The sequence below is a fragment of the Suncus etruscus genome, chromosome 4 (assembly GCF_024139225.1).
Source record: "Suncus etruscus isolate mSunEtr1 chromosome 4, mSunEtr1.pri.cur, whole genome shotgun sequence".
NCBI classification, from domain to species: Eukaryota; Metazoa; Chordata; class Mammalia; order Eulipotyphla; family Soricidae; genus Suncus; species Suncus etruscus.
Genome location: NC_064851.1, coordinates 69,169,590 through 69,241,678, shown reverse-complemented (window position 1 = coordinate 69,241,678; position 72,089 = coordinate 69,169,590). Strand labels below are relative to the sequence as shown.

The following is a 72,089-nucleotide window of genomic DNA, read 5'->3' as shown; positions in this document are numbered from 1 at the left end:
AGTCACCTTCCCAAGCCTGCCAAGAGTAATTTCTGAGTGCAGAGCCAAGAGTGACCCCTGTGCTCTGCTGTATTTGGCGCCCAAACAAAACAAAGCAAACAAAAATCTTAGGGTCACTAGTATAATTCCAAGTGCTCTCTGTCAGTTTTATATTTATTTGTGTGGTTTTAAATTTATGTGCTATCATTATTGTGCTATTGTTTGTTTGGGGCCATCCCCAGTCATCTCAGGGCTAAGTCCTGACTTGTCACTCAGTAATTACTCCTGGCAGTACTTGGGAGACCATGTGGAATTCTGGGGTGAGCAGTGTGTGCAGTGTGTGTGTGTGTGTGTGTGTGTGTGTGTGTGTGTGTGAGAGAGAGAGAGAGAGAGAGAGAGAGAGAGAGAGAGAGAGAGAGAGAGAGAGAGAGAGAGAGAGAGAATAGTGTAGTGTCTGCCAGAGACAGCCTAGGGTTGGGACAGTGGGAGGAAAACTGAGGATAGTGGTCAAAAGAAGGGAATACACTGGTGATGAGGTGAGTATTGAAACATTGTACCACTGAAACACAACCATCAGTAATTTTTTTAATTGTGTATCTCATGATGATGCAATAAAAATAAAGTTACTGATATATTAAATCTAAGAGAACTTTTGGTACAAGAGGCCACTTAATCAGGGGTCACAGAAAATAACTTCATTCTTCCATCACAGCAACAAATAATTGATGAGGAAAAGTTTGATTTTATAGATAAAGTTCAGCTAATCAAAAAAGGAGATTGAGGACTCACATATCCTTTTTGCAACTTTTAGTAAAATATTGGATACAGGCAACTATTGTCAATGGTGATTAGCTATCACAAATAACAAGCCAGCTACTACTATGTACCTGAAAATAGGAGTACACAATACTGCTTATAGAAAGTCTTGCCAAGACAAGTAAACAAACAAACAAAAATAAACCAGATAAACCAGAATCTGATTTCTCTGATAATAGGAAATAAAGAACATATGTTAACTTGATGGGGGGGGGAATCCATGTAGGGGGCCAGAGAGATAACACAGCAGTAGAGCTTTTGCCTGCATGCAGCTGACACAGGACCGACAGTGGTTTAAATCCTGACATCCCATATGGTCCCCCCTGCCTACCAGGAGCGATTTCTGAGCACACAGCCAGGAATAAACCTGACATCACCAAGTATAGACCACAAACAAAAACAAAAATAAAATAAAATGAATTTTAAAAATCCATGCGGATTCTAAAATGAATACAGCTGTGGGGAGAGACAGAGTGGAAGTCTCTATTGGGCAAATGAATTGTCTTTATTTTAGCAGATTAGATTGCAGGAAGAGAAGTGCAGTTTGGGATTTGTTTTGATTTTGTTTGTTTGTTTGTTTGTTTGGGATGGGGTGGCTATACCTGGTGGTTTTCAGAGCATACTTCCAGCTCTCTTTTCAGGGGTCACTCCTAGTGGTGCTCAGAAAAATGTATTTGATTCTGAGTTTCAAACTGGGATCAGCCACTGCAAGGGGACTGCCTAAACCCTTATGTTATATTGTTGAGGGTTGTCCTATATATTATACAATATTTATCACCATCCTTTGGCTTCCTTGATACTCTGAAGGTGCTCTGTCAGGAAAACTGCCCAAATTAAAACAAAGAATGCTTCCACTGGAGACTCTACAGCCACTGAACTGAACATCAACACCACAAATTGCTGTTATCTCTACTTCTGTACTTCAGCATGTTTGATATTTCTGTTGTAATCCTTGCAAAAACAGATTATGTAAAATTTTAGCTCTTTCACATCACTTTCAGATCAGTCTTATGTACAAAAGCATATTTATTTGTATTTTTAAGTCATGATCTAGACTTTCTTACTGTGACCTAGACTAAGAAAGTGAGCTTCTGACTTACAGATGGGAGGTGTTTTCAATCAAGTTTTAAGTGTATTAATATACTAATATATTATGGATATTCTTTTATAAAACTTTATTGATTGATTAATTGGTTTTTGGGTCACACCCAGCAGTACTCAGAGGTCACTCCTGGCTCTGCACTCAGAAATCGCTTCCAATGGGGCTGGAGAGATAGCATGGAGGGAAGGCGTTTGCCTTTTATGCAGAAGGTCATCAGTTCGAATCCCGGCATCCCATATGGTCCCCTGTGTCTGCCAGGATCAATTTCTGAGCATGGAGCAGGAGTAACCCCTGAGCACTGCCAGGTGTGACCCAAAAACCACACACACAAAAAAGAAAGAAAGAAAGAAAGAAAGAAAGAAAGAAAGAAAGAAAGGAAGGAAGGAAGGAAGGAAGGAAGGAAGGAAGGAAGGAAGGAAGGAAGGAAGGAAGGAAGGAAGGAAGGAAGGAAGGAAGGAAGGAAGGAAGGAAGGAAGGAAGGAAGGAAGGAAGGAAGGAAGGAAGGAAGGAAGGAAAGAAGGAAGGAAAGAAAGAAGGAAAGAAGGAAAGAAAGAAAGAAAGAAAGAAAGAAAGAAAGAAAGAAAGAAAGAAAGAAAGAAAGAAAGAAAGAAAGAAAGAAAGAAAGAAAGAAAGAAAGAAAGAAAGAAAGAAAGAAAGAAAGAAAGAAAGAAAGAAAGAAAGAAAGAAAGAGAAAAAAGAAAGAAAGAAATCGCTTCCGGCAAGCTGGGGGACCATATGAGATGCCAGGAATTGAACTGGGTCCCCTCCCGGGTCGGCAGCATGCAAGGCAAATGCCTTAGCCCTGTGTTCTCTCTCCGGCCCCATATATTATAGATATCAAGCTTTTTTTAGGTTTTTTTTTTTATTTGTTTGGTTTGGTTTTTGGTTTTGGGGCCACACCTGGTGATGCTCAGGAGTTACTCCTGGCTATGCTTTCAGAAATCGCTCCTGGCTGGGGGGACCATATGGGACGCCAGGAGATCCAACCGTGGTCCCTCCTAGGTCAGCCACATGCAAGGCAAACGCCCTACCTCTGCGCAGCTGCTCCAGCCCCATCAATCAAGTTTTAATTATAGTTTAGTAGAGGTTGGAGTAATAGTACAGGAGGTAGTTTGCCTTGCATGTGGTTGACCTGGATTTGCTCCTCTTCTTCCCATGTAGTTCCCTAAGTGTGCAAGGAGTGATTCTTGAGAGTAGAGCCAGAATCCCTGAGTGCAAAACCCCTGAGCACTGCCAAGTCCAACCTGAAAACAAAAACAAAAATGTATAGTTTAAGGGAGAGAGTGATAGCACAGCAGGTAGAGCGTTTGCCTTGTACTTGGCCAACCCAGTTGTGATAACTCGGTATCCCATATGATCCCCCTAACAATGCCTGGAGTGATTCCTGAGTGAAAAGTGAAAAGTCCTGAGCACTGTCAAATATGGCCTAGAAAACATATAAACAAACAAAAAGTAGGATAACTGTAGGGGGAAAAAGCCAGGATAGGGGCCGGAGCAGTGGCACAAGGGGTAAGGCTTGTCCACAGCGTAAGACAGTCCCCCGGAATCCTCCGGAATCCTATATGATCTCCCAAGCCAAGAGCAATTTCTGAGCCCATAGCCAGGAGTAATCCTTGAGCGTCACCATCACCGGGTGTGGCAGAAAAAAAAAAAAAGCAAGGATAGTGTCTGGCTGTGACTCCACCCTGGATTTAGGTGTATCTACCTGAGACCCGCCCATTTCTGGGAGGGGTCTTGGGAAGCGGATATTATGTGTAACTTTACCTTCATTCCTGGGAGTGGTCTTGGGAAGGTTATATAAGGCCTTTGACCCAGGGGATTAGGGTCTTTTGGTCTTTTGCCAGGATGGAGGTTGGAGGTAACATGGATGAAAGAAGTAAGATGCGGGGCTAGCTAAGAACGGCATGCATACGCAGACCCAACTTAGACCCCAGGTGATTAGCCACCATCCGTCCAGCCTTGATCCCTGGATCCCAGACATAGAAACGACAAAGTTCTTCACAACAGCTACGGGAAACAAATCCCATCCGGGACATCCTTAATACTGCTGGGCCACCAACAAGTGCCAGTTCTAATATAATAACCTGACAACGAGGAAAATGAGAACAACTTGACCTAAGAGCAGGTTATCCTACCTCACCAGCTAACGACAAGACAAAACCAGACTTGTCACCCTTTAGTCGGTCCAAAAGCCAAGATCGTGATTTACAGATGTCTGGCTACTAGAACCATGACTGGACTGTATATATCTTGGGACCAATAAAAAAGCCCTAGTCTAGGGTTTGAAATACGACCTGCACAACAACCATGATCCCCAGTTCCGAAGGTCTGGCTGAGACAATTGCAACGGAATGGGGCTTCTGGAAACACAATGAAAGACGCTATTCTAGGTTCCATCCTAGGATCAGTGCAAAGACCGAGACCACCAACCACAGAAGATGGATTAAAATGACACTGAGGGAACAAAATTTCTAGAACCACAAAGAAAGACTTCATCATAAGTCCCACTCCTGGACCTGTGCAGATACTGAGATCTCTAGATACAAAGGTCTGATTTTATCACCCAGGAAGGAGGAGAAGTCTTCCAAACATCACGAAAGCACCAAGGGGAGAGTAAATAAACCTGAACGGAGTCTATAGTTAATCCCATGACAATATACTCCAAGGGTGGAGAAACCCCATATCTTTTAGGCCAAGTGAATTCCTTTTCGAATGACCCCAATATTTACTGTGCCAGTGCAGGAGGAAAAAAAAGGCAAAAAGCACAAAACATTTTTTATATATTATTTTTTAAATACTCATTTTTTATTATTTTTTATTTTATTTACCTATCTATTTCTTGTCAATTTCTTTGTTTTGGTGTGATTATTGAAGTTGTTGTCCCCATTTATATTTATGTTTTTTCCTTTTTTTCTTTTCTTTCTTTATGTGCTCTGCCATGTTTTTTATCTCAAGACCATGGCTTTTTTTGTGGTGCTTATTGTTGTTATTGTTGGAGTGCTCACTGGATATTTGACACTTCTTTTTGTACTGTTGGGGTGTTTCACCTTATTTTTCTTCTTCGTCTCTCAAACCGATGATACAATTGTCCTCAAACTAAGGCCTGCGAGTCATATATTGTATTTATCCCCATTTTGTTTCTTCACTTCTAAATAAGATATATGCAGTGTACATAGAAATTTGTTCATAATTTTTTTTTACTATAATCTGGCCCTCCAATAGTCTGAAGGACAGTGAACTGGCCCCCTGTTTAAAAAGTTTGAGGACCCCTGCGAGTCTAGAAGGATTTCGCCCGTTTTCGGCATATTAGACTTTTACCCCATTTTATTACTTTTCTCTTCTTCAAACAAAACCACATAACTTGAACTATCTAGTCCTGCCTCCTAGTTAGAGGGGGATATAAGGGAGGCACCAAGACCAAACAGGTGCAAGACTACTAAGTAGTAAACTAGGTACAGAGGGACCACATTTTCTAGCAGCCCCAGGGGTGAGGGAGGAGGATATGGGAGGTAGGACGAAAATGGAGGTGTAGGGAGGGCAAATCGGTGATGGGAATTCCCCTGATTTTATGTAAATATGTACCTAAAATATTATTGTCAACAATATGTAAGCCACTATGTTTAAAATAAAAATTATATTAAAAAATAAAAAAGAATGCCATGCGTAAATGGTTAGCAGCCACGTCTGTTGGCCAGGGCAATAAAGATGTTATCTCTCTGGAAGCCTGCCTGTGAGTGAGTTCCTGGACCCAGACCTGCAGGTTAATGGGGGATGGGGCCGGGGCCTAAGAACAAAGGCCTCCATCCACCATCCAGCTCCATCCTAAGGGCTGTTTCTCTACATCGGGCTTTATTTTTATTTCTTGGTTTTGTGTTTTGGGGCCACACCCAGCATTGCTCAAGGCTCATTCTTGGCAGGCTTGGAAGACTGACTACATGAAGTGTCAGAGACTGAACCTGGGTCAGCTGCTCTCAATGTAAACACCCTACCAGATGTACTGTCTCTCAGGCCCATTAAAGAGTCTGGCTTTAATACTTCATAAGCAAAATCATAATTTAATAAACTATTTCTCTTCTGCAGTGACTTAACAGACATTTTTATGCCTATTCATCACAAAATGTGTAGTTTAATAACAGAGCAGTAATCAGAAACTACTTACTACCTCATTATACCAGAACATGAAGATGTATGTTTTTAGGCTCTGTAGTGAATATATATGTATGTTTATATATGTGCGTATACATACACATATGTGTGTATATATACATACACACACACACACATATATATATATATATATATATATATATATATATATATATATATATATATATATATATATATATAATGGGCCAGACTGATAGATAGCACAGCAGGTAGGGCATTTGCTTTGCAAGTGGCTGACCTGGGTTTGATCCCCAGCATCCCATTTTGCCATTTTGTCCTCTGAACTGCCAAGAATGATTTCTGAGTGCAGAGCTAGGAATAATCCCTGAGCACAACCAGGTGTGACCTCTTTCTCTCTCTCTCTCTCTCTCTCTCTCTCTCTCTATATATATATATATATATATATATATATATATATATATATACACACACATATATATAGACACACACACATCTATATATAAAATGGAAAAATTGAAGGTAAGTTTCTAGTTCTTTTTTTTTTTGGGGGGGGGGTCACACCCGGCAGTGCTCAGGGGTTATTCCTGGCTCCAGGCTCAGAAATTGCTCCTGGCAGGCACGGGGGACCATATGGGGCGCCGGGATTCGAACCGATGACCTCCTGCATGAAAGGCAAACGCCTTACCTCCATGCTATCTCTCCGGCCCCAAGTTTCTAGTTCTTAACTTTAATAATGACTGGACATTTGGTTTTTGTTTTGAGGGGTTGTTTGTTTGTTTGGGGGCAACACCTGGCATTCCTCAGGGTTTACTCTTGGCTCTGAGCTCAAAAATACTTCCTGGCAAGCATAGAGGACCATATGGGATGACACGCATCAAACCTAGGTCAGCCGCGTACAAGGCAAATGCCCTACACATTGTTCTATTGCTCTGAATCATGATCAGACTTTTGTTTTCAGAAAACAAAAATAAAGTTACAAAAGGTCAAACTATTATACAATAAATCAGGACAAAGCTCAGTTGCTTTTGTAAATTAAAAATATCTAGACTTCTAATTTGTTTTTATCCTATATATTTTGTTGCTTTCATATTATATTAATTAATTAAGTTTTGGTTCATTAACTTCTCATTCATTTACAATTATATAATGATACATTGCAAAAGTTTTATTCAGTTGTCTGGTACTTTTTTTTTTTTTGTTCTTTTGTTTTTTGTATTTTTGGGGGGGCCACACCCGGCGTTGCTCAGGGGTTACTTCTGGCTGTCTGCTCAGAAATAGCTCCTGGCAGGCATGGGGGACCATATGGGACACCAGGATTCGAACCAACCACCTTTGGTCCTGCATCGGCTGCTTGCAAGGCAAACGCCGCTGTGCTATCTCTCCGGGAGATACTTTTTTTTTTTTTAAATCTCATTCACTCACAGTTTAGTGAAATTGTTATGTAGTCACCAAAAGAATGAATCTTTGTTTACACAACTCTTTTTTGTTGTTTTTGTTTTTGGGTCACACCCAGTGACTGTCAGGAGTTACTCCTGGCTGTGGGCTCAAAAATCACTCCTGGCTTGGGGGACCAAATGAGACGCTAGGGGATCAAACTCTGTGGTCTATCCTGGGTCAGTGGCATGCAAAGTAAATTCCCTACCACTGTGCCATCGCTCTGGCCCCTGTTTTCACAACTCTTTTCTCTTTAATGATTATTCTCCTGTAGTAAACTATTACACACTTGTTCCCAGTGAATCAATCTCAGCCACCCATTCTCTTCAATAATGCCCTCTTACAAAGACCCTTGTCTTGTACATGTGGTTCAATGAGATATTTTAAAATTTCAATATATGTAGAAGTTTAATAAGTATTTTTTTTTTTGGTTTTTGGGTCACAACTGGTGGTGCTCAGACATTACTCCTGGCTTTGCACTCAGAAGTCACTCTTGTCTGGCTTGAGGGACCATATGGGATGCCGGGATTAGAACCACCATCTTTTCTAATCAGCTGCGTGCAAGGCAAACACCTTACTGCTGTGCTATCTATCTCTCTGACCCCAGAAGTGTAATAAGTAATTTTGGGGCCAGAGTGATGGCTTAGCAAAGCAGATGGGGCATTTGCCCTGCAAGCAGCTTACCTGGGTTTGATCCCCAGCATGAAGGTCCCCTGAGCATTAGGGCCCCCTGAGCACAGCCAGCACTGAGTGCAGAGTCAGGAGTAACCCCTGATAGCTACCAGGAGAAGCTCAAAAATAATAACAATAAAAAAAATAAGTAATTGCACATTGTCACTATGTGCCTTACATATTACTGTGAAAGATTTGTAATTCACTTTGACCATAATAAAAATTAAAAAAAAAAAAGTAATTGTACATTTCTTGACAAACTGTTGAATACTGACTGTCTCCTGAGAAAAATCTTCTTAAAAGTAAAAGCAGCTCACCAGGATTTGATCTCCAGCATCTCATAACAGTCCCCCAAGCCCACCAGGAGTAATTCCTAAATGAGCATCACTGGTGTGACCCAATTCCCATCCCCCAAAAAAAGAAGTCAATTAAAAGGAAAAAAAAAAAAAAAACCTTCAGCTTTTATATATCACCAAAAGGTACAGTCACTTGAGTGAAACTAACTAAAACTTGCTAAATATGGGGCCAGAGAGATAGCACAACATTAGGGTGTTTGCTTTGCATGTGGGGGACCCAGGAAAGACCTGAGTTCAATTCCTGGTATCCCATATGGTCTCTCAAGTCTGCCAGGAGCAATTTCTGAGTATATAGCTAGAAGTAACCCCTGAGCTCCTCTGGGTGTGGCCCAGCAACAACAACAACAACAAACAAACAAAAAACAAAAACAAAAACAAAAAACCTTGCAAAAGTCACAAATAGATCTAACCCAAATGCAAAATCAGGAGAAAATAGTAATAATATTTCTATACTGCTGTTTTAAGTGGTCAAATTTCAGAAATAAATACTTTCTACAAGTGAACACAAGTAAAGTAAGTTTCTTCTACTTTTCCTGGTGAAAGTAGAAGTAGAAGAAACTACCTTAGTACAAGTCATCAGTAGTACGGAATGGGAAAAGGTAACCAACCTATTTAAACAAGAATAAATAAGGGTATGGAAAAGGGTTGATTAATTACACTTGTAGAAATCACTATTAAAATGTTTACCCAGCAGACCAATAAGAAAAACCTTACCTTAGGCTGTAACCTAGGACTTGTACAAAAATCAAGCTCTCTAAGTACAGAGGCTCAACTTTGACAACAGAGACTGAGCAGAACTTTTGGAACCATAAGGAAGACTCTATCCTAGGCTTCAGCCTAGGATCTGAGCAAAAACCAAGACCACTCATTATAGAAGACTGATTACAACAATAATAATGGAACAGAGCTTCTAAAAACCATAAAGACTCTATCCTAGAACTTGTCCTATGACCAGTGCAAATACCAAGATCTCTTAACTACAGAGCACTGATTTTATCATCCACAACTGAGCGAAAAGTTTCCTGGCACCACAAAAAAGACCTTGGGTGTGGTAAGGAGCAGTACAAAGGCAGTAGTTGTTTCCATGACAGCATGCTTCAAGGATGGAGAAACACTGAATCTCTTAAACCAAGGGAATTCACTATCTTACTTCCCCAATACATACTGTGCCTATGCAAAAAAAAAGGGGGGGGGGGGCAAAAACCTTTCCACACCAGCACTCCTTTTTTCCCCTCTTCTTTTTATTTTTTACTTCTCTTTTCTTTTTTTTTCTTTTCCTTCCTTTTTCACTCTTATGGTTATTATTTGGTGATTCTTTTTGCTGCTGGGTGCTTTTTATTTATTTTGGGTAGCTGCTATCTTTTCTTTTTTCTTTGTTCTCTTCCAGCAAAACCACACAATGTGAATCATCTTGTTCTACCTCATGAATTGTAGGGAAAAATAAAAATGAATGGTACCAGGACCAAACAGCCATATAAACATTGAGTGGAATTAAAAAATGATCCAACCTTACTGTGCCTATGCAGAAATAAAAAGCACAAAATAATCTTTTTTATTCATTTATCTATTTATTTATTTACTTTTTTTGACTTCTTTGTTTTGATGTGGATATTGAAGTTGGTGAGTTGGTGTCTCCATTTTTTTCTTTTTTCCTTTTTGCGCTCTGTCATGTTTATATTTCAGAACTGTGGCTATTATGTGGCGCTTGTCTTTATTGCTGTAGTGCTCATTGGATATCTTAGCTGATACTTCTTTTTGTTTTGTTGTAGTGTTTCAATTCCTTGTTTCCTTTCCTCTCTCAAACTGAGGTTGAGAGCCTCTAGAGAAGTACTCCACCCATTTTCTGCTTTTTTTTTTATTTTTACCCCATTTTATTGTTCTTTTATTCAAACAAAGTCACATAACTTGAACTATCTAGTTCCACCTCTCAAATAGAGGGGGAAGGAAGGGAGAGTACCAGGACCAAACAGATGTATGATCACTGTAGAAAGCTAGACATAGAGGGAACCACTTATTCTAGCAGCTCGAGGAGTGAGGGTGGGGAATATGGGATGCAGGTTGGGGACGGGGGTGGAGGGAGGACAAATTTGGTGATGGGAATTCCCCTAATTCTTTTTTTTTTTTTTTTTTTTTTTGGTTTTTCGGGCCACACCCGTTTGATGCTCAGGGGTTACTCCGGGCTATGCGCTCAGAAGTTACTCCTGGCTTGGGGGACCATATGGGACGCTAGGGGAATCGAACCTCGGTCCGTCCAAGGCTAACACAGGCAAGGGAGGCACCTTACCTCTAGCGCTACCACCCAGCCCCAGGAATTCCCCTTATTCTATGTTAGTATGTACCTAAAATATTACTGTGAAAGATATGTAAGACAATATGGTCAAAATAAAAATTTATAATTAAAAAAATGATCCAACTTAAACATCAAACCTAAAGTCAACAAAAGAATCGATACCCTATCTACAACAAGCTATGCAAAGAGGAAAACAGTTTCACTAGCACTCTGGGGGACAAAGGAAAGATGTGGGACAAATGCTGAGAAAAGGGATGGAGGGAGGAGGACAATCCTGGTGGTGGGTGTAGGGTACTTATCTGAGACCCACCCATTTCTGGGAGGGGTCTTGGGAACCGGATAATAATAGGGTCTTGTGACCTTACCTGCAAAGCCCGGCCCATTCCTGGGAGGGGTCTTGGAATAGGTAGATAAACCCGGAAGCCAGGGGATTAGGGGCTTTTGCCTTTTGGCCCTGGTGGGCTCTCTGAGGGAGATGGCTGAAAAAGGATAAGACGCAGGGCAAGCCTAGAATGGCTGTATGCTTAAAAGGTTATGAGATAGGCCACACACCTGTGGTGGTTAGGGCCTGAATAAAGATAATGCTTCCTGAGGTCTGCCTGCTTGTGAGTCTGATTCCGCCGTTCGCCTAACCTGGAACCTGCCGGATCATGGGGGTTGCTGAGCCACGTGGCCTGGGATGGCACAGAGAGAAATCCACCGCCATCCAGCCCATCGTTAATTATTTAATGCAAGAGTGGGAATGGCCCTAATTCATTGTCACTATGTACTTTAAATACTACTGTGAAAGATTTGTTATTCACTCTTTGGTCACTATAAAAATTATTATAATAAAAAATGTTGACCCAGCAATCATTATTCTCACTTCTTTTTTAAAATTTATTTTAATTAAATAAATTATTTAATTGAATCACTGTGATATACAGTTACAAAGTTGTTTGTGATTGAGTTCCAGTCATGCAATGTCCAACACCCATTTCTTCAGGGCATATCTACCACCACCAGCATATTCTTACTTCTTTCTTGCTAACAGAACCCTGTTTTTATTTATGTATGAAAGTGGTCAGTGGCTTTAAGAAATTCTGTCTCATAAGGAATACTATGCGGCTGCAAGGAATCATACAGTGCAATTTGCTACAACCTGATTGGACCTGGATGATAAGTTGAGTGAAGTAAGCCAGAGGGCAAACATAGAATGACCTCACTTGTCTGTGTTATATAAAATAACAGGATAAAGAAATGTAATGCAGTAAAGGGAGTGCCTAGATCACTTGACCCAAGAATATAAAGGGAAGGATAAGAAGGAATGAAATTGGGGGTAGAGGGAAGAAAATGAGAGAAGGAAGTAATAAGGGCTTCAGGCATATTGTCAATGTAGAAGAGTAGTACATGCAAAACACAGGCTCAACAACACTGAAAACATAAAATATAAACTATAGCCATCATGTAATGTGTAATGTGAGATAGCAGGAGGGAGGGGTAGGATGTAGGATGAAGCATGGGAGCATTGTTGAAGAGAACTTGACACTCATAGGTGATATTAATGTTGGAAAGCTGTATGCATAAAATTCATATATATCATGAGACTGGAGAGATAGTAAAGTGGGTAGTATGCTTACTTTGTATGCAGCTAACCTGAATTATATCCCTGGGATCCCAAATGGACTCTTGAGTACCACCAGGAGTAATTATGAATGCAAGGTCAGGAGTTACCCCCAAGCATTGCCAAATGTGGTCAATCCCCACCCCTAGAAAAACTCACTATCAATAATTTTGTAAATCTGCTCTTTAATTAAATAAAATATTTTTGTTCCAGTTCTCTTAAATAAAAACTTTTTTTTTGGTTTTTGGGTCACACCCTGTGATGCTCAGGGGTTACTTCTGGTTCTGTGCTCAGAAGTCACTCCTAGCAGACACGGGGGTCATGGGATGCCAGGACTTGAACTATTGTCTGTCTTGGATTGGCTGGGTGCAAAGCAAATGACCTACGATTGTCTATCTCTCTGGCCCATAAAAATATTTTTAATTAAAGAAAATCAATGGAGTAAAAACAACATCCAAAAAGAAATTCTGTTCATTTTAACCCAAGGATGAGTCTTTATTAGTTAATTCAATCATGGTAATAGTACCTTTCTTTTTGCTTATGACTGGATTAGATGACAATCACAGCAAAATGGTACGAAGGCATGTTTTATGAAAGTACAATGGAAAGATTTACAATGATCTTAAAAAGGAAATGTCCAAAAGAAAAGTTTCCACTGATTAGATGACAATTGCAGTAAAATGGTATGAAGGCATGTTTTATGAAAGTACATTGGAAAGATTTACAATGATCTTAAAAAGAAAATGTCCAAAAGAAAAGTTTCCACTGTTTTTGCCTTTGAATGGTGTTGGAGGATAAATCCCTAGAATAGCAACTAATTAATCATAAAGGAACAAAAGTGAGGATGCAAACCAGCTGCCAAGGAAACCAAACAGCCATTCTGAGTCAACTAACCTTAGAACTGTTCTGGAGCCAGAGTGATGGAGTAGTGGTAGGGCATTTGCCTTGCAGGTAGCTGACCCAGGACTGACGGTTGGCTTGATCCCCAGTATCCTATATGGTCCCCCAAGCCAGGAGCAATTTCTGAGCACATAACCAGGCGTTACTCTTGAATGTTACTGGGTGTGCCCCCCATAAATAAAAACATTCTACCTTCACATATGGAAATAATATTTGAGGTGACAAGTGCTATGAAAAATAAATTTTAACAGGTACTATTTTGAGGTAGTTAGAAAAAGTCTTTCTGATATGATGATGAAGACTCAAAGGAAGTAATAGGAAAGGTCATATAAGTTATGGGTAGGATGCAAACTCCCTGAGGTAGAAATGAGTCTAGCAATAGAAATATATGCCATATATAGTATAGATATGTGTATAATAAGCTTTTTGTTTGTTTGTTTGTTTGTGGGAGATACACTGCAGCACTGAGGAATTACTCCTGATGTGGCTTGGGAGACCATATGAGATGTTAGAGATCAAACTTGATCTGCCATATGCAAGGCATGTGCCTAGCCACTGTACTATCTCTCTGGCTTCTATAATAAGCTATTTTGATATAGAATCTGTAAGAGGAAGTGTGTTAAGAAATGAAGGGAAGGAATCGGATACTAGGCAGCATTTTCCCAAAAATTCTAATTTTGATTATTTAAATGAAAATGAGGAATTAATGAGACTTCATGTAATATTTACAAGCAAATTAAATTATCCTATATATGTACTCACCACTGAAACCATTTCTTTTTTATATATATATTTTTTATTTAAACACCTTGATTACATACTGAAACCATTTCTGTTCTTTTCATACTGCCTATTAAAATAAATTTTCAACTTTCTGTTATTAGAATAAAAGGGTAGGGAAACAAACACATGGAAAAGATAACTAAATACTGTTTGAAAAATTAGGAAAAAAAGAAAAAAAAGAAAAAAATTAGGAAAAAATTACATCCTGGGCCGGAACAATAGCACAGTGGATAAGGCATTTGTCTTGTAAGTTGCCAACCTGGGTTTGATCCCCATATGATCCATATGGTTCCCTGAGCCTGCCAAACATCATTTCTGAGAGCAAAACCAGGAGTAATCCCTGAGTGCTGTCAGGTATGGCCAAAAACCAAAAAAAAATTATTTTTTACATCATTTCAAGTTGAAAAGAATCTGTAAACTAAGTAAACTAAAATAAACTTTTTTTCAAAGACCTATCCAATGTTTTTCATCCAAGGCAACCAAAGCAGTAAATATGGATAAAAGTTAAAATGATCAATGTGTTCCTTTATCATATTATCAAGTAAAGAGTAAGAACATTTAGATTAAAAAGACTTATACATATAAAACGTGTTTGTATGAAAATGCTGTTAGTGATAAGAGAAATGAAGACTCAGTTTCATATTTATTCATTTTAAAACACATTCCAAATTAGGCACTTCTTTATTAAATGTTTTATTTAAAGCACTGTGATTTATAAAGTTATACAAAGTTAAGTTTTAGCCATAAAATGTTTCAGCACCGGGCCCGGAGAGATAGCACACAGCGGCGTTTGCCTTGCAAGCAGCCGATCCAGGACCAAAGGTGGTTGGTTCGAATCCCGGTGTCCCATATGGACCCCCGTGCCTGCCAGGAGCTATTTCTGAGCATAGATTCAGGAGTAACCCCTGAGCACTGCCGGGTGTGGCCCAAAAACCAAAAAAAAAAAAAAAAAGTTTCAGCACCAATCCCACCACCAATGCTAATCTCCCTCCACTACTGTTCCCAGAGTCTACTTTCCTCTCCCATCCTGCCATCTTAACAGACACCTTTTCAAAGTTGTTAAAGTGTGGGTCTCATCACAGAATAGTCTCACTCATCTATAGGTTTTAAGAAAAATAAAAGACATTGAAATAATTCCCAGAGATGAGGGCCAGAAGGATGGCTCAAGATATGAAGCTCACCACAAAGAGAGGTGAGTGCAGTTAGAGAATTAACTACACTGACAGTTATCATAGCAAAGTTAATGAATGAGAGAATTAGAATGCCTGTCTGGAATACAGGCGGTGGGGTGGGGGGTGTGGAGATGGGGCATTGGTAATGGGAAGGTTGCAATGATGAAGGGGGTGTTCTTTTATGACTGAAACCCAACTACAATCATGCTTGTAATCACTGTGTTTAAAGATATTATTTTTTTTTCAAAAGGAGAGTTCTCTCTACTTTGAAGAAGCCAAATGAATTTCTGTAAAGTTGCTTAACCTTTGTGAAACTATCATGTACTCAATTAATTATGAGAATGAAAATAAATTAAAATAAGGTATGTGAAAAAAAACTTTGGGTTTCATAATTTCAGCTTTGTTGACTCCATGGCTTGGATATTCAGTTTTGTCCTTTCTTAACAGTAGCAATATATCTGAATCCCTTTGACCCATATTTATATCTGTCTTTCTACCCATCCAATCTATCTCTTTCCTTCTCTTCACTATACTCTGGTGTCAAAAGTGTTGGCCCTTTCTAAACATTGCATTCCTTCATGCAATTAGTTATTCTAAATACTACATATAAGTGATATATATACATTTACCCATCTTCTTTTGACTTACTTCATTAAACAAAATATCTTCCAGTTCCATCCATGTTGCAGCGAATTGTATGATTTAGGCAGTACTTTTAACTAGGCAATACGTTTTTTAATAGTTGCTTAAGGAAGGTTTCAAGGAATATTTGTTTCAAAAAGGGGGCTTTCGACTGATTAAAAGTACTGTCCTAGGAAAAGTTTGTACACTGTTGGATTTTGTGGGGGGGGGGGGGGAGGTACTCCCAAAGAGTACTCTGGGAAATCAATAGCCACTCCCAGAGATACTGATGCTAGGCCAACAGGATCAGAGGGTTCAATGGTAAATGGAAAGCAGGGAACCGGGAGGAAAATTGCTAAGCCCTAGGGCATGCAAAGCAGTAGTCCCTGACCCAAGTACTATCTCTCTGGTCTCAGTAATCTACTCTTGAAGAGGAGGCAGACTTCAAGGCTTGCTTACCAAAGAATAAAGTGTTTTATGTTGATATAAAAAATGTCATAATAATTTCTGCAACTTAAAAGTAAGATGTGAATATTTTTCTGTGGATTTTTTTTTCCCCTCTGGCAAACTCGGCTAACTGAGGCAGTGGAAAATTTTTGCTCTTTATAAGAAAATGATTTAGGGGCCGGAGAGATAGCACGAAAGTAAGGCGTTTGCCTTTCATGCAGAAGGACGGTGGTTGGAATCCCGTCATCCTATATGGTCCCCTGTGCCTGTCAGGGGTGATTTCTGAGCATAGAGCTAGGAGTAACCCCTGAGCGCTGCCGGGTGTGACCCAAAAACAAAACAAAACAAAACAAAAAAGTTTTAAATGATTAATGATTAAATGCAACCTGTAGTTGCAACTCGTTTCCTTTTCAATATCATTTGGTCTCTTAAAAAAAAAACTGATCAGAAATTTATAACATTTTATCTCCGTTTCTTTTCTTAGATGATTAAAAAAAAAACAATTGACTTTGCATCCCGAAGATACTAAATATTATATAGTGAATGCTTCATATCTCCAAAAAAGAGACTTTTTTTTTTTGGTAAGAATGCCATTAGCCCGGGTTTTCCAGCAGTAAATGCATCTTCACGCGTTAAGAAATGACTGTCTACTCAAGGCTGAAGATCTTCTTCGACTCCCTGGGGTGCTGTGAGCTCGACACATGCTGTCCTTTGTCAAACAGAGAAGAAAGGAATAAAGGGGAGGGATGGGGGACTCCATCATTCCCCATCCACCCACCCACTGGAGAAATTCTCTGACCTCGGGCGCCACGCAGCTGCCGAGGACGCCCAGGCCGAGAGAAGCAAGCAGGGGGTCTGTGCGGAGCCAGCCGAGGCCCGATCTCTGTCGCAATGTGACACGTCCCCAACCTTAGTCTGGGTTCTGGGGTCGTCCCAGGCTCTCTCTGGGGATGCCCGGGGCGAGGACCCGAAGGGCTGCGCTGCATGGGCGGGCGTCAGGCGATGCCCCCCCCCCCCCGGCTTGGCGCCCCAGGGATGCAAAGCGCCCCATCTTCTCCGAAGTGAATGGGAGCTCCCTCTAGCCTTTCGGACTGCAGTTCCATGGAGCAAGCCAAGAAGAAAGACTCAGGTTGCGGCCCAACCTCTCCACGCCCCGCCTGCTAGCTGGCTGGCATCACCGAGGCCCAAGGATCACGAGCTCCGGGAAAGTCGCGCCTAGCATGGCTGGAAGCACCGGCTTAAGAGAGCGTCCCTCCGTGAGGGTTCCCCGAGCTCGAAGGCCGGCCAGGGCGAAAGGAGCGAGGGAACGGGAGAAGGGTCGCCCCCACCCAAAGCACTAGTGGCCCGCTTGCTGCCCCTCCTGCCCCCTCTCGCTCCCCAGGCTAGAGCGTCGCCTGCTGGTCGGTGACAGCAAGCGCGAGGACAAACTAAAAGGGTCAGCTTGCACAACGGGGAACAGGTTAGAGCAATGCTTCTCAATTATTTTCTGTCATGCCCCCTGAGGAAGAAGAAAACATTTTTTCTCGTCCCCCGCGCGACTGTAAATAGTATCTTTATTTATAAAAACTTTAACCTGCAAAACAAAAATATATAAAATAATTTGAGCTGATTTTTTTAAATCAGAGATGTCTGGATTAATGGTTACAATGAGCACGTTTTGCAATGCATAGCTTTTCCAAGCGGGGTTTGAAGCAGGACACAGGAATCCTCAGCTCCAGAGACATACAGAGACATAAACACGGGGCTTAGCTTGTTATGACAGTGTTTGCTGAGGTCAAACCGGCCCCCCTTTACGGAGCGCTGGAAGGCCCGCCACACTATTTCAGAACCACTGGCAGAAGTAGGGCTGCCTAAGAGCACGGGCACTTGTGACTGTATCAGGCTAGTTGACAGAAAGTTTTTTTTTAAAGTAATTTTTATTGAGACCAATGTGAATTGCAAGTCTTTCACAGTTATATTTAAGGTGCATAGTTACAGTGAGTTAGGGCAATTCCCATCACCAGTGTTGACCTCCTTCTGCCCCTGTTCCCAGAATGTATCCCATACCTCCATCCTTAGCGCCCTGAACTGCTAGTGTAATAAGTCTCTTTAGTGTATAGCTTGTTGTAGCTTGAGTCTCTTGGTTTTATTGTCGTTGACTTTGGGTTGGGTAGTTAAGTCTGATCATAATTTATTCCCACTCAATGCTCATGAGACTGCTTTGCCCCTGGTACTATCCACATATTTTTTCTCAATTTGTAGGTAGCACAGAAATATGAGGCAGAATAAGATGATTTGTGTTCTATGGTTCTTAGAAAGGAAAAGAAAGAGAAAGAAAGAAAGAAAGAAAGAAAGAAAGAAAGAAAGAAAGAAAGAAAGAAAGAAAGAAAGAACGAACAGAAGGAAGGAAGGAAGGAAGGAAGGAAGGAAGGAAGGAAGGAAGGAAGGAAGGAAGGAAGAAAAGAAGAAAGAAAGAAAGGAAGGGAGAGAAAGAAAGAAAGAAAGAAAGAAAGAAAGAAAGAAAGAAAGAAAGAAAGAAAGAAAGAAAGAAAGAAAGAAAGAAAGAAAGAAAGGAAGGAAGGAAGGAAGGAAGGAAGGAAGGAAGGAAGGAAGGAAGGAAGGAAGGAAGGAAGGGAGAGAGAAAGAAGAAAGAAAGAAAGAAAGAAAGAAAGAAAGAAAGAAAGAAAGAAAGAAAGAAAGAAAGAAAGAAAGAAAGAAAGAAAGAAAGAAAGAAAGAAAGAAAGAAAGAAAGAAAGAAAGAAAGAAAGAAAAAGAAGAGACAAAGGAAAGAAAGAAAGAAAGAAAGAAAGAAAGAAAGAAAGAAAGAAAGAAAGAAAGAAAGAAAGAAAGAAAGAAAGAAAGAAAGAACGGAAGGAAGGAAGGAAGGAAGGAAGAAAAGAAGAAAGAAAGAAAGGAAGGGAGAGAAAGAAAGAAAGAAAGAAAGAAAGAAAGAAAGAAAGAAAGAAAGAAAGAAAGAAAGAAAGAAAGAAAGAAAGAAAGAAAGAAAGAAAGAAAGAAAGAAAGAAAAAGAAGAGACAAAGGAAAGAAAGAAAGAAAGAAAGAAAGAAAGAAAGAAAGAAAGAAAGAAAGAAAGAAAGAAAGAAAGAAAGAAAGAAAGAAAGAAAGAAAGAAAGAAAGAAAGAAAAAGAGGGAGGGAGGGAGGAAGGAAGGAAGGAAGGAAGGAAGGAAGGAAGGAAGGAAGGAAGGAAGGAAGGAAGGAAGGAAGGAAGGAAGGAAGGAAGGAAGGAAGGAAGGAAGGAAGGAAGGAAGGAAGGAAGGAAGGAAAGAAAAGAGAAAAAGCAGGTGGGAGCCCTGTCAGACAGGATGTTTTGGGTTTTTTTTGTTCTGGCTTTTTGGTCACATCCAGAAGTACTCAGGTTTTACTCCTGGCTCTGCATTCAGAAATTGCTCCTGGCAGGCCTGGGATACCATGTAGACCATGTGGGACATCTGTCTTGGATCAGCTGCATGCAAGGCAAATGCCCTACTGCTGTGCTATCTCTCCAGCCCCAGACAGGAAGCTCTTAAAAAATACAAGTGCAGGGGCTGGAGAGATAGCATGGAGGTAAGGCGTTTGCCTTTCATGCAGGAGGTCATCGGTTCGAATCCCGGCGTCCCATATGGTCTCCCGTGCCTGCCAGGAGCAATTTCTGAGCCTGGAGCCAGGAATAAACTCTGAGCACTGCCGGGTGTGACCCAAAAACCAAAAACCAAAAAAAAAAAAAAAATACAAGTGCAATGCAGAAAAAATATGGCTCTTAAAAGCCACTTTAAAAGATGGCTTATAAAATTTGTGAGCTAAGAAGCTTGATATGTTATATACCAGAGAGGGAAACTATTTTTAAGGTCTAAATATGATAGCCCTAGGAAAACAAAAATACAATACAAAAATCCCTTCATCACACCTATATTCATTGCAGCACTAATAATAATAGCCAGACTCTGAAAACAACCAAGATGCCCTTCAACAGATGAATGGCTAAAGAAACTGTGGTACATATACACAATGGAATATTATGCAGCCGTCAGGAGAGATGAAGTCATGAAATTTTTCTATACATGGATGCACATGGAATCTATTTTGCTGAGTGAAATAATTCAGAGAGAGAGAGAGATAAACACATAATAGTCTCACTCATCTATGGGTTTTAAGAAAAATAAAAGAAGGCTGGTCCGAGTGCAGTGGTGTTTACAATTAATTGATCACAGCCAGTTACAGATTTCTCTGTTCCTTCTCCACTCCCACTACTTCACTTGACTAGCCTTAAAAAATATAAAAAGAAAAAAAAAGAAAGAAAGAAAAAGAAAAGATATTTTTGCAATAATTCTCAGAGACAAAGAGAGGACTGAAAGCTCCAGCTCACGACATGAAGCTCACCACAGAGTGGTGAGTGCAGTTAGAGAAATAACTACATTGAGAACTATCATAACAATCTGAATGAATGAGGGAAGTGGAAAGCCTGTCTAGAGTACAGGTGAGAGTGTGGTGGGGAGGAGGAAGATTTGGGACTTGGTGGTGGGAATGTTGCACCGGTGAAGGGGGGTGTTCTTTCATGACTGAAACCCAACTACAATCATATTTGTAATCAAGGTGTTTAAATAAAGATATTAATAAAAAATAAATATGATAGCCAAGGAATAGCATCTGAAAACAAAGACCTAGCAAGTAAAATAAAAAGGAATTGATAAGGTAGTACCCAGATAGATTAATGGTTAAAAAGCAAATAAACAACAACCAAAGCTAATACAACTCATATAATATTTCATGTTCCTTCTTACAAAGGAATTTTCTTTTTCTTTTTTTCTTTTTTTGTTTTTGTGTCACACCCGGCAGTGCTCAGGGGTTACTCTGGCTCTACACTCAGAAATCTCCCCTGGCAGGCACAGGGGACCTTATGGGATGCCAGGATTCAAACTACTGTCCTTCTGCATGAAAGGAAAACACTTTACCACCATGCTATCTCTCTGGCCCACAAAGGAATTTTTTTATGCAATGATAATTGATGATGAAGAGGAGGAGGAGGAGGAAGATGGTAATGGAGTCTAGGCAACTACTGGGGGTACTCAGGAACTACTCAGTGCTTGAAAGACCATGTGGTACTGGAGTGAATCCAGGCTTCCTGTGTTCCAATCCTTGAGCTGATGTTTCTTCTTTCCCTCCTCATAAATTTTTTTTTTTTTGGTTTTTGGGCCACACCCGGTAATGCTCAGGGGTTACTCCTGGCTACATGCTCAGAAGTTGCTCCTGGCTTGGGGTACCATATGGGACACTGGGGGATCGAACCGCGGTCCGTACAAGGCCAGCGCAGGCAAGGCAGGCACCTTACCTTTAGCGCCACCGCCCAGCCCCCTCCTCATAATTTTTTAACTAATATCTAGGGTTGCCAACCAAAGCATTAGAATCATGTGCCTTTTGGCCACATGATTTTTTTAAGAAATGTCTGTTCATTTCTTCTCTCCTTTTCTTGGATTGGGTTAGATCTTTTCTCTTGATAAGATCTACCAGTTTCTTGTATATCTTAGATATTCTTAGTTATTATTCCCTTATCAAATGAGTATTGGATGAACAGTTTCTCCCATTCCATGCGTAGTCGTTGTATCCTAGTCACTGTTTCCTTTGAGGTTCAGAACTTCTCAGTTTAATGTAGTCCCATTTGTTTAACTTTGCTTCCTAATGCTCTGCCAGTGGTGTGTCTTCCTTGAAGATGCTTTTAGCTTCAATGTCATGCACTGTTCTGCCTACATTTCCTCTATGAACCTATGATTTCAGGTATGATATTAATGTCTTTAATCTATTTTTATTTGACCTTTGGCATGGAGTTAAAGAAAGATCTGATTTCACTATTTTGAATGTAGCTGACCAAAAAGTTTTCTCAGCAAGATGAGACTTTCCTTGCTCTTCCACTTTGTATTTCTTTTCCCTTTATCAAATATTAATTGATTATACATGCTCTTTTTCACTCCCCTAAGTCTTTTTTTGTTTGTTTTTTTTGGGGGGGCACACCCAGCGGTGCTCAGGGGTTACTCCTGGCTGTCTGCTCAGAAATAGCTCCTGGCAGGCACGGGGGACCATATGGGACACCGGGATTCGAACCAACCACCTTTGGTCCTGGAATGGCTGCTTGCAAGGCAAACACCGCTATGCTATCTCTCTGGGCCCCATCACTGTTGTTTTAATGTCTTCTTTAATTGGTGGTCTTGGTTTTTGCACTGATCCTAGGAGAAAGCCTAGGATAGAGTCTTTCATTATGTTTTCAGAAGTTCTGCTCAGTTGTAGTTGTCTCAGTCAGACCTCTGGAATTAGAGATCTTGGTTGTATAGATCGTAAGCCAAAGCCTAGGCTAGGGTCTTTTTTATTGGTTCTAGGATAAGTTCTGCCCAGTCATGGTTGTCACAGTCAGTCTTCTGTAGTTAGCAATCTTAGTTTTCGCAGAGATCAAAAGATGATGTGTCTTCTGATTTCATCTTATCACTAGGTGATGTGATAAGGCAACCTGCTCTTAGATCAAGTTGTTGCTATTTCCTCATTGTCAGGATGTCAGATAAAAACTGGTGCATGTTGGTGTCAGAGCAGTATTAAGAATGTCCCAGGGGAGTTTGGTTTCTGAAGCTGTTGCAGAGAACTGTGCCATTCTATGTCTGAGATATAGGGTTCAGGATTGAATGGTCATTGTCTAATCACATGGAGTCTAAGTTGGGTCCACATAACATATGTTCAGGGTGGGAAACGCTCCTGTATTGTAAAATGTAAGATTTCTTATCCCTAGTAGATAAGAGCTTGTTTCTATACATAAAATTCCCCCCTTTTTAATATGCCTTTGCAAAAAGAAATGGTGTCATATTATATTGCTGGTGCATATGGGGGTGAGAGTGTCGGGCTACATACATCATCTCTGTGCCCTGGTTTGGACCTGAGCTTTTATCCCAGGTTAAGAGGTAGTATTATAGAGATATTAAATATATAAAGGAAATATAGGCTTCCCCAATATCCTTTGAGATATTCTTGTGGGGGTGGAATCCAAGGCACATTTTCATCACACACTTTGGTCTTGTTGAGTTTGAGAAATGATTTGTGGCAGAAAGGTGTCCAGTAGAGTTCTTGCTCTGGGGTCCTTTTGGAGCTGAATCCAATATCAAGCAACAGTCCACATTTGTGGGGGTGGGGAACAGTGAGAAGAAGGGCCACAGAGTATGAGTCAGCATGAGTGTTGGTTGTAGTTTCTTACCAGGGAACAAAATGTGAGGCTGAGAGAATGTCCTTTCGCTTGGGTCCGGATTGAGGGGTGAGGAATAGTAGGATTTCTGAAGGGGGAGGAGGAATATATAGGAGGAATATATAGGAATATATATATATATAGGAATATATAGGAATATATAGGAGGAACTATATACACTTTAGGCATGGATTGTTTGCAATTTAGGTTTGGCACTCAGAGAGGAGTCCTCTGTCTATGTACTCATGCCCACATAAAGACGTACATTAGTGATCTCCACGCTTGTCACCAGTTTCTCACTTTCTTAGAAAGCTATCTCTTGGCAGGTATGAATAATTTACCTAATATTATTTGTTACAACTAAATGGTAATAAATTATAGAAAATAAATCTTCGTTGAAAGAAAATCTGTGAAAATTGTCATATCTCAAAATTGGATTATTATGTCAGTGTCTGAAGGTCTACTAAGTTGTATATTGCTAGGCACCCCATCTGGTCCTCCAGGACCACCAGAAGTAATTTCTGAGAGCAGAACCAGGAGTAACTCCTGAACACTACTGGGTATGGCTGGAAAACCAAAGAAAGGAAAGTTTCTAAAGGTCTTCAAGCCTCACCCAAGTATTCTTGGAAGCACTCAAGTACTTATATAGTCCGAATATCCCCAGCAGGTCTGAGCAGCTCAACATCCTAAGGTACTAAGAGTTATCCTCCCACAGCACTGCTTAGGACACTTCCCAACTTCGTAAAAGAAATCTTCCTAGACAAAGTACAGAAAACTCTCACTGCCTCTTAATCAGTATTATGAGAATTGAACCAGAAGCCACACAATTTCTTTTACCCTAGATCCATCCACTAGGGTTGGCATATTTTCAATTGCAAAGGAAACTGAGGGGGGAAAAAGGAGTACCTCTTATAAACACTGTTTCTGCTTACTGCAGGTCTAATAAAATTGAAAAGGTAATAGTTTTAAAAATACTGGGCAGGGGACATAATTCAGTAGTAGAGCACATGTTCTTCGTTTATGAAGCCCCAAGTTCTATCCCCAGCACTCAAAATAAATCAATAGTAGGGGCTCGAAAGATAATAAGTATATTAGGTTGGGAATTTGCCTGGATGAGGTGGACTGGATGGAGCTCAATTCCTGGTACCTGAGTCCTGCCTGTAGTGATCCCTGAGCACACAAGCTAGAGTAAAGCTGAGCACTGTGGGGTGTGGCTCCAAAACAATGAAATAAGTTAAATAGCAGTCAGAAGATGGAGCTCAGAGATAGTATGCTGGCATGAAGCACAAATTCCAACCCTAGCACCCACATTGTCAAATAAGATTACACTAAGGAAACTAATGTTTTCTTTCCTATACTCTGAGGATATATATCTAAATGAATATAGTATGCCTAAAGCTCAACTATCAAGTTTTGTAAAACACAATTCGTTTTTGTTTGTTTGTTTTTGGGCCACACCCAACAGTGCTCAGGGGTTACTCCTGGCTCTGCACTCAGAAATCACTCCTGGTGGCTCGGGGGGGACCATATGAGATGCCAGAGTTTGAACTCGGGTCCATCCCAGGTTGGCTGCGTGCAGGGCAAATGCCCTACTGCTGTGCTATCACTCCAGCCCACAATTCTTTAAATAAAGTTTTTGTTTGTTTTGGTTTGGGGCCACACCTGGTAGTGCTCAGGGGTTACTCCTGGCTTTTTGCTCAGAAATCACTCCTGGCAGGCTTGAGGGACCATATGGGATGCTGGGAACCAAACCCGGGTCCATCCCAGTTCAGCTGCATGCAAGGCTAATGCCATACTACTGTGTTATTGCTCCAGCACTACTTTTTATTTTTAAGAAGAAAGTTGTGTGGGGTTGGAGCAGTGGCGGAAGCGGTAGGGTGTTTGCCTAGCACATGCTGACCTAGGACAGACCACGGTTCGATCCCCCGGCGTCCCATGTAGTCCACCAAGCAAGGAGTGATTTCTAAGTGCATAGCAGGAGTAACCCCTGAGCGTCAATGGGTGTGGTCCAAAAATTAAAAAAAAAAAAAAGAAGACGAAGAAGAAGGAAGTTGTGATCTCTGGTACAATGGTGACTTCCCTTGATGCAACCAAGTGTGAAACTCTAGGACATCACAATGAAGGGAAAGGAAGGGGAAACAGATTGATTCAGAATTTCTGCAACTTTGAAAGGTTGTTTTTTCTTTTCTTTTCTTTTTCTTTTTTTTTTTTTTTTTTTTGTCAGCCTGACATCTTCCAGCTGATACGGATACAGTTACAAATAAGTATTATTAAATGTTTTATTCCTCCACCCAGCTCCCCATGTTGGGAGGCTGGAGTGTGACCTTTTGTAATGTTTGTGATGTTGAATAAGTGCTATACAATGATTAAATGCTATACAATTAAAAAAATAAATGTTTTATTTTTCTTGCTCCATTTAATTTTGTCTCTGTCACTAGACTAATATTCTATTTCAGACCTTGTGGAAGAGTTTGCAATTTTCACCCAGAGAGGATGAATTAGCAGAGATTTTAAGAAAACTTGGAAGTGAACTAGAATCTTCATGTTAATTGTAAAAAGCCTTTGCAGTTTTCTACTGCCACTGGACAAAAGGACCACCAGAGCAGCTAAAATGACCAAGTCAAATATTCATCAGCAAATATCCTGGGTTTTTAATTTGCTTTTTGTTGTTGTTGTTGTTGTTGTTGTTTTTCGGGACACACCCATTTGATGCTCAGGGGTTACTCCTGGCTAAGCGCTCAGAAATTGCCCCTGGCTTGGGAGGACTATATGGGACGCCGGGGGATTGAACCATGGTCCTTCCTTGGCTAGGGCTTGCAAGGTAGACACCTTACCTCTAGCGCCACCTTGTCGGCCCGGGTTTTTAATTTGCATTTCCTTACACCTAGAAAGATTTTTGCCACAGAGATCTGGTCTTCTGAGATGAAAAATTAGCATTTTTTGTTTAGTCAGACATTAGCAATTACTATATGCCTCTTAAAGACATGTTTTGTTACTTTATGTCAAAATAAGTTTTTGTTTAAAGAACTGTGTTTTGTTACCTTAAATAATTACAATTTTTCAATATTAAGAGCCTGCCTGTTCCAGCTGAAGTAAGTTTGATATCCATCAGCCTGCAACCCATCCTTTCTAAAAACATGCTTCCCTCAGGGCAGGGCAGGGCAGGGACAAAAAAAAAAATGCTTCCCTCTTCTATAAAAACTGCTTCTTGTAACCACACAAGACATTTGAGATCAATCCTCCATCCTTACTGCTGCTGTATAAACCTGCTTTTCTCAATAAATTCCCTTTATTGAGGGGTGTGTGTGTTGGTGTGTGTGTGTGTGTGTGTGTGTGTGTGTGTGTGTGCACATGTCTTCAGTAGTAACATCTGATTTAAAAAGTTCTGCTACATGCAAGTCAAGCATCTTACCTCCTGTATTATTACATCTGGTCCTCAATCAACTCTTATATCTGTATAATGTCCTTCAAGTGGTGATTATTTTATGATGCTAAAAGAAATCATAACAAATTAGCACAGCCCTGAGATTCACCAATCTGCTGTGAACTTTTAGATGATTTACCAGAACTGTTACATAAAAATGTTCTCTGTCTGCAATCTGATTTCTGCTTCTTAACCAAAATACCAAAGCATCCAATGCAAGGCAGCTAGCTCCTAATGAGTGAGGTTTGCTGGGGACCTGAAACCTGAAACTCATCATTAGTTGACATGGAACAACAGCATATATCTGAATCACTGTTAAAAAAAAAATGGGGGTGGTGGTCCTGGGATCATATCCAGTGGTGCTCAGGGCTTATTCTTGGCTCTGTATTCAGAGATCACTCCCAGAACTCAGTGGACCACATGTGTTAGGGGAATCAAATCCTGTCCACTGCATTCCAGGCAAAACACCTTCTCGATATACAGTTTAGTATATTATTTCAAAATCACAATTTTGAACGAATTGAAGACAAGTTATCTAAGCATTCTGCCATTAACAATTTCAGGTGGGCTCAATATTTTGTTTCTTTTTGGACCATCTCTGGTGATGTTCATGAATCACTCTTGGAGGTATTTGAGAGATTGTATGGGATTCTGGGTCTGAGGGGTGCAAGACAAGCAACCTATTTCTCCAGTCCTCAATTACTTTTTTTAACTTTTCTTTTTTTATTGGTTTTTGGGCCACACCCCAAAACATCAGGGGTTACTCCTGGCTGTGCACTCAGAAATCGCTCCTGGCAGACTCGGGGGACCATATGGGGTGCGAGGACTAGAACCAGGGTAGGTCCTGTGCAAGGCAAATGCCCTACTTACTGTGCTATCACTTTAACTCCAGCCTAGATTATTTAGAAAAATAATTTTACACGATGCAATGACACATTAATAGTAGAAATAGAAAACAAACATATGGTCTCATAAAATTGAATTAGTATATTTTGAGTTATACTTTTAGTTGGTATATATCTACAGACGGAATAAAGTGGACACACTTAAGCTGTTCTTCAAAAGTGGAGGCTCTCTGACATTAAGAAACTTAATTGCTGGGGCCGGAGAGATAGCATGGAGGTAGGGCATTAGCCTTGCATGCAGAAGGGCAGTGGTTCGAATTCCAACATCCCATATGGTCCCCTGAGCCTGCCAGGAGCGATTTCTGAGCATAGAGCCAGGAGTAATCCCTGCCGGGTTTGACACCCCCCCCCCCAACTAACACTATTGCTCCAAAAGTTTGAGTCTAACTTCAAAAGAATTCCATCAGAACTACTGATTTGGCTTGAGGCCAGAGGGATAAGCCAGTAGCGGGTAAGGCCTTGCCTTGCACACGAGCGACCCCCGGGTTGGACCCTTGCCATTCCATATGGCCATCCGAGCACCAACAAGCAGGCCTGATTCCTGAACTCTGAATAATCCCTGAGCATTGCTGGGTGTAATCTACAAACACAATCCAACCCAAACAAACAAAAAATAAGCAAACAAAACATCAAAAAATAAAACTTCACACCGAACTTCCCCACACAGGTGCACACACATACAGATACATGGATATACACACAGATACATGGGTGCACAGATACATGGGTGCAGAGATACATGGCAGCACACACATACATGGATATACAGGGATACATAGTTTCACAGAGATACATAGGTGCACAGATACATGGATGTGCACACACATAGGACATGCAAACATGCACAGACGTGCATTAACCAGACACACCATCACCAACAAAAAATAAATAAATAAATAAATAAATAAATAAACTTCATAGGGTTTCTTCAGAGGTCTTGGCAGAATTTTGAGATCAGAACAGTCTTCGTCTTGCCAATTGCAGGAGAAAAATAAAAAACACTTTAGTCAGTAAATCTAACATAATGTCGTGGTACCGATTGGGAAGCCTGTCAAATGAAATGAACTCCTCAGAGGACGGTTCCCAGACCCTCTAGCAGGGGTCCTCAAACTTTTTAAACAGGGGGCCAGTTCACTGTCCCTCAGATCATTGGAGGGTCTGACTATAGTAAAAACAAAACTTATTAACGAATTCTTTTTTTTTTTTTTTTTTTGTGGTTTTTGGGTCACACCCGGCAGTGCTCAGGGGTTACTCCTGGCTCCATGCTCAGAAATTGCTCCTGGCAGGCACGGGGGACCATATGGGACGCTGGGATTCGAACCGATGACCTCTTGCATGAAAGGCAAACGCCTTACCTCCATGCTATCTCTCCGGCCCCTATTAACGAATTCTTATGCACACTGCATATATCTTATTTTGCAATGAAGAAACAAAACAGATACAAATACAATATGTGGCCCGCGGGCCATAGTTTGAGGACCCCTGCTAGAGATAGATGCTACACATTCTCTAGACATCCAACTCAGCCTGAACTCGGATGCTACAAGCTACCCATTGGCGCGAAGCTCTCGCGACAACCTTCGTTGAGCATCGTTTCCGCTCGGTCTGTCCGGGCCGGAACCTTATTCGCTCGGAACGGACAGACACAGCGGATGCGTTTGCCGGCCGGGCCGGGGAGAACGGGGCTCCGTTGTCTTCCTCTCCCGAGCTCTGGGGTGGAGCTGGGCCGAGCCGGCGGAGAGAGCGGGGAGCGCGGCTGCGGCGGACGGGCCGGGTCTATGGTCGCTCGGCGGGCCGCTCCACCGGCGGGCGCTTTTCTACCGGGCCGAGCTGCGTTCCATGGCAGGGAACTTCTGGCAGAGCTCCCACTAGTAAGTGGCCCGGCAGCCGGCGCGGGGCGGCTCCTGGGGCCGGGGCGATGCGCACGGGGCCTGCAGCGCCCCTCGTCGGCTCGGGTCCTTGTCCCCGGCGCAGAGCTGAGCGCCTCTGGGCTCGGGGCGGCCCCGGGACGCGCTTTCAAGTCCCGGGCTGGATGCGCGTGGGAAGATCGGCGGGCGCGTCGCGGCCGGAGCGGTGGCGCTGGGCGGAAGGCGCTAGGACGGACCAGACCGCGGTTCGATCCCCGGCGTCCCAGAGGGTCCGCCGAGCCAGGAGCGATTTCTGAGCGCAGAGCCAGGAGGAACCCCTGAGCGTCGCCCCTAAGAAACTAAACAAAACAACCACAAAATGATCGTTGGGTGCAGTGCGGAAGAAAGGGGCTTCGGCTCGAAATCTAGGGTTCGAATTACCTAGGAAAGGGAAAGGGGTGACGGATGGGGTGAAGGGGGTCTGCGGGTGAAGGCTTGGGCTCAGGTCAGGAGACAGTGACGCAGTTCTGAGTAGGAATGCTGGTCTTCTTCTGTGATTCGCTTGTAACCTGGAATGTAAGTGTATTAGCATCCTAGTCTTCCTTGCTCTTTCTTTCCTTTTTTTTTAAGCTGTTTCCATGTCTTTTTTAAAAAATGATATCTCTAACACCAGGATTGCAAACATGATTATTTATGTTATTTTTAAACAAAAAAATAATATCTTTATTTAAGCACCATGATTACAAATATGATTGTAGTTGGGTTCACCAGTGCAACATTCCCACCACCCATGTCCCCCATTTGCTCTTCTTTATTTTTGGAGATGGGGCTCATTCACGTTCTGTCTTGAATGTGCAACATCGGAAGATGAGGCTTGTTTTGTTACTATAATTACTTCCTACAGGCAAGTTTGAGACTTTTACTTTTTGTAAATTCTATGTTAAGAATTGCTTTAAAAAAATAAAGTAGGGGCCCCGGAGAGATAGCACAGCGGTGTTTGCCTTGCAAGCAGTCGATCCAGGACCTAAGGTGGTTGGTTCGAATCCCGGTGTCCCATATGGTCCCCGTGCCTGCCAGGAGCTATTTCTGAGTAAACAGCAAGGAGTAACCCCTGAGCACCGCTGGATATGGCCCAAAAACCAAAAAATAAAATAAAATAAAATAAAAATATAAGGATCAATAAAGTAGGAACCTTTTGTTTTAAATGAAGATTTTAGAAATGATAAAAAGGGATCAGACAACAATCTAGACCACTTATACTAGCAGCCCGTGGGGGGGAGGCAAAAGAGGGGGATATGGGATGCATGCCGGGAATAGGGGGGGGGAATAAGGAGGACAACATTGGTGGTGGGAATGCCCCTGATTCAATGTCACTATGTACCTAAAATGTTACTATGAAAGATAATTTAATCCGCTGTGGTAAAAATAAAAATTATTTTTAAAAAGGGGGATCAGAGATAAAGTACACAGGTAAGGCTTTTGCCTTTATACAGCTAATCCAGGTTTAATCCCTAGCTGTGGATATGTACTGTATTTTCCGGCGTATAAGACGACCCCCTAATTTTGCAGTTAAAACATAGGTTTAGGCCTATATTCGCTGTATCAGACAGAACGTTCTGTGCTGCAACAGTATGTACCACAGTGAGCTAATCACAACAAGCACAGGTTCAGAGGTTCTACTGTAATAGACTTCCTCTCTAACTCTAGCCAAGCTGAGCAGGCTTTTGACAGTGTAGATTCGGGTCCAGAACATTGTCTAATTTGCATGCATAAAAAGCCTGCTTGGATTGCTGAGATAGAGAGGCGGTCAGAGCAGCCTTGCAGTGATTGGTCCCTTATCATAGGAAACTTTTCTGGCAATTCCCTGGTGGCATCAGTTAATCTCCCCCACTACATGAACCAAACAACACCCCATCCTCGGACCCTAGCACTGAACCACCACCACGGTTAGCTGGATTTTGCCAGAAGTGGCCCCCAGATCTCCTGAGTACTGTTTGGGAGCCCCCAAGAAAGAGATTTGGAAACTCTGCAGCCTGGTATTTTTTTGTTTCGTTTAGTGGCATGTTGAAACATTTTTCTGGATATACTCAGCATATAAGATGACCCCCGTCTTATTTTTGGTTGACTTTTTTTTGTTTCAAAAGTCGTCTTATATGCCGGAAAATACGGTATATGGTTCCCAAAATCCCACCAGGATTAAGCCCTGAGTACTTCAGGTCTGCCCTACACTCCGCAAAAAAGATTAAAAAGAATAGTGGGCCAAAGAGATAGGACAGTGCAGTGTGTAGGGTGTTTGCTTTGCTTGCAACTGACCCGGATTCCAACCCAGCATCCCAAAGGGTACTCCGAGCATTATCAGTTGTGATCCCTGAGTGCAGTCAGGAGTAAGCCCTAAGCATCGCTGTGTATGCCCCCCTCCAAATAAAATAGCTTCATTTTATTTTATTTTTTATTCTTTTTATTAAATATATTTTTATTTAAGTAACATGGTCATATTTGGGTTACAGTCATAACCAGAACACCCCAGTGCACCAGTGTTCACCAGTGCAACATTACCCCCTCCCCCCTTCCCATCCCCTGCCTGTGTTCGAGACAGGCATTCTACTACAGTAATTTGTTTTTAAGTTCAGTAAGTTGTATTTTTTTTCCTTAAAGGATAAGAGTAAAAGAATATAGTAAAGGTGTGATAGTGGCAATCGCCAATGTTTGCATAGGTCCAGAAAAATGGAGAAAATGGAAAAAAAAATCCTTGACCTGATTACAAAAAGGCCTCACCCCAGAAGTTTATTGGCATAAGACAGACTCTGGGTTCCAGGCATACCAGTCTATCCAACTCCAGTCATTCTCAAGGTCCCGGTGAAACTTTTTCACACTTTAGCTATTGTTGGTATCAGATTCTTATATTTAAAGACTCTGGATTCTGTGCATTTCTTTCATCAATGTCAGGCTGATGTGGAGCATCCTCTAGTTTCAGCATATCATTAAATGCGGAGCGAGCTGCCCTGCATGCAGACTGTTGCTGAGTCGCCTAGGTGTTGGGAGCACTCTTTGGAGTAAGTCAATGCCAAAGCAGTGGTAGGTCTTCTCTGGTAGAGGCTTGGATCCTGGTAATGTTAAAGACAATTGTGGTTGTTTCCATAGATGGTATCCGTTGTTCAGGTGTGTGTGGGCAATGCCCATTCTTCTGAGGCCTGAGCCAAATCATTGTGCCAATGTTCAGGGTAAAAGGCCTAATTACATTACCAAATTTGTGTTCCCATCTCTATTAGATAAGAACTTGTTTGCATATGAAATAGCTTCATTTTAAATGATGATAAATATATTTTAAAATTAAATTTGGGGGGGCCGGGCGGTGGCGCTGGAGGTAAGGTGCCTGCCTTGCCTGCGCTAGCCTAGGACGGACCGCGGTTCGATCCCCCGGCGTCCCATATGGTCCCCCAAGAAGCCAGGAGCAACTTCTGAGCACATAGCCAGGAGTAACCCCTGAGCATCACAGGGTGTGGCCCAAAAACCAAAAAAAAAAAAAAAAATTAAATTAAATTTGGGGCCGGAGAGATAGCATGGAGGTAGGGCATTTGCCTTGCGTGCAGAAGTATAGTGGTTTGAATCCTAGCATTCTATACGGTCCCCCAAGCTTGCCAGAAGCAATTTCTGAGTGTAGAACCAGGAGTAACCCCTGAGCACTGCCAGGTGTGACCCAAAAACCCAAAAATAATAATAATAAAATTAAATTTACAACAGCAGTAATAAAACATACAGGACTACAATTCTTACATAAAGGAGGAATTTTTTTTTTTTTTTTTTTGGTTTTTGGGCCACACCTAGCGGTGCTCAGGGGTTACTCCTGGCTGTCTGCTCAGAAATAGCTCCTGGCAGGCACGGGGGACCATATGGGACGCTGGGATTCGAACCAACCACCTTTGGTCCTGGATTGGCTGCTTGCAAGGCAAATGCCGCTGTGCTATTTCTCCGGGCCCAGGAGGAATTTTTTTATTCTCTAATCAGTCTCAAACTCGCGGGCCATTTGCGGCCCTCTGTACAACATTTTGTGACCCTGCCCTAAAGGAATCTTTTTTTTGTTTTGTTTTGTTTTAGTTGTTTGGGTCACACCCCCCAATGTTCAAGGCTTACTACTGACTTTGCACTCAAGGATCACCCTGACTTTGCCTCTTGCGGCCCCCAAGTAAATTGAGTTTGAGACCCCTGCATGGATATTAAAGTTTTTAACAAATATTCTAGTATCATTAAGATATTTTATTTTACTGGAACATTTTTTTGTTTTCTTTTTTGGTTACTAATGACTGATATAAGTTGAATAGTTTTTTTTTTTTTTTGAAGGAAGGAGGAAGGGAAGGAAGGAAGGAGAGAAGGAGGGAGGGAAGGAGAGAAGGAGGGAGGGAAGGAGGGAAGGAAGGAGAGAAGGAGGGAGGGAGGGAGGGAAGGAGGGAAGGAAGGAGAGGAGGGAGGGAGGGAAGGAAGTCGATCAGTTTGTGGTGGTTGTATATAGTTGTACATGCATATGGCAGGCAGGTCACACTTCTTGTTGTGGTGCTGAGAATATACTTTTTACTGCACATTCTGACTGTAGGGGGTTGCTAGTGCCCCACACTTATTTAGTTGAAGCATTCACATATTTTGGGCTTTGTTCTGAGGATTGCACACTTTGACATGAGGTATCCTAAACAACATAGCCACTGTGACTGCATTTGCTTCATGGGAATAGATAGTACTGGGGATTGAATTCATGGTTTCACACTTAGATGGCATGTGCTTTGGGCCCTGAGTCATCCCATGACACCTATTTAATGCAGTACCCCAAATTTTGAATAGATTTCACTTTGGAGAGCTTGATGTGATTATAAAGTTTAAATTTGAAAATAACGATGATAAAATAATCAGAAAAGTTCTGAAGATTAGTAGTAAGGGGTTGTTATTCCCACAGTTAATTTTATGTAAACTTTAATTTTTACAGTTTTTTTTGAGCTACATGTAGCTTAGGGGCTACCATTGTCACTGTGATCAATAGGCACTTCTATTGAAGCAGACTTGGCTACATGTAAAGCAAGGATCATGATCTCTATACTGTGTCTCCAGACCCAAAGCATGTATATTTTTAAATTGCAGGGCATCGGTGGTGCTAAGGATTGAACTGATATTTGCAGGGAAAGTGTCTCAACCCCTATCTCTTGGGACCTTATTTAAACTTTAAAATACCAAATTATTGGGTAAGGAATGTGCCGTATTTTCATACCATAAGATGCAGGTCCCCCCCCCCCAAAGTGTGTCTTATGGAGCGAATGCCACCTAGAGCTAAAGCCTAAGTGCAGGGGAGGAGACCATCTAAAAACTGTGTGTGTCTTATAGAGCGAAAAATATGGTAGATAGTGATAGAGTAGAAATATGTATGAATGAGCCTCTGGCTCCCATTCTTTGCACATAGAAAGAGGAGAATAGGGAAGGGATGGAGAGACAAATACAGAAAAGATTCAAATACAGAATTATAATTTAAATGATTCTTTGGAGATTATTATCCAAACATTTGGATTAACTGTCTGACAGAACCTTTAGATAGATCCCTGTTTCATACCTGGTTCCAGAACAGATTTCAGATGAGTCACAAATTGAAAAAGGAGGGACCTTTTAAGGGTATTCAAAAATGAACAAATATTGGAGTGGTTTTTTTTTTTTTATCATTTTGTGGCAAGAAATTCCTGTCGTGGAAAAATCATGATATCAAGGTAATTATGGGAAGATATGCATGTGTGATATGTGTGTTTTACAAATAAATATTGAAAGATCATGCTAAACCTGGGAAATGTTTTAGTATTTGTTCCAAATGGTTATCCATGGTAGACAAGGTTTTGGGGCCACTCTGGTGATACTCAGCGCTTACTCCTAAATCTGCACTCAGGAATTACACCTGGTAATTCCACAAGAGGCCAGTTGGGATGCGGAGATTAAATTTGAGTTGGCTGTGTACTAGGGAAGTAAGTGACCTACCTGCTGTACTATTTCTTCGACTCAGACAAATTTTAGCTTAGAAATGTTTTTAATTTATGTGTTCAGGCCACATCAAAAGATACTAGGGATGAACCTAAGCCTCCTGTGTTTTGAGCTTTCTCCCCAGCCCATAAAAAAACAAAATCGCATTAGAAAAACAGTCATTTTAGAATTACAGTATTTTCCCATATGTTTATTATAAATATGGGGTATGAGGGGCCGGAGATATAGCATGGAGGTAAGGCATTTGCCTTTCATGTAGAAGGATGGAGGCTTGAATCCCAGCATCTGATATGGTCCCCCGTGCCTTCCAGGGGCGATTTCTGAGCATAGAGCCAGGAGTAACCCCTGAGCACTACTGGGTGTGACCCAAAAACTAAAAACAAAAAAAACCAAAATAAATAAAATAAATAAATATGGGGTATGAGTATATGGAATGAAAACAATGGTCAAGTTACCAAAGAGAAGCTGAAAACATGCTGGAGTATATTCATTGCATGATGGAGCCCTAGGTTCAATACCTAGCACCACATGTTCTCCTAACCAATGTGTGAGTAGTACAGAAAAATAAAATAATCTACAAATTTTCCAAAGAGACTAATTCATTGATTTTTTTTTTCTGTGGAATATGTGGGGTTGGGGCCACCCTCCCCATGGTGCTCAGGGACCATTTGTAGTGTTCTGTATTTGAACCAGTTTGTAGTCCACACAACTGCTTTCAAGGCAGATGCATTACCTCCTGTACCATTTGGCCCCACCATTATTTCTGTATTCTAAATATATTATTAGTAAATATACAAAAATAAATTACAGATAATCCTTGAAATCATGTGTGAAAATTATAATCAAAGCTATAATGGGGCTATAATGGAGTGATAGCATAGTAGTAGGGTATTTGTCTTGCATGTGACCAATCTGGGAGGGACCTGGATCTATTTCCAGCATCTCATATGGTCCCCAAGCCTGCCAGGATCAATTTCTGAGTCCAGAGCCAGGAGCAACCCCTGAGCACTGCTGGGTATGGCCCAAAAACCAATCAACCAAGAAATAAATAAACAATAAAAATAAAATTTTCTTTAAGAAAACTATTAAAGCTTTATTATAAATCTCTTCATAATACTATGTAACAGTTGAAAAGATACTTAGTGACAGATTTTTTTTTTTTTTTAATTTTTTGGCTACACCTGCTGGTGCTTAGTGGCTTACTCCTAGCTTTGCACTCAGAAATCACTCCTGGCAGGGCTCAAGTAAATGTATGTGCCTCTAAGAATTGAACCTGGGTCTGTTGCACTTCTGATGCCTTGCCTACCCACGGTACTCTCTTCAGTTCATAGCAACACAGTGCTTGACCGATAACTATTAGTATGTGACAGGGATAGCAGAAAGGGAATGACCTCCAGGGAGCAATGACCCAGAGTACTGAGTTGGAAATAAATAGCTCCTGAACACTATTGGGTATCACTCAACAGTAGCACTACTCCCATCTGTCCTCCCCCCACCAATATAAAGTTGTAGAAATGATTTTTTGGGAGGGTTGTGTCAATGTCATAGCTCATTAAAAATATTGAAATTCAGGGGCCTGTTGTGAATGCACAACAGGTGGAATGCTTGCCTTCATATAGACAACTCAGGTATGGAGACAGTTATTACAGGTATAATAAGTTATGAAACAACTTTTAATGACAAAACTATGCAGCTTGCTAATTATAAAGTGCATCATTTTGTTTGTTTGTTTTTGGGTTTTGAGTCACTCCCAGTGACAGCGCTCAGGGGTTACTGCCTCTGCACTCAGAAATCACTATTGGCAGGCTCCAGGGGACCACATAGGATGCTGGGAATCAAACCAGAGTTCTTCCGGGATTGGTGCATGAAAGGCAAACATCCTACCACTGTGCTATCGCTCCAGGCCCCCTATAAGATGCATCTTTATAGCAATAATCAATTAAATAGAGTATGATCTAGAGCGAATCAGAAAGACCATAATGAGGGAAATGATTAGAACAGAATTTGTTTTTTCAGGGGACAAAATGATAGCACACATTTTTTCATATGTCCAACCTGGGTTCAATCCCCTTGTCCCATATGTTCCCCAAGCCTGCCAGCAGTAATGGCTGAGTGCAGAACCAGGAGTAATGCCTGAGTACCACCAAGTGTGACCCCCAAAAAATAGTTTGTTTTTTCAGGTTCATTTATATTTATGAAATAATTTTCACTACCAGTTTCAAGAAATGTGAAAGTACTTTGAAGGTTTCTTGTAATGTTTTTATTTCTCAAAGTTAACACATAGAATGGCTTTGTAAATTCATTTTTATAGCATATCTTAATGTCTTTGTTTCTAGTTTACAATGGATTTTGGATAAACAAGATTTGTTGAAGGAACGCCAAAAGGATTTAAAATTTCTCTCAGAAGAAGAATATTGGAAATTACAAATATTTTTTACAAATGGTAAGCTTTTTAAAAGTTGACTGAAATGGTAGTATTGGCTACTTATGAGTTGAGGAAATTTTTTTTTGTAATTTGTGATGACTTATTTTAGTCTTTTAATTTTTTTTATACTTATATATTCATTGAAAACTATTCAGGCACTGAAGACATAGTACACAGATAGGGCACTTGCTTTGCACATGCTGACTTGGATTCATTCCTTGGTACCACATATGATTCTCTGATTCCCACCAGGAGTGATTATTGAGCACTTCTGGGTGTGGCCCCAAAATATAAATGTAAAGACTTACTCAGTTTCTTTTTAATGTTTTTTTGGGTTTTCTTGACATTTGATCAAGGTTCATTTAAATTTACTTGGGGTGGAGCGATAGCACAGCAGGTTGGTATTTGTCTTGTATTTGTCTGACCTGGATTCAATCCCCAGCATCCCTGAGCCTGCCAGGATTAATTTCTGGGTGCAGAGTCAGGAATAATCCCTGACTGCCTCTGGGTTGGCCCAAAACAACAAATAGTACTTTCCCTCCTCTAGAACCAGTTCTTGTTTTTTTTGTTTGTTTGTTGGGTTGGTTGTTTGGTTTTGGTTTTGGTTTTGGTTTTTGGGCCACACCCAGTGATGCTCAGGGGTTACTCCTGGCTATGAGCTCAGAAATTGCTCCTGGCTTGGAGGACCATATGGAATGCCTGGGGATCAAACCGCGGTCCATCCTAGGCTAATATGGGCAAGGCAGACGCCTTACCACTTGCACCACTGCTCTGGCCCCTGTTCTTGTTCTTATTTTATGTTTTTATCGGTATCAGAGTTATGAATTTATTGACATTTCCTTTATAGCAAAGTAAAATGGTTTTACTTAGGGAAGTAGGAGAGGGAATAGGCAAGACACACATTCAAGAAAGAATATGACCTCCACAGGGGAGAAAACAGAACATAAATTATACAATAGAGGAAAAGGAAGTAATTATACATGTCTGTACATGTCAGGTTGAGGAATGTGCTAAAATCCTTATTCTTTGAATGATTTAAATAAAGTCTTGTGACTTTTAAATCTTAAAGACACACAAGGCAGTTTTACTGAAGAGGTCATCAGTCAGGTATTGAGAGATAGGATAGCAAATAGGGCACTTGCCTTTCTCTCAGCTGATCTGAGTTCAGTTTCCAGCATTCTATATGGTTCTTCAAGCGCTGCCAAGAGTAATTCCTGAATGTAGAGCCAAGAGTAACCCCTGAGAATAACCAAATATCTCCATCGCCCCCCAAAAAAGTGTTCATCAGTCTAAGTTTTATAATGTACTAAACTAAATTTAAGATTGTGAAGATTCATTATGGATTTTTAAAATATTCTAAAGATAATATTAAAAGAAAATAATAAAAAAAATACGTTGGGGCCGGAGTGGTGGTGCCAAGCAAGTGGTAAGGCATCTGCCTTGCTGTCACTAGCCTAGGACGAATCGCAGTTCAATCCCCTGGCCTATATGGTCCCCCAAGCCAGAGCGATTTCTGAGAGCATAGCTAGGAGTAACCCCTGAGCATCACCGGTGTGGCCCCAAAACAAAACTAAATGGTAGTCCAAGGATAATGTTTGCCAGTCAATTTCTATTGTTTGAAATTACCAATTACCAATTGTTTGGAAGGGGAAGTTGTGCCATGTCTGGTGGTACTCAGGCATTACTCTTGGCTCTTTACTCAGAAATTAATCCTGGGGCCAGAGAGATAGCATGGAGGTAAGGCGTTTGCCTTTCATGCAGAAGGATGGTGATTCGAATCCCAGCATCCTATATGGGCCCCTGTGCCTGCCAGGGGCGATTTCTGAGCATAGAGCCAGGAGTAACCCCTGAGCACTGCTGGGTGTGACCCAAACCCCCCTCCAAATTAATCCTGCCAGGCTCTGGGGACCACATGGAATGTCAGGGATCAAACCCTAGTTGGCTACTTTTAAGGCAAACACGAACCCACTGTGCTATTGCTCCAGTCCAGTGCCAGCCAGTTTCTTAAGTTTTTTGGGTTTTGAACCGTACCTGGTGTTGCTCAAGGGTTACTCCTAGCTCTGTACTCAGGAATTATTCCTGTCAGTGCTCAGTGAACCACAAGGGATGCTGGGGATCAAACCTTACTTGGCAGGCTGGCATTAGCACAGCAGTAGGGCATTTGCTTTGCACGCAGCCAACACAGGATGGACCCCGGTTCGAATCCCGACTGCCAGGAGCAACTTCTGAGCACAGAGCCGAGAGTAATTCCTAAGTGCCACCAGGTATGACCCCAAAACAAAACAAACCTTACTTGGCTGCGTGTAAGACAAGCACCCTCCCCACTGTCCTCACTGCAGCCTCCACTTACCAATATTTTTTTGTTTGTTTGTTTATTTTGGGGGACCATACTTAGTGGCGCTCAGGGGTTACTCCTGACTGTGCACTCAGAAATCATTGCTGGCGGGCCCGGAGAGATAGCACAGTGGTGTTTGCCTTGCAAGCAGCCGATCCAGGACCAAAGGTGATTGGTTCGAATCCCGGTGTCCCATATGGTCCCCCGTGCCTGCCAGGAGCTATTTCTGAGCAGATAGCCAGGAGTAACCCCTGAGCACCGCTGGGTGTGGCCCAAAAACCAAAAAAAAAAAAAAAAAAAAGAAAAAAGAAAAAGAAAAAAAAGAAATCACTGCTGGCTTGGGGGACCATATGGGACACCGGGGAATCAAACAGTGGTTCATCTTAGGTCATCTGTGTGCAAGGCAAATGCCCTACCACTGCGCCACCGCTCCGGCCCCTCTTATTAATACTTTTAAACAAATCACTAAATATTCTTTCTTGATTACTATGATTCAAGTAGAGTTTATAGCATTTTTTCTAAGAAGAATGAATATAATCCTGATTAAAACATGGATGTTACTATTCATAAGATTTCTTTAAAACTTTATTAATAATTTTTCTTTTAGTTATACAGGCATTAGGTGAACATCTTAAATTAAGACAACAAGTAATTGCCACTGCTACAGTCTATTTCAAGAGATTCTATGCCAGGTAGGGTTGTTTTATTTGGAGACTACATTATTCTTATTTGATATACTATCTAATGTTGATGAATCATGTCTGGCATGAATGATGCTATTTTTTTCTAGAATTGTTTATTATATAGATGACATTTAACTTTGTTGTATTGTATTTTAGGTATTCTCTGAAAAGTATAGATCCTGTATTAATGGCTCCTACATGTGTGTTTTTAGCATCCAAAGTAGAGGTATGAGATAATTTTATGCTTTTTATCTAAGTAAAGTTAGTCTAGCTTATTGATCTGCTCAAGTTTTATATCGTCAACTTAAAAAGAGTAACAGATCAATGATATATGCAAAATGTGAGAGATGTATATAATATGGAGACTTTTCTAAATTTCTTAGACTTATTGTATTACTGTATCCCTAATCTTATATACTTTCTTTAGGAATTTGGAGTAGTCTCAAATACAAGATTGACTGCTGCTGCTACTTCTGTATGTAAGTAGAAGCAGCATTTGATTTTTTTTTGTTTTTGGTTTTGGTTTTTGGGTCACACCCGGCAGCGCTCAGGGGTTTCTCCTGGCAGGCTCAGGGGACCATATGGGATGCCAGGATTCGAACCACTGTCCTTCTGCATGTAAGGCAAATGCCTTACCTCCATGCTATCTCTTCGTCCCCAAGAAGCAGCATTTGAATTCAGTGCTTCAGTGGCTCTGTTCAGTGGTTCAATGTAGTGCTGTCATTGTCTTCTGGCTGAAATCTGCTATCACAATAATCATAAATATGGTGAAGGAATTTTGGTACTCTGGAGCGGGTATGATATGGTGACGTTAAATTGTCCTAAAATACACAACTTTGTAAAATAATGTAACTTTAATTAAAAAATTAAATACATAAATTTCAAAAGTAATAGGGCTGCTGTGATAAAATAACTTACCTTACTTTGTGACCAATTTGGATTCAATCTCTGGTACCCCCTATAGTACTCTGAGCACCCTCAGTTCAGAACCTGGAGTAAGCCCTTGCCTAAGCACTGCCAGGGTTTTTTCCCCAGCCCCAGCCCCCCCCCCCCAAAAGAAACTTATCCTGATTTTTGTTTGTTTTAAAATTTTTGTCCACACCTGGCTTTGCTCAGGGCTTATTCCTGGCTCTGTGCTCAGGGATCAATCCTGTTAATCAGGGTAACATAGGGTACCGAGGCTGAAACCTGAGTTAGTATCGTGGAAAGCAAATATCCTACCCACTGTATTATCACTTTGGTCCCCTGCTATAAAAACAGAGCATCACCAGGTGTGGCGTCCTCCCCCACCCCCACCCCCCAAAAAAAACGAGCGGAGAAATGGCATGAAGGTAGGCCTTGCATGTAGAAGGATGGTTTTATTAAAATAAATTGTCTATGGGGTAAAGAATATGGCTCAAATAGTAGAGCACTATAAGGCTTTGTGTTCCATGCCTCTCCATTCCCAGCACTCCAAGCACAGACACTACAGAACAATGAGTTATAATTTAATATATAAATTTTATATAATTTAATTATGTTATGTACATATATGTAGGTACAATGGATAAGGTGCTTGCCTTGCATATGGCTAACCCTGATTTGATCCTTGGCTTCCCATATGATGCTCTGCCCCACCAGGGATTATCTCTCAAACAGCCCTGAATAGAGCAAAAAAATAAAGTCACAATAGCAAAATTTTTGATTAGATGGAAGAGCTACTGAAAGTACCAGTTAGAAAAATAAAAATCATTAAATCTCAATGATAACCAGTGTTAACATTTTTATTGTATTGTCCTACCAACATTTATTTACAAATGTATACATATATATTTATCAACATATCAGCAATGGTCCTTCTAAGCTAAATTACTAGAAAAATGATTAGAAACTGTTTATATGACATGGAATACTATGCAACATTATAAAGGACAAAATCATGAAATCTGGGGACTGGAGCTGTGGTGCAAGCAGTAGGGCATTTTCCTTGCACAAGCCAACCTAGGACGAACCTCAGTTCAATTCTCCCCCATCCCATATGGTACCCCAAGCCAGGAGCGATTTCTGAGTGCAGAGCCAGGAGTAACCCCTGAGCACAGCCAGGTGTGACCCAAAAAACAAAACAAAAACAAACAAACAAATCATGAAATCTGCCTTGACATGGATGGAACTAGAGGCTATCAAAAGAAAGGGGATAGATAAGAAATGAGCTCTCTCAGATGTGGGACTAAAAGATATACATCAAAGTAGCAGCAACAGGCCAAACAGTAGAATGGGAACTTTGGTCACATAACTGAGTTTACATGACTTAGGGAGAGATGATAAGGGAGGAGTTTGGGGAACTTTGGAGATAGAAACGGTATTGTAATTGTATATACATGAAGCCATCATTAATAGTTCTGTAAATCATGGTACCTCAAACAATAAAGATACAAAATTAAAATGCAAGTTAGTTGAAATAAAATTTTATTTGTATACACAAAAAACAGTACCATTGTAGAGACAGAAGGATCTTAGAAATGAAAAGCTTAGAAAATAAAAGCTGGTAATTTATTTGTACCCATTCCATTTCTTTTTTTAAGCATGGGAACTATTAAACATGGCCTTGAAACTCCATAATATAGATGAAGGAATCTAAAGTTTTCTGCTATTTCGTCTTTTTTTCTTTATGAAAATTTTTGAGTCTCTTGAGTACTTAATAAAAATGATAATATGTTCTATACTATATTAAAGAAATAATAGCTTGGTTCCTTTGCCATATCCTCATGTTATTTTTTTTTGTTTTCTGCAGTAAAAACACGATTTTCATATGCTTTTCCAAAGGAATTTCCTTACAGGATGAACCATGTAAGTATATTATGTAAAGTAAAACTGCATGTCAAAGTTATATATCATTTTAATAAATATATAAATATCAATATGTCAACATGTATTTATGTCATCGTTATTAATAATAGACTGAGGAGTCTCCTAGAAATGATAGTTTTAAATATGGTAATTTAATTATAAATTTGGGGCCCGGAGAGATAGCACAGCAGCGTTTGCCTTGCAAGCAGCCGATCTAGGACCAAAGGTGGTTGGTTCGAATCCCGGTGTCCCATATGGTTCCCCATGCCTGCCAGGAGCTATTTCTGAGCAGACAGCCAGGAGTAACCCCTGAGCAATGCCGGGTGTGGCCCAAAACCCCCCTCCCCCCAAAATAAATAAATTTAAAGCATAAATTCTTCTGCATTTAAAATACTAACAATGGTTATCAACCTCGGCTGTCTAGTAAAACACCTTAAAGATATTTTAATCTCTGTCAAACCCTCTTCAAGACCAACAAAATTTTTAGGCTGGAGACCCAGACACTGGCTATTTTCTAAAAGTTCTTATCAGGCCAGAGCAATAGCATAGCAGTAGGGCATTTGTCTCGCATGTGGCTGACACTGGACAGACCTGGGTTTGATCCTCCGTGTCCCATATGGTCCACCGAGCCAGGAGCAATTTCTGAGCACATAGCCAGGAGTAATCACTGAGTGTCACCAGTTGTGACCCAAAAACAAAACAAAAATTCTTATGTGATACTTAATATAACTGGGGATTGATAATTAGTAAATTGAACATCTGAAAATTATATTTGAAATTTTACATTATTTTAGAAAATAAGTTTCTGTTGAATCACCTTACAATTCATCTTATTTAAATTATACTGTTTTTTATTTTCAATATTTTCCTTAATTGACTTATAATCACATATTGTATTTGTTGAGTAGAAAGTATTGAAAATTCTGAAATTTATATAGGATACTTTAAATAAAGACAAGTATTAAGAAGCTGGTATAGGGCCCGGAGAGATAGCACAGCGGTGTTTGCCTTGCAAGCAGCCAATCCAGGACCAAAGGTGGTTGGTTCAAATCCCGGTGCCCCATATGGTCCCCCATGCCTGCCAGGAGCTATTTCTGAGCAGACAGCCAGGAGTAACCCCTGAGCACCGCTGGGTGTGGCCCAAAAACCAAAGAAAAAAAAGAAGCTGGTATAAAGCTTTCTTTTCCATAAAAGGATTAAAAGCTTTATAATTACAGTTTTAGTATGCATTGTATGATAATTAAAGTTTTTGTTTTTGTTTTGGTTTTTTTGGTTTTTGGGTCATACCCGGCAGCACTCAGGGGTTATTCCTGGGTCTATGCTCAGAAATCGCTCCTGGCAGGCTGGGGGACATATGAGATGCCAGGATTTGAACCACCTACCGTCTGCATGCAAGGCAAATGCTTTACCTCCATGCTATCTCTCTGGCCCCTAAAGATAAAATTTTTTTTTTTTTTTTTTTTGGTTTTTGGTTTTTGGGCCACACCCAGCAGTGCTCAGGGGTTACTCCTGGCTATCTGCTCAGAAATAGCTCCTGGTAGACACGGGGGACCATATGGGACACCAGGATTCAAACCAACCACCTTAGGTCCTGGATTGGCTGCTTGCAAGGCAAACGCCGCTGTGCTATCTCTCCGGGCCCCTAAAGATAATTTTTATTGCATGTATTCATTCTGATATTTTTCTCATTCATTTAAAATTTTGCACAGATTTGTAAAAAATTACTATAAAGTATAACAAAATTGTTAAATTAAGTAAACTCATCTAATTTAATTTCATGTTTATATATATATTTTTTAAAACAGATACTAGAATGTGAATTCTATCTTTTAGAACTAATGGTAAGTATATTTCTTCTCTAAAATTAATGAAGTAAATTTATTTCATTGAAGTCAGACATGTTTAAAGAAGTCATATATAGGGAGGTATATTTAAAAGCCATCCAAATTTTATTCATGGTGACATAATATATAGTAGCTCATTACCTACTTTTGAAGTCTGCAAAATTTATGTATTTTACTTAGGATGGGAAAATTTTTTTATTCATAGTAATTAGAATTACAAAGCATTCAGGATATTAAACCACTGTAAATTATTAAATACATTGTAAATTGTGTATGTGTATGGTGTTATTTAAGATAGATTATGTCTTTGGGGGACCGGAGAGATATCATGGGAATAGGGCATTTGCCTTGCATGCAGAGGGACTGTGGTTCGAATCTCAGCATCCCATATGGACCCCCAGGCCTACGAGGAGCGATTTCTGAGAGTAGAGCCAAGAGTAAGCCCTGAGCGCCGCCAGGTGTGACCCCCCCCCCCAAAAAAAAAGAAAAGAAAAGAAAAGATTATGTCTTTGGCAGAATTCTGCTCCACTGGGAATTACAAATTTATAGGCTAATAAGAGATTTCAGTGTGTTGCAGATGTGACACTTGTGGATGCTGCCTGACTACCAACCAATTTGCCAAGGTATCTTTTAGAGAAAGCACTGCCTATATTATTACAGTGGAGTTTAGGGCTGTAAGACTGCTTGCTTAAGAGAATAAGAGTGCAGCAAACATGAGTTAAAGTATTTGGAATATAGTTAATGACCAGTTGGATAATGATAGGATTTTGGGGTAATGATAAGGTATTGTGATAAATGTTTTTATACATTCACATTTTTTAAAATTGTTTCTAGGATTGTTGCTTGATAGTGTATCATCCTTATAGACCTTTGCTCCAGTATGTGCAGGACATGGGCCAAGAGGACATGTTGCTTCCCCTTGCGTGGTAATTAGAATAAAAGTTATTCATAGTATTGTATGTTAGTAGCTAGTAAGGTTGATAACTTAATATGAAGTTATGTATTTTTTAATGTAATTACATTAATTTCCCAAACTTATTTTGAACAAAATATCTGCTCTTTAAGTTTTAATGAATGTATTGGTATAAATGTTAAAGTATTAATTGTCTTTAAATCATCTAAGTATTTCCATTAAGTTTTATTCTTATGAAAAACTTTATAGAAAAATTAGTTGAGCCAGAGTGATAGCATAGTGGTAGGGCATTTGCCTTGCACATGGCTGACCCAAGACAGACCCGTGTTTCATCCCCAGCATCCCATATAGTGTCCTGAGCCTGCCAGGATTGGTTTCTGAGCGCAGAGCCAGGGGTAACCCCTGAGTGCCGCTTAGTGTGGCCCAAAAACAAACAAAAGGGGCTGGAGCAGTGCACAGGGTGTAAGGCATCTGCCTTGCGCGTGCTAGCGTAGTATGGACCTCAGTTTGATCCCCCGGCATCTCATATGGTCCCCCAAGCCAGGAGCACATCGCCAGGAGTAACCCCCTGAGTGTTACCAGGTGTGGCCCAAAAACAAAAATAAAAAACAAACAAGAAAACCCCAAAAATTAGTAAAAACAAGTTATGCTTAAAAAAAAAAAATGATGGGGGCTAGAGTGATAACACAGTGGTTAGGCGTTTGCCTTACACATGGCCAACCTGGAATGGACCCAAGTATGATCCCCTGCATTGCATATGGTCCCCCGAGCCTGCCAGGAGTGATTTCTGAGCACAGAACTAGGAGTAACTAGGAGTAACTGTGTGCTGCCCACAAAACAAAACAACAAAAAGCAATTGACAATTTTGCTTTGTGGCCCCAAAAACAACAATAAAAAGCAATTGACAATTTTACTTAAATTTTGTAAAAGTTAGAAATATTTTAATTTATGACATTTAAATATTTAAAATATATTTATTTGCTTTATTCTTTTTGGGAGTGGCATACCTGGCTTTTCTCAAGAGTTACTCCAGGTTAGTCCTGATGGGACTGTTTGGCATACCTGCAAGACAGGTTCCCTAACTTCTGTACCATCTCTCTGGCTCTTTAAGATATATTTAACTGGGGCCGGAGAGATAGCATGGAGGTAAGGCATTTGCCTTTCATGCAGGAGGTCATCGGTTCGAATCCCGGCGTCCCATATGGTCCCCTGTGCCTGCCAGGAGCAATTTCTGAGCCTGGAGCCAGGAATAACCCCTGAGCACTGCCGGGTGTGACCCAAAAACCACAAAAAAAAAAAAAAGATATATTTAACTGTAACTTGAATCACTAAAATATGGTTTTTGTTTTTCATATTTGTATATCCATCATTTTTTCCTTGATATTTTCACCTTTATATTATACAAGCCTTAAATGTGTACAAATATGTGAAATGTTACTCTGAGTGGGAAACATCATTAGCAGGAAGTTCTGCTGTTAAGTAACAATAAAATACACTTTTTTTTTTTTTTCAGGAGGATAGTGAATGATACCTACAGGACTGATCTTTGCCTTCTGTATCCTCCTTTTATGATAGCTTTAGGTATGTAATCTTGGTTTATATAAACCTATTTAAGATGTCTTGAAAGAAATTTTACCCTATTGTACTTTATGTTTTTATATTTCACAAATAGACTGATCTTTGCACATGACATTTCGGTAAAAACTGCAACAGACACAAGTCAGGATTATTTCTCCACCACTTTTTAATAATATAAAATAGTCTAATAGTATACAAATAAAGTATCTAATAGTATCCAGATAGAGTATATTGGGGCAAGATCAGAATTATGTCTGCTTGTTTTGGTTATAACTTATAAAATAATTGGCCTAGGGGCTGGAGCTGGAGCCAGCGGTAGGGCACTTGTCTTGCACGTGGCTGACCCAGGATGGACCTCAGTTTGACCCCGGTTTGATCCCCGGCATCCTATATGGTCCCCCAAGTCAGGAGCAATTTTTGAGTGCATAACCAGGACTAACCACTGAGTGTTACCGGGTGTGGCCCAAAAAACAAACAACAAAAATTGGCCTAGATATTTTGAGCCTAGTTAAGCCCGTAGAGGTTGAGTAAAGCAGCATCTTTGATCTTTAATGCTTTGATTGAGGGAGAAATTAGCTGGCATTCTAATGTAAAAGGTAGGTAGAGTACCATAGTGCTTTTCTGTTTATTATGCAATTGCTAGTTTCTATTCCCTTCTGTTGATACCATCTCTATTCTCTTGGCCTGCCCCCCTTATTTTTTTCTTCAGGCTTATTTTCATTGGTTTCTCTATTTGCATTTTGGTTTTGGAATGGAACCTCTGGTGTTCCCTAGCAGTGCTCAGGGAACCATACCTTACTAGGGATCCAATCTAGGTCTTCCACATATAAAGCATGGGCTTCAGCCCTTCGAGTCATCTTTCTGGACCTCAGTTAACTTATTAATTGTTAATGCTTCAGAGACTTTACTCTCATAGAGTTCCCTGAAGATCTCTGCTTTGGAAGGATGGAGGGAATAGCAGATCATGTGCAACCTATTGCACATCCTTTTCGTTTTACTGAGTAGTTTCATTAAGACCTATGGTTTTTGTTATTTCTTATGTGCTAAAACATGTAAATTTATTGTTGGGGGAGGGACACTTGGCAGTCCTTGGAGTTTGCTTCTGGTAGCGGTTAATAGTTTATACCAGGGCTCAAACCCAGACTCCTATATGCTTCAGTCCTTAGAGCCATCTTTCCCTCTCTAAAAGCATTTAGTGTTTATTTTCTGGGGGTGGGGGGTGGCTTTTTGGGCCATACCTGGTGATGCTCAGGGGTTACTCCTGGCTATGCGCTCAGAAATCGCTCTTGGTTGTTGGGTCATACCTGGTGGCACTCAGGGGTTGCTCCTGGCAGGCATGGGGGACCATATGGATTTGAACCACCATCCATCCTGGGTTGGCTGCATGCAAGGCAAACACCCTACCACTGTGCTATCTCTTCCATGCTGCATTTAGTTTCCTTAACTAAGATTTGGAGAGGTTAGAGTTTAAGGCATTTCTCTTGCATGTAGCCAGTCTCATTTCTATCCCTAGCATCACATATGATCCTCTGAGCACAGAGCCAGTACTCTCTAGGTTTATCCCCCAAACAAACAAACAAAACAAAACAAAAAAATGATCACTTTAAGCAGTTTTGTTTCCTTTCAAATTCTACTGCCTTTTAGATTACTCCACATGCCATTTTATTTTCCCTCAAGTGCATGAGCAGGCCTGAACAATAATCACATTGTTCTAACATAGGCTTCTTTTAATATCTTTGCTCCGTGTTATAGTGCTAGTTACCTTCATTGGAAACCATGTTAGGCTTGTTCATCTCCCATAATAAATAATAAGTACCCTGTACAAAAACTCCTTCCTCACACCTATATTTATTGCAGCACTATTCACAATAGCCAGGCTCTGGAAACAACCAAGATGCCCTTCAACAGACGAATGGCTAAAGAAACTATGGTACATATACACAATGGAATATTATGCAGCCATCAGGAGAGATGAAGTCATGAAATTTTCCTACAGATGGATGTACATGGAATCTATTATGCTGAGTGAAATAAGTCAGAGGGAGAGAGAGAGAGAGAGACGCAGAATAGTCTCACTCATCTATGGGTTTTAAGAAAAATAAAAGTCATTTTTGCAACAGTCCTCAGAGACAATGAGAGGAGAGCTGGAACTTCCAGCTCACTTCATGAAGCTCACCACAAAGAGTGGTGAGTTCAGTTATAGAAATAACTACACAGAGAACTACTATAATCATGTGAATGAATGAGGGAACTGGAAAGCCTCTCTAGAGTACAGGTGGGGGGTGGGTGGGATGGAGGGAGATTTGGGACATTGGTGGTAGGAATGTTGCACTGGTGAAGGGGGTGTTCTTTACATGACTGAAACCTAATCACAATCATATATGTAATCAAGATGTTTAAATAAAGAAGAAAATAAATAATAAGTATATCAATATGGTAATTAATGTCTATTGTCACTTACTTTCATTTGTCCCTTTCATTGTTTCATAGGAATCTTCACATTTCCATGTAGGTTGCCACAGCCATTTTCTTACTGGCTAGTTAGCCTGTCATGTTCCTGCTTTCAACACCAGTAGTGTACAGCTAAACTCTTAGCCAGAGCAATAGCATAGCAGGTAGGGCATATGCCTTGCACGCAACCAACCCGAGTTTGATCCCCAGCATCCCATATGGTCCCTGAGCCTGCCAGGAATAATTTCTGAGTGCAAAGCCAGAGGTAACCTCTGAGCACCCCCATGTGTGGGTCAAAACAAACAAAATCATAGTAGCTCAAAATTATCGAAGAAATTTATTATCAAATTATCAATATCAAAGATAATTTTGATCCCCAAAAATGTTTGGCAGGGGCCGGAGCAGTGGTGCAAGCGGTAAGGTGTCTGCCTTGCCCACTTTAGCCTAGGACGCATGTGGTTTGATCCCCGAGCATCCCATATGGACCCCTAAGCCAGGAGCGATTTCTAAGCGCATAGCCAGGAGTAACCCCTGAGCATCACCAGGTGTGGCCCAAAACCAAAATAAACAACAAAAATAAAAGGAATGTTTTGCATATCTACAGATGGTTTTGGTTATCATGACTCTGGCATCTAATGAGTAAAAAGAAAAAAGCCAGAGAAACTGCTAAGCAGTACTCAAATCTGGTGCTGGAACAGTGGCACAAGCAGTAAGGCGTCTCCCTTGCCCGTGCTAGTCTAGGATGGACTGCGGTTCGACCCTTGGTGTCCCGTATGGTCCCCCAAGCCAGGAGCAACCACTGAGCATCACCGGATGTGGCCCAAAAACCAAGCCAAAACCAAAACAACAACAAAAGCAGTACCCAAGTCAGTCTCAAAAGACTTACACCAAGTTTTTTGTTGTTGTTTTTTCTAATTTGGGGCCACATATTTGGGGATATTGGGGGATGAAGGAGGGAGATGAAATGCTAGAAATTAAATCTGAGATTTCTGCATGCCAGCATGTGATCCAGCCCTTGAACCTTCACCCAGGCTCAGGAATCTTTGGGTGGTGGGGGAATAGGGGATTGTATTACTCCCTGCTGTGTTAAGGGGCTATTCTTTTTATTTTTTCAGTTGAATCACTGATAGTTGTTTATGATTGAGTTTCAGTCTTAAAATATCCAACATCCATCCCTTTATCAGTACACATTTCCTGCTACCTGTTCTTCTCTTCTCTTCTCTTCTCTTCTCTTCTCTTCTCTTCTCTTCTCTTCTCTTCTCTTCTCTTCTCTTCTCTTCTCTTCTTTCTCTCTCCCTCCCTCCCTCCCTCCCTCCCTCCCTCCCTCCCTCCCTCCCTCCCCCCCCTGTGATTTGCAGTAATGTTACTGAGGGGGTATCATCAGAGGCTATTCTTGACTTGGTGCTTAGGCGACTTCATTTGGTTCTGAAGTTGGTTGAATGAGGTTTGACTGTATGCAAGGCATGTATCAAACATCTTTCCAGGATCTTTTTTTTTGGGGGGGGGCGTTGGGTCACACCTAGCAGCACTCAGGGGTTACTCCTGGCTCTGTGCTCAGAAATTGCTCTTGGCAGGCTTGGGGGACTGTATGGGATGCCGGGATTTGAACCACCATCTTTCTGCATGCAGGGCAAGCACACTACCTTCATGCTATATCTCCGGCCCCATCCATGATCATTTTTATGCTCTATTTCTCATTAAGTATTTCCTTTTATGTTTTTTGTTTGTTTGTTTATTTGTTTTTGAGGGGCACACCCAGTGGCACTCAGGAGTTACTTCTGGTTCTGCGTTTAGAAATTGCTCTTGGCTCGGGAGACCATATGGGATGCTGGGGATCAAACCTATGACCATCTTGGGTCAGCTGCATACAAGGCAAACGCCCTACCGCTGTGCTAACACTCTGGTCCCAAGTATTTCCTTTCCTTTTTATTTTTTTGAAACTTTTTTTCTTTATTTAAACATCTTGATTACATATATGATTGTGATTAGGTTTCAGTCATGTAAAGAACACCCCCTTCACCAGTGCAACATACCCACCACCAATGTCCCAAATCTCCCTCCGTCCCACCCCACCTCCACCTGTATTCTAGACAGGCTTTCCAGTTCCCTCATTCATTCACATGATTATGGTAGTTCTCTGTGTACTTACTTCTATAACTGCGCTCACCACTCTTTGTGGTGAAGTATTTCCTTTTCTTACACTCAAGCTAACTATACTATACTTATATACCAGTACACAGGAGCAGGAGATGTCAAGAACTTTAATAGTCTAGGATTTTTATTTTAATCTATACAGATAAATAATATAGGGTCAACTGTTAATGACCATATATATATGGTTTTGCACCTAGTGGTCACTCATTTTTGTTGTTTTTATTTTTGAGCCACACCTGGCAGTGCTACGCAGTTACTCCTGGCTCTGCATTCAGGAATCACTCCTGGCAAGGTGGGGAACCACATGGGATGCTGGGGATTGAACCCTGGTTGACCACATGCAAAGCAAGCACCCTTCCTGCTGTGCTATCTCTCTGGCCCCAATTTTTTGTTGTATGGTGTTGTTTTTTTGTTTTTCTTTTTGTTTGGGGTCACACCCAGCTGGTCTCGGGTTATTTCTGGTTCTGTGCTCAGAAATTACTCCTGGCAGGCTCCAGGAACCATATGGGATGCTGGGGATCAAAACCTGAGTTGTCTGCGTGCAAGGCAAACACCCTGCTCACTGTCCTATGGCTCCAGCCTCGTGGCCCCTTTTGGTATTGTTCAGGGTACTATGTAATGTCATGGATCTAATCTGGGCCTCTCCCATAAGCAAAAATGTGCTTAGTATCCATTTCTCTGATCCCACTTTTTTGTTTGTTTGTTCTGTTTAGTGTTTGGGCCACAGCCAGAAGTGTTATATATAAGCAGTGTTCAGGGGTTAACTCCTGGCTCTGGGATCAGGAATCACTCCTGGAAGGCTCAGGGTACCATATTGGATCCTAGGGATTGAACCCGGGTTGGCTGTGTGCAAGGAAAACTCCTTTACCCACTGTGTTACTGCTTCAGGCCCTCTCACATGGGTTTTAAACTTGCTGAAGGTGCATGACATCAGCTATGCTACTGACTTATCTCCAAAGGTTAGTTTAACAGGGGGCATCAAACTACAGTCCGTGGCCCACTTGGAATATTTACGAGGCCCACAGGTATTTTTGCCACTGCTGCCTGTCCTGCTTAGCCTACTAGTCCTGGACCCTCAGTGAACCTGCACCACACTCACAGACTCCCCTCCTTTTTTTCTCTGTCTCGCAACTCCTCCTCTTTGACAGGGGTCTTCAAACTACCAAAGCAGGTCCATAGTTCCCAATTTAACTTTACTTGTTTTTCATTTTAAATATTATATTTGTTCCCTTTTGATTTTTTATTTCTAGATAAGATATGTGCATTGTGCATAGATTTTGTTCATAGTTTTTTTTTTTTTAAACTATAGACTGGCCCTCCAGTGGTCTGAGGGACAATGAACTGGCTCCCTTTTTAAAAAATTTGAGAACCCCTGATTTAGCGTATCTACATATACATGAAAATTTTAAGTAGAAATTGTAAGTATTAAGCCCATAAACATGTTTATATGGGCCCAGAGAGATTGCACAGTGGCGTTTGCCTTGCAAGCAGCCTATCCAGGACCAAAGGTGGTTGGTTCGAATCCCGGTGTCCCATATGGTCCCCTGTGCCTGCCAGGAGCTATTTCTGAGCAGACAGCCAGGAGTAACCCCTGAGCAATGCCAGGTGTGGCCCAAAAACCAAAAAAAAAAAAAAAACAACAACAACAACAACCATATTTATAGTTAATTATGAACTTTTTCTTGGGGGGGGGGCACATCTGAGGATGCTCGGGAATTACTCCTAATGGACTTGGTTGACCATATGGTATGTGGAGGATTAAACATGAGTCAGCTGTGTACAAGACAAAATCCCTGAGCCTGGAGAGATAGCACAGTGGCGTTTGCCTTGCAAGCAGCCGATTCAGGACCAAAGGTGGTTGGTTCAAATCCTGGTGTCCCATATGGTCCCCCGTGCCTGCCAGGAGCTATTTCTGAGCAGACAGCCAGGAGTCACCCCTGAGCAACACCGGGTGTGATACAAAAACTAAAAAAAAAAAAAAATCCCTACCCCCTATACTATTACTCCAGTCTTTAGTCATGGACTTTTGTCTCATTTTCTTTCCAGCTTGTCTACATGTAGCCTGTGTTGTACAGCAGAAAGATGCCAGACAGTGGTTTGCTGAGCTCTCTGTAGATATGGAGAAGGTATTCTTTAAAATTCCCTGAGTTAATTATATATTTAAATATTAAAAATATAATGATTATTTTTACTTGTCAGAATCCTTACGTTTTAATGTGTTTGACATTTTTTAAAGAATTAAGTGGAGTTGATATTGACTCTTTACATTACATTTCTCTTCATTTCTGCATAAACAATAAGTTTTTGATTTCATTGGTTGCAAAGTATTAATATTTTCAGGATTATATTAAAGTTAACCGTAAATAGTATTATAAACTTTTGTAATAGAATCTACTTTTGGCAAATGTGTTTCTGCCATTTTTTTCCTTTTAACCAGTTTTTTTGTTTGGTTGGGGGTTGTTCTTGTTTATTTGTTTTGTTTTTGGACCAAACCCTCTTGTGCTTGGAATTTACTCCTAGCTCTGCCCTCAAGGATCACTCCTGGCAGGCTCAAGAAACCATATGGGTGCCAGAGATCAAACCCAGGTTGGCTGCTCACAAGACCTTACCCACTATACTATTGCACCAACCTCGTTTTGTTTGTTTTAAGACACTAGCATATAGGAGAAATATGCTGCAGAGATGGATAGGGACAGATGGGAGGGTTGGAGAAAATATTGCTAAAATGTAGGCTTATCCCCAGCATACACACTCTTTACATTAATCAGGATTATCTTAAAATTTATGGGTACAGGGCCGGAGAGATAGCATGGAGGTAAGGCATTTGCCTTTCATGCAGAAGGTCATTGGTTCGAATCCCGGCATCCCATAAGGTCCCCCAAGCCTGCCAGAAGCGATTTCTGAGCATAGAGCCAGGAGTAACCCCAGAGCGCTGCCAGGTATAATCCAAAAACAAAACAAAACAAAAAATCTATGGATACTTAAAGACTCTTCTTACCGTTCTTCGATAGTTGTCTCCTCTGTTATTTTTCCTTATATATTAAATGCTGCTTGAGGTTGCCACTGAGAATTCTTTTATATTTTCTTCTAGATTTTGGAAATTATCAGGGTTATTTTAAAGCTATACGAACAATGGAAGAATTTTGATGAGAGAAAAGAGATGGCAACTATTCTTAGTAAGATGCCAAAGCCGAAACCTCCTCCAAACAGGTACTTTATTGATTTATTTTATCTTTCCATATACATTATCACATTTTAATAAGTTGTTTTGGTTTTTATTAAAATTTCTTCCAAAACTTTATAATATAATTTTTCAAAAATTTGTGACTGATAGATTGAGAATGTCCCATTAAAAATTAATCATCTATTTAGTAACTTCTCTAATGCAATGGCAGGTCTATTACAGGTATTCCTCAACATATGGGTATATACTGTATATAAGCTTAAACAACAAAATTAGTTGAGTTCATCTGGAATTCAGGAGTAAGAATTCAGAGTAGTCCCATATCACTCTGAATCTTTCCCATCTCCCCTTCTTCTTTCACTCCTGGTTATTGTTCTGTTTTGTGAATTTCAATTGTAGATTTTAAGAATTCATATTATTCTAATATCGTAAAGAAGTTTAGCTTTAGAGTAGCCCGGAGATCCTTGGCACCCAAAAACAATTTTGTCAAATATAAATCACTTGTGCTAAGAGGGATTTTTTTTTGGTGGTGGTGGTATTTTGTTTTTTGTTTTTTGTTTTTTTTAAGTGTTCATTAAATTCAGTTGTTCTCAGCTTTCACTATGCTTCAAATCATTTGGGGTAGGGAAAACAAGTCAAAGGGTAATAAAATACAGCCCATCTATCATTTATCAAGGAAAATAAGTTGTATAACATTAAGGTAGTTTGCAGATCTGTGAAGTTAATGTATAATTTGGACAGCATTACTTTTTAACAAGGAGCTGTTGAAGGCAGTCATTCAAACAGCTGCCTTTGGATGAATTTTTTACAGAAATTCCCTGAGTGATTCTCCACTAGTGGCAGGGCCTGAAGCTGCAAGATGATGATGGACAAGATAAGTCAATAACCCTATTGCCACAGTTACTGGTATTTTCAGTTTTAGTTATTTTTATTTTATTTTAAATACTTGGCATTTTCAGGATATAACCATATTTATGACTTAAAAAGGCGTGCTGTATTTATATATATGATTTTTATATATATATGCCTTTGGACAGTTTTTGATTTTGGTTTTTTTTTTTTTTTAAAGAACACTTTATCATTACTAGGAATAAAATTTTATTTGTAAGAGTTAATTTTATGGAAAATCTGTTCAGAAGTTCTAATCTCTATGTTGAGTGATACCTGTAATGACAATGAAATCCCATACCCTTATTTAATTTTGTTGAGTCTGTACAGACACTGACTTTCAGAATGCTTGCTCTGTGTGAGGACACTAAGTTACAAAAGAATAAAAATATAAAACCAAGTGATACTGTTCTGAATTTTAATATTTCCACGTCTGTGTATTATAGTTGATAGTGTTTTATAGAATTTACCACAGAATAATTGATTTTAAAAATTAGTATACTTGTAGGGGTGTTGAAAGTAAGTCTTTTAATTGGTATAAAATCTCTTTCTTCCCTACATGAACAGTGAAGGAGAGCAGGGTCCAAATGGAAGTCAGAACTCTAGCTACAGCCAATCTTAAAACATTCCGAAGAATTTCATAGTGGACCAGTTGGAAATAAACCCATTGGACAAATTCAGTAATGTCTTCAATGGAACACAAATGAAAATGAATAGCTTGTTTCTGTCAAGCATATTGGAAAGTGATCTTATTTTTGCAAAATAAGTTTTATCTGCTTTGATTCTAGTACAAAAGTGATTAAAATTTCTTTATCAATAAAAGCTTGGAAAGAAAGGTTCTACGGGGACCTGTAGACATAAAGACATAGACATTCAAAATAATTGTGACTAGTATGATTTACTCAGTTTGGATAATAAAAAAAAATTCAGCTTTTTATTAAGTGAGGAAATAATTTGCTTAAAGTTCTCTTGAATCATTGAAGGAACCGAAAAAGGACATTAAGATATCAAGTAATTGATTTTTTTTCCCCTTCCTCTTAAGTTTGATATTATATTTAAGGAATCAAATCACAACAAAATCCTAGAAGATTTTGGTAATGGTGTTGATAATTTCAGGGAAATTAATCAAGTACCTATTGATCTTAAATTGTATTTTATTCAGTAGTTTTGGTATCTTACCATGGGAAATATTAGCCCAGCGTAGCAGAAAAGTGCAATATGTATAGCAATACTCTTGACATTTTAATTCATACCATTTTGAAATGCTGGGCAGGAAATTTTTTTATTTTGCATGAATTTTTTTTTTGCAATTAATTCACAGTTAATCAGGCATTTTGAAATGTAATTGGATAAAACATAATATACTTGAAATTTCCTAACATTTTAATGTTACTTTTTATTCTACTGTGAAAAGTTTTTATATGACATTTATACCTTATACTGTGTCTTATTATGAATTTACAAGATTACTCTAGATATTCTGAGCCAGGAACACAATCAGGTTTCAAGTCAGTTTGATAATGGCTATTTTTAGTTCTAATATGAGTGTAGGATTTAAGACAATGTAATGTTGATGGGACTGCTATCTGTGGAACTTAATAAATTAATCTCTTTCTTCAGCCATGAAGGAGAGTAATAACTAAAATTTGAAATCATTGGATATTGCTGTACAAGTTAAGGGTTACCCATTTTAATAAACCATTTATGAATAATGAATTATTAAATGTTTGACTTCCTAGGATAATACTTCCAACAATAAAAAGTTCTCCAGCTGTATTGACTAGTGTCTTCAATGTATCTTTCTGAATATGCCTTATACTGTTTTCTGAAAGTTTTGTTAAGTGATTTAAATGGTTTATAAGCAAACTGCTTTCTTTTTTTGTTTTTTTGTTTTTGGGTCACACCAGTGACCTTCTTCATGAAAGGCAAACACCTTACCTCCATGCTATCTCTCTGGCCCCACAAACTGCTTTCTTTCTTTTTTTTTTTTTTTATAAATTATCTTTATTTAAACACTGTGATTACAAATATAATTGTAGTTGTATGATTACAGTCATGCAAAGAACACCCCCTTTCACCAGTGCAAGATTCCCACCACCAATTTTCTGGATCTACCTACTCTCCACCCCACCCACACCTGTACTGGAGACAGGCTTTCTTTTTCCCTCATTCATTCACATTGTTATGATAGTTTTCAGTGTAGTTATTTCTCTAACTGCACTTATCACTCTATGTGGTGAGCTTCATGTCATGAGCTGCACCTACATGGGAAGATGTGGGGAAATAAGGGTTGGGACTGAGGCAGTAAAATATTAGCAATGAGATTTGTAGGGCAGTATCAAGGTCACAATACAAGATGGATGTTATGGATATATAAAATATATGCATACAATACTATCAATAGGAAAACAAGGAGAAAAAAATTCCAGTGACTGTCCCAACATAAACCAGTGCTAGAACAGCCCGCCTTCCTCCCATGCACCCCCCTGCTGGAGTACGGAGGGAGGGGGGAAGCCTGAGGACCACTAAGAGTCCACCTGAACCCACTTCTGGCCATCTGAGCTGGCACCCAGGGAAGGCCTGGAGTCAGGGGAAAAAAATAAGGACGACTGGGGGCCTGCCAAGCCTCCCAGCACTCCACAGGCCAGGGAGAAGGGCTCTGGTATGGGGCCACAAATTGCTTTCTTTTAGAGAGTATCAGATGGGCTCTAGAAAGGAAGATTTTGCATAAATTCAGTACCAATAATACAATTTTCTAGTCGTGTGCAGTATAAAATTTGAGGAAAAAAAGCTCTCCTCAGGGGGCTGGAGCGATGGCACAGTGGTAGGATGCTTGCCTTGCATGCGGCTGACCCAGGACAGACCAAGGTTCGATCCCTCAGCGTCCCATATGGTCCCCCAAGCCAGGAGCGATTTCTGAGCACATAACCAGGAGTAACCCCTGAGCATCTCCGGTGTGGCCCCCCAAAAAACAAGCAAACAACAAAAAAAAGAATTTGAGGGTCGAAGTGATAGCACAGCAGTAGGGCATTTGTCTTGCATGTGGACAACCTAAAACAGACCCGGGTTCGATCTCTGGCATCCCATGTGGTCCCCAGAGCCTAGAAGGAGTGATTACTGAGTGTTTTTTTTTTTTTTTAATATAATTTTTATTTTAATCATAATGGCTTACATATCTTTCACAGTAATATTTTAGGTGCGTATTAACATTGAATCAGGGGAATTCCCATCACCAAATTGTCCTCCCTCCACCCCTGTTCCCATCCTGCCTTCATATCCCCCACCCTCTCCTCAGGTCTGAAGGAATTGAGGCTTGAGTTGGGAGAGCAGAATGATTATAACTCTGATTTTTATTTTAAGCTTAGCTAAATTCTAGATTTTTAATTAATATATATGCTTTACAGCATAAGTCATAAAACAGTAGATGAGATAAAATAGTGTAAATGAACTTCCATGAATCTACCAGACACCATTTTTGTTTGTTTGTTTGTTTTGGTTTTGGTTTTTGGGTCACCTGGCAGTGCTCAGGGGTTACTCCTGTCTCTATGCTCAGAAATCTCTCCTGGCAGGTTCAGAGGACCATATGGGATGCCAGGATTTGAAACACCATCCTTCTACATGAGAGGCAAATGCCTTACCTCCATGCTATCTCTTAGGGCCCCCAGAGACAGTTTAAAGTTCAGACACAGTTCAAAGTTTATCAGTTCAGTTTCATCTAAATTTTCATCCATTTTTTTTTAACTTTCATCTGATTGTTAAGCAAATACAAGGTATCATTTCTCATACATGATTGTTACTGAATGCCTAAATTAGTAGATTTTAGTTTCGGGGGAGTGGAGTGGGGGGAGGTTCCCTTTTGGTAATGATGGCTAGGGCTTCTTAAGTAGTACTCAAGGGACCATGTGGTAGTAGGAATCAAATCTGACAGTCATACATTCCAACCCTTTGTGCTATTTCTCTGGTCCCAAAAGATTTTTTTTTTTTTTTGGTTTTGGGGTCACACCCACCGGCGCTCAGGGGTTACTCCTGGCTCTATGCTCAGAAATCACTCCTGGTAGGCTCAGGGGACCATATGAGATGCCAAGATTTGAATCACTGTCCTTCTGCATGCAAGGCAAATGCCTTACCTCCATGCTATCTCTCTGGTCCCACCAAAATAATTTTTTTAACTGTGAAAGTACTGTGTATAGAAAATTATTTTCTAATATCATTCAATGTTTATATTTTCAGTTACTGCATAAATACAAAAATCTGTAAATTTAGTCAGAATCTATGGGCCATGATTGTAATTCATTGATCATCCTTTCAATCTTTTTAATTTCATGGATTCCTCCTAATCTCATTTTTATTTTTTTAATTAATATCTTTTTTTTGTGTGTGTGTGGTTTTTGAGTCACACCTGGCAGTACTCAGGGGTTATTCCTGGCTCCAGGCTCAGAAATTGCTCCTGGCAGGTACAGAGGACCATATGGGGCGCAGGGATTCGAACCGATGACCTCCTGTATGAAGGGCAAACGCCTTACCTCCATGCTATATCTCCAGCCTCTAATTAATATCTTTTTTAAGCACAGTGAAAACAAACATGTTTGTAGTTGGGTTTCAGTTATACTACTCTCATTTTTAAAATGTCTCATTTGGTTTGCTTATCTACATAGGGGTTTCCCACCATTTGAGCTGTACTGATTATGTCCTTGAGATTCTGATTTACATCATTCCTTTGCTATTTCTTTACAATGGTGATTAAATCTAATGATTAGGGTTGGGTTCTTTAAAAAAAAATACTGTGTGGGGCCCCCAAAAATAGTATAGCTGCTGATAGGGTATGTGCCCCCTATGGTCCTGTGAGCCCCACCAGTAGTGATCCCTAAGTGTAGAGTTAGGAATGAGCCCTGAACAATGCTGGGTGTGACCAAACTGTCCCTCACTATACCCCCTCCACCCTATCCCCCTCCTGCAAAAAAAAAACTATAAGGTTTCATAAGGAGTCATTAGAATGTATTTTCTGGGGCCGAAGAGATAGCGTAGAGATAAAGAGTTTGCCTTGCATGCAGAAGGATGGTGGTTCGAATCCCGACATCCCATATGGTCTCCTCGAGCCTGCCAGGAGCGATTTCTGAGCGTAGAGCCAGGAGTAACTCCTGAGCACTGTAGGGTGTGACCCAAAAACCAAAACCAAAACAAAACAAAACAAAAACGTAGTTTCTCTGTGATTCATCACTATTGTTTTCAACCTCCAGCCTACAGGTGTCAAACTGTTGAAAACTACTTGCTCAGCACACATTCATGATACATTTTATTTTTTCTGGGATTTTTTGGAAATGGGAGTAACTAATATCTGGAGTTACTGGTAGAAGGTTTATGTGCTGCTGGAAATTGAACCCATATCTTAACACATGCAAAACACTTGACCCACACTCTACCACCTCATTCTTCAACTTCATTCCTCAGCCATATATTGCAGCTTCTGTATGATTTTAAGACTGTTAGTACGCTATATTATGATACATGTATTGATCAATAGCATATCAATACAATATAATATGTATGTACAGATTTACACATGTATAAAAGTCTAGTACAAAATATTTAATATGGGCCCGGAGAGATAGCACAGCGGCGTTTGCCTTGCAAGCAACCAATCCAGGACCAAAGGTGATTGGTTCGAACCCCGGTGTCCCATATGGTCCCCCGTGCCTGCCAGGAGCTATTTCTGAGCAGATAGCCAGGAGTAACCCCTGAGCACCGCCAGGTGTGACCCAAAAACAAAAAACAACAACAAAAAATATTTAATATGTATTATCTAATTTATCTTCTAATAGTACCATTAGCTAGGAACTACTTTACTCTCATGGGTAAACTTCAATCAAATTCTTTTTTGTATGTTTTGGGGCCACTCCCGACAGCACTCAGGGGTTACTCCTGGCTCTGCATTCAAAAATCACTTCTGGCAGGCTCTGGGGACCATATGGGATGCCGGAGATCCAACCTGGATACGTCCCAGGTTATCCGCATGCAAGGCAAATGCCCTACCACTGTGCTATCACTCCCCGCCCTCAATCAAATTTTTTTTGGGGGGCCACACTTGGAGACACTCAGGGGTTACTTCTGGCTATGTGCTCAGAAATTATTTCTGGCTTGGGGACCATATGGGATGCCAGGGGATGGAACTAGGTTAACTGTCCTAGGTTAGCGCATGCAAAGCAGATACCCTACTGCTTGCGCCACCACTCCAGTCTCGCAAATTCTGATTGTTATCTGGTTGTGGGCACACCCAGCTGTGCATTAGGTTTACTCCTGGCTTGGTAATCACTTCTGGAAGGGTTCAGGGGACCATACATGGTGCTGGACATAGAACACAGGTTTCTGTGTGCAAATGAAGAGCCCTACAAACCACTTACTGAGCTCCAGCCCTCAAAAATATCCTAACATAATACTATATTAAAATTCCTTAAGTTTTTCTTCTTTTTGGTGGGTGGGTTACATCCAGTGGTGCTTAGGGTTACTCCTGGCTCTGTGCTCAGAAATTGCTCCTGACTATCAAGAAGTAATGGTGGCAAAATTACAATTTTTCATTTAAAAAAATTTCCCAGGGTCACTCAATGGTAAAGTGCATGTTTTGCTTATATGATACCTGGATTCAGTCCTTGACATTGATTATTACTACCCTTTTAGGTACTGAAAATAATTGTTTTGGGGGTTTTAGGTCATACCCAGCAGTGCTCTGGGGTTATTCCTGGCTCTGCACTCAGAAATTACCCCTGGGAAGTAGAATCCTGTCTCGATTACAGGCAGGAGGTGGGGGAGTAGGGAGGTGGGGAGCATTGGTGGTGAGAATGTTTTGCACAAGTGAAGGGGGGGGGGTGTTCTTTATATGACTGAAACCCAACTACAAACATGTTTGTAATCATGGTACTTAAATAAAGATATTATTCATTAAAGAAAAAAGAAATTACTCCTGGTAGGCGCAGGACCATATGGGATCCTGGAGATCCTGGTTGGCCACCTGCAAGGCAAAAGCCCTGTCCACTGTTCTATTGCTATTGCTCCAGCCTCTGAAAATAATTTTTTTTTTTGGTTTTTGGGTCACACCTGGCAGCGCTCAGGGGTTACTCCTGGCTCTACTCTCAGAAATCGCCCCTGACAGGCTCGGGGGACCATATGGGATGCCAGGAATCAAACCACCATCCTTTTGCATGCAAGGCAAATGCTTTACCTCTATGCTATCTCTCCGGCCCCTGAAAATAATTTTTATTCAAAGGTTGTAGCTTTCCAAGTTTGATTTATCTCTAATAATACAATCTTATAGGTTTTATTTTACCTCTATCCAATAATTTCAGAACATTTACATACTAAATAGAAAAAGGGTACATTAGTACAGAACTCGAGAGATCTGAGCTCATAAAACAATAAAGATGATGTAAAAGAAGGAAATATGAAATATTCAATACCCAAGAGTACAGAAACAATCTTGGTGGCACTTTTTTCTAGAACGTAGTCCTTATATTCCACTAGAAAAGTACTTGATTTGATTTAAAATATGTGATTGTATGGGGCCGGAGAGATAGCATGGAGGTAAGGCATTTGCCTTTCATGCAGAAGGTCATTGGTTCGAATCCTGACATCCCATATCGTCCCCTGAGCCTGCCAGGGGCGATTTCTGAGCATAGAGCCAGGAGTAACTTCTGAGCGCTGCCGGGTGTGATCTCCCCCCCCCCCAAAATGTGATTGTATTCTTGCATTTTTTGTTGTTGTTGTTAGTTTTGGGGCCACAACTGGTGGTGCTAAGAAGTTGTTCCTGGCTCTGCACTCAGAAATCGCTCCTGGTAGGCTCAGGACCATGTGGAATGTTGGGGATAGAACCTCGGGCTGGCTGCCTGAAAGTCAAATGCCCCACCTGCTGTGCTATTGCTTTGGCCCCTATTTCTGCATTTCTAAGACTTACCCATGCGTTATCACAGTAATGATGATAGTTTTCTATGGTTCAACAAAAGTAGCCCCTTGTTGGCCCAGGAGATAGGTTAAAGGGCTGGAGTACATGGTTTGCACATGGGAGCACCAGACTACCTGTTTTCCCAAGTACCGGAGTTTGGCCCAAGTATTGAATACACACCCCTCCCCTTTTTCAGTCCCTAGTTAAATAATACATTAAATCATATGCTGTATTTTTTCATTTTGAGGCATTGAAATACCAGATGTTAATAAGGTTTATTGTTTGTTTTGGCCACACCCTGCCTTACCCAGGACTCTGGATCTGTGCTCAGGGACCATTTCTGTGAGCATATGTGGAGTTGGGAATCATGTTGGTGTTGGCTATGTGCAAGGCAAGTGCCTTATCCTTCATTTTCTCTCCCAGCCGCATTGTAACACTACAATTTATGAAATTTTATTGTGGGGCCGGAGAAGATAGCACAGTGGTAGTGTTTGCCTTGCAGCAGCTGATCCAGAAAACTGTGGTTCGAATCCCGGCATCCCATATGGTCCCCTGAGCCTTCCAGGAGCGATTTCTGCGTGCAGAGCCAGTAGTAACCCCTGAGCGCACTCCCCGGTGTGGCCCCAAAACAAAAACAAAACAATATATATACATATACATATACATATATAAGTTGATTAAATATATTAGTATTTATTTTCCCTTTTTTGTTGCTTTTTGTTTGTTTTTAGGCCTTATCAGGTGATACCCAGGGGTCAATCATGGCTCTGTGCTCAGAAATTATTTCGGGGGGGGGGGGGGAGGGCTGGAGAGACAGCATGAAAGTAGGGCATTTGCTTTGCATGCAGAAGGGCAGTGATTCGAATCCCGGCATCTCATATGGTCCCCTGAGCCTGCCAGGAGCGATTTCTGAGCATAGAGCCAGGAATAACCAACCCCTGATTGCTGCTGGGTGTGACCCCTCCCCAAAAAAGGAATTACTTCTGGGGGCCAGAGTGATAGCACAGCGGTAGGACATTTGCCTTGCACACGGCCAACCTGAGACAAACCCGGGTTTGATCCCCGGCATACTATATGGTTCCCCTCAGCCTACCAGGAGCGATTTTTGAGCTCAGAGCCATGAATAATCAACCCCTGAGCTCCACCAGGTGTGCCCCCTGCCCAAAAAAAAACCCTAAAAAATAAATTCTTTTTTTTATATAAATTTATTTAAACACCTTAATTACATACATGATTGTATTTGGGTTTCAGTCATGTAAAGAACACCACCCATCACCAGTGCAACATTCCCATCACCAATGTCCCAAGTCTCCCTTCGCCCCACCCGACCCCCACCTGTACTCTAGACAGGCTCTCCATTTTCCTCATACATTCTCATTATTAGGACAGTTCAAAATGTAGTTATTTCCCTAACTAAACTCATCACTCTTTGTGGTGAGCTTCCTGAGGTGAGCTGGAACTTCCAGCTCTTTTCTCTTTTGTGTCTGAAAATTATTATTACAAGGGTGTCTTTCATTTTTCTTAAAACCCATAGATGAGTGAGACCATTCTGCGTTTTTCTCTCTCTCTCTGACTTATTTCACTCAGCATAATAGATTCCGTGTACATCCATGTATAGGAAAATTTCATGACTTCATCTCTCCTGACAGCTGCATAATATTCCATTGTGTATATGTACCACAGTTTCTTTAGCCATTCGTCTGTTGAAGGGCATCTTGGTTGTTTCCAGAGTCTTGCTATGGTAAATAGTGCTGCAATGAATATAGGTGTAAGGAAGGGGTTTTTGAACTGTATTTTTGTGTTCCTAGGGTATATTCCTAGGAGTGGTATAGCTGGATCGTATGGGAGCTCGATTTCCAGTTTTTGGAGGAATCTCCATATTGCTTTCCATAAAGGTTGAACTAGACGGCATTCCCACCAGCAGTGGATAAGAGTTCCTTTCTCTCCACATCCCCGCCAACACTGTTGATTCTCATTCTTTGTGATGTGTGCCATTCTCTGGGGTGTGAGGTGGTATCTCATCGTTGTTTTGATTTGCATCTCCCTGATGATTAGTGATGTGGAACATTTTTTCATGTATCTTTTGGCCATGTGTATTTCTTCTTTGTCAAAGTGTCTGTTCATTTCTTCTCCCCATTTTTTGATGGGGTTAGATGTTTTTTTCTTGTAAAGTTCTGTCAGTGCCTTGTATATTTTGGAGATTAGCCCCTTATCTGATGGGTATTGGGTGAATAGTTTCTCCCACTCAGTGGGTGGCTCTTGTATCCTGGGCACTATTTCCTTTGAGGTGCAGAAGCTTCTCAGCTTAATATATTCCCATCTGTTAATCTCTGCTTTCACTTGCTTGGAGAGTGCAGTTTCCTCCTTGAAGATGCCTGTAATGTCCTGTAGTGTTTTGCCTATGTGCTGTTCTATATATCTTATGGTTTTGGGGCTGATATCGAGGTCTTTAATCCATTTGGATTTTACCTTTGTACATGATGTTAGCTGGGGGTCTAAGTTCAATTTTTTGCAAGTGGCTATCCAATTGTGCCAACACCACTTGTTGAAGAGGCTTTCCCTGCTCCATTTAGGATTTCCTGCTCCTTTATCAAAAATTAGGTGGTTGTATGTCTGGGGAACATTTTCTGAGTATTCAAGCCTATTCCACTGATCTGAGGACCTATCCTTATTCCAATACCATGCTGTTTTGATAACTGTTGCTTTGTAGTACAGTTTAAAGTTGGGGAAAGTAATTCCTCCCATATTCTTTTCCCAATGATTGCTTTAGCTATTATTGTTCCAAATGAATTTCAAAAGTGTCTGATCCACTTCTTTGAAGAATGTCATGGGTATCTTTAGAGGGATGGCATTAAATCTGTATAATGCCTTGGGGAGTATTGCCATTTTGATGATGTTAATCCTGCCAATCCATGAGTAGGGTATGCGTTTCCATTTCCGTGTGTCCTCTCTTATTTCTTGGAGCAGAGTTTTATAGTTTTCTTTGTATAGGTCCTTCACATATTTAGTCAAGTTGATTCCAAGATATTTGAGTTTGTGTGGCACTATTGTGAATGGGGTTGTTTTCTTAATGTCCATTTCATCCTTATTACTATTGGTGTATAGAAAGGCCATTGATTTTTGTGTGTTAATTTTGTAGCCTGCCACCTTGCTATGTGAGTCTATTGTTTCTAGAAGCTTTTTGGTAGAGTCTTTAGGGTTTTCTAAGTAGAGTATCATGTCATCTGCAAAGAGTGAGAGCTTGACTTCTTCCTTTCCTATCTGGATTCCCTTGATATCCTTTTCTTGCCTAATCGCTATAGCAAGTACTTCCAGTGCTATGTTGAATAGGAGTGGTGAGAGAGGACAGCCTTGTCTTGTGCCAGAATTTAGAGGGAAGGCTTTCAGTTTTTCTCCATTGACGATAATATTTGCCACTGGCTTGTGGTAGATGGCCTTCACTATATTGAGAAAGGTTCCCTCCATTCCCATCATGCTGAGAGTTTTGATCAAGAATGGGTGTTGGACCTTATCAAATGCTTTCTCTGCATCTATTGATATGATCATGTGGTATTTATTTTTCTTGTTATTGATGTTGTGTATTATGTTGATAGATTTCCGGATGTTAAACCAGCCTTGCATTTCTGGGATGAAACCTACTTGATCGTAGTGGATGATCTTTTTAACGAGGCATTGAATCCTATTTGCCAGGATTTTGTTGAGGATCTTTGCATCTGCATTCATCAGTGATATTGGTTTGTAATTTTCTTTTTTCGTAGCGTCTCTGTCTGGTTTAGGTATCAAGGTGATGTTGGCTTCATAAAAGCTATTTGGGGGGCCGGGCGGTGGCGCTGGTGGTAAGGTGCCTGCCTTGCCTGCGCTAGCCTTGGACGGACCGCGGTTCGATCCCCCGGCGTCCCATATGGTCCCCCAAAAAGCCAGGAGCAACTTCTGAGCGCATAGCCAGGAGTAACCCCTGAGCGTCACAGGGTGTGGCCCAAACCCCCCTCCCAAAAAAAAAAAAAAAAGCTATTTGGAAGTGTTTCTGTTTGTTCAATTTCATGAAAGAGTCTAGCCAAGATTGGCAGTAGTTCCTCTTGGAAAGTTTGATAGAATTCATTAGTGAATCCATCTGGACCTGGGCTTTTGTTTTTCGGCAGACATTTGATTACTGTTTTAATTTCATCAATGGTGATGGGGGTGTTTAGATATGCTACATCCTCTTCCTTCAACCGTGGAAGATTATAAGAGTCCAAGAATTTATCCATTTCTTCCAGGTTCTCATTTTTAGTGGCGTAGAGTTTTTCAAAGTAGTTTCTGATTACCCTTTGAATCTCTGTCATATCAGTAGTGATCTCTCCTTTTTCATTCCTGATACGAGTTATCAAGTTTCTCTCTCTCTCTTTCTTTGTTAGGTTTGCCAGTGGTCTATCAATCTTGTTTATTTTTTCAAAGAACCAACTTCTGCTTTCGTTGATCTTTCGGATTGTTTTTTGAGTTTCCACTTCGTTGATTTCTGCTCTCAGCTTTGTTATTTCCTTCTTTCTTCCTATTCTTGGGTCCTTTTGTTGAGCATTTTCTAGTTCTATTAGCTGTGTCATTAAGCTACTCAGGTAAGCTCCTTCTTCCTTCCTGATGTGTGCTTGCAAAGCTATAAATTTTCCTCTCAGTACTGCTTTTGCTGTGTCCCATAAGTTCTGATAGTTTGTGTCTTTATTGTCATTTGTTTCCAGGAACCTTTTGATTTCCTCCTTGATTTCATCTCGAACCCACTGGTTATTGAGCATGAGGCTGTTTAACTTCCAGGTGTTAAAGTGTTTCTTCTGAGTCCCTTTGGAGTTCACAAATAATTTCAGAGCCTTGTGGTCAGCGAAGGTAGTCTGCAAAATTTCTATCCTCTTGATCTTATGGAGGTATGTTTTATGTGCCAGCATGTAGTCTATCCTGGAGAATGTCCCATGTACATTGGAGAAGAATGTGTACCCAGGTTTCTGGGGATGGAGTGTCCTATATATATCCACTAGGCCTCTTTCTTCCATTTCTCTCCACAGGTCTAGTATATTCTTGTTGGGTTTCAGTCTGGTTGACCTATCCAGTGTTGACAAAGCCGTGTTAAGGTCCCCCACAATTATTGTGTTGTTGTTGATATTATTTTTCAGATTTGTCAACAGTTGTATTAAATATTTTGCTGGCCCCTCATTCGGTGCATATATGTTTAGGAGAGTGAATTCTTCCTGCTCTACATACCCCTTGATTAATATAAAATGTCCATCTTTGTCCCTTACAACCTTCTGGAGTATAAAGTTTGCATTATCTGATATTAGTATGGCCACTCCAGCTTTTTTATGGGTGTTGTTTGCTTGGATAATTTTTCTCCAGCCTTTTATTTTGAGTCTATGTTTGTTCTGACTATTCAGGTGCGTTTCTTGTAGGCAGCAGAAGGTTGGATTGAATTTTTTGATCCATTTAGCCACTTTGTGTCTCTTAACTGGTGCATTTAGTCCATTGACGTTGAGAGAAAGAATTGTCCTGGGATTTAACGCCATCTTTATTTCAAAATTTGGTGTGTCTTTTGGGTAGTCTTGTCTTAGATTAGGTCTTTCAGTTTTTCTCTTAAGACTGGTTTTGTGTCTGTGAAGTTTCTGAGCTGTTTTTTGTCTGTGAAGCCATGTATTCTTCTGTCAAACCGGAAAGTGAGTTTTGCTGGGTATAGTATTCTGGGTGAAGCATTCATTTCATTCAGTCTTGTCACAATATCCCACCACTGCTTTCTGGCATTGAGTGTTTCTAGTGACAGGTCTGCTGTAAATCTCAGGGAAGCTTGCTTGAACGTGATTTCCCCTTTTGATCTTGCTGTTTTCAGAATTCTGTCTCTATCTGTGGGATTTGTCATTGTGACTAGGATGTGTCTTGGGGTGGTTTTTCTGGGGTCTCTTTTGGTTGGTACTCTTCGGGCATGCAGGATTTGATCACATATATTCTTTAGCTCTGGAAGTTTCTCTTTAATGATGTTCTTGACCATTGATTCTTCCTGGAAATTTTCTTCCTGGGTCTCTGGGACTCCAATGGTTCTTAAGTTGTTTCTGTTAATCTTATCATAGACTTCTATTTTCATCTGTTCCCATTCTTTGACTAATTTTTCCATTGTCTGCTCATTTGCTTTAAGTTTTTTGTCCAATCTCTCCTGCTGTATGGAATTGTTATGTATCTCATCTTCCACAGCACCAAGTCTATTCTCAGCTTCTGATACCCTGTCCCAGAGCTTATCCATTTTGTCATTCACTTTGTTTACTGACTTTTTCAGTACTGTTAGTTGACATGTTATTTCAGTTTGGAGTTTTGTGATTTCTGTCTTCATATTTTCTTGGTTCTTACTAGTGTTCTGTTCAACTCGATCCATGGTTTCTTGGAGTCCGTTGAGCATCTTCCATATTGCTAGTCTAAAGTCCTTATCTGAGATGTTGATTAGTTGGTTGGTCATTATCTGGTCCTCAGAATTGTCATCTTCATTCTCTATGTCTGATGCTGGCCTGCGTTGTTTCCCCATTGTCACACTTGTATTGTGGGTTTTTCTATGTGTTGTGGTGATATTCATTGTCTATATGATGCAGGCAGCACACTCCTCTGGCTCCTCCCTTTCTGGATGGGCTGACTTGCCTCTAAGGGGGGGGAGTCCTCCGTGGATGAAGCCTCACACTGGGTCAAATCTTAGGCCCGAGCATGCAACAGAGAAGACAGTCCGGAGAGAAATGTTTGCTTCTGTGATATAGCGCCGTTCTTATTGTGATTTTTCCTTCTTGTTGCAATGGAGTTCTTTCCTTAGAAAGAGTGCATGGCTGCGTAGCGAAGCGGACTCGCAAGAGTTTCACGCAAGAGGACAGTAGACAGACATAGACAGGTCACACTCACAGTTTTTCACAGTTGGGCCCCACTGGGCCGGTGTACTTTCGCGGATTTTCCCCGCCTGGTGTCACACACAGGGAGCCGGCTTTTGCAAAGCTTTGCCGGTTTTCATGCTCTGTAGTCCCTCCCTGAAAATGGCGTCTGGGCGAGCGAGGTTTCTGGAGCCTCTTTTTGCCCCACTCGTAAGAGTTTCACGCAAGAGTACAGTAGACAGACATAGACAGGTTACACTCACAGTTTTTCACAATTGGGCCCCACTGGGTCTGTGTACTTTCGCGGATTTTCCCCGCCTGGTGTCATACACAGGGAGCCGGCTTTTGC

General features: G+C 40.7%; 1 protein-coding gene across 3 annotated transcripts; it reads left to right on the top strand.

Annotated features, from left to right (window-relative positions):
• The first annotated feature begins 29,470 nt into the window (after positions 1-29,470).
• On the top strand, positions 29,471-58,732 carry CCNC (cyclin C). 3 transcript variants are annotated; one of them, XM_049771341.1, is made up of 13 exons: positions 29,555-29,696; positions 38,012-38,118; positions 41,043-41,127; positions 41,275-41,344; positions 41,546-41,597; positions 43,889-43,944; positions 45,750-45,785; positions 46,623-46,714; positions 48,215-48,282; positions 54,931-55,010; positions 55,976-56,094; positions 56,880-56,974; positions 57,524-57,647. In XM_049771341.1, the coding sequence occupies exons 1-12, from the start codon at positions 29,665-29,667 to the stop codon at positions 56,929-56,931; spliced, it is 849 nt and encodes a 282-aa protein (XP_049627298.1). In that variant the 5' UTR covers positions 29,555-29,664; the 3' UTR covers positions 56,932-56,974; positions 57,524-57,647. The 3 variants fall into 3 exon arrangements, with proteins under 3 accessions (XP_049627299.1, XP_049627298.1, XP_049627297.1); XM_049771342.1 differs by lacking the exon at positions 56,880-56,974 and having other exon boundaries at positions 29,471-29,696; positions 57,524-58,732; XM_049771340.1 differs by lacking the exon at positions 57,524-57,647 and having other exon boundaries at positions 56,880-57,356.
• Positions 58,733-72,089: the final 13,357 nt, after the last annotated feature.

Bases quoted from the DNA above. Each gene is read 5' to 3' on its own strand.
- CCNC (XM_049771342.1), top strand. From the start codon at position 29,665: ATGGCAGGGAACTTCTGGCAGAGCTCCCACTA. The intron at 48,283-54,930 runs GTATGTAATCTT...TTTTCTTTCCAG, and splicing joins TCCTTTTATGATAGCTTTAG to CTTGTCTACATGTAGCCTGT. The intron at 56,095-57,523 runs GTACTTTATTGA...CTACATGAACAG, and splicing joins CCGAAACCTCCTCCAAACAG to TGAAGGAGAGCAGGGTCCAA.